Genomic DNA, 72,089 nt, shown 5'->3' with positions numbered 1-72,089 from the left:
TTTTGTACCCGTATACTTAATACAATATTCGTGTTATTATAGGAATCCAGCTATTTTTAGATTTCCCAGTACAATATATGACGAGGGAGACCGGGACTATCGACTATCGAGTACCGTCGTTATACCAACCAACGATATTTTATGTAATAGGTAGGTAGGAAATAGAAATGTAGAATACCAATTATTTGAATTATTATTACAAGAATTTAGACTAGGGAAAAAAACGAAGATATAATAGTTTTAAAAAGTTATTATTTATTAAACTATTAGTAGCTACAAGCGTATAATCATTTATGTAGCTAAAATAAATTAAACATAATATTATTATAGTTCATACGTAACGGAAGTCAGTATTTATAAATACCGGTAATCGGTTTCTTACCGGTTAAAACATATTACGTTATCATAACGTTTTATGTTAGCTGAAAAATTGTCATGGTTACCGGTAACCGATAACCGGGAGTACAAATAGGTTTTTAATAACAGTAACCGATTAAAGGTTACCCAAAATTCCGGGAAATTACCGGTTTTTACCGAAAACCGGTAACCGGTTTCAAGCCCTGATTTTCGTGCAATTTTCATGCATTTTTCACAATTAATTTTAGTGGCTGGGGGATGAAATAACTACGTTAGTGCCACTCCCAGTCAACGATTAATAAATTATGTAAAAAAAAGGGGGTTAAAAGTTGACAAAGAACAGAGATAGTGGACATTCGGAGGTTTTGTTTGGAACATTCGTGACCTGCCTCATCTCAAAAAGACGTAATAATTGACGCACCCTTAAAATTACAAAAATATACGTAGTATTCACTAGAAATTAAAAAATATAAATATTTTATAAAATGATTTTGTCGAAAATATTATGTTGAAAATATTGCCTGGCTGTTTTGAAAATATTTGTTTATCAAATATTTATAAATAAATATATCCAAATTGTTTTCCATACATTGCGTCCTAAATATTATAATTTTATTTCTAAACAAATATTACCAACACTAATAAAGAAACTTCCTATATTGTACTATCTAATTCAAGATGATACTTATTATAATATGCATTTTCTTGTTTTTTTGCAACTAAATAATATTAAGTGCATATACTACTCTAAAAATTTGATTATTAAAAAATAATTGAATCATATTTATTGTTATTAGTAAAATTTTCCGTTGTGGAAAAAAACACAGGTTACGCTCTCATAAAAAAATACAACGACTGCATAAATGGTACGAAAAATATGAATGTTGAACAACAGCCTGCAATCGTCGCTTGCTACAAAATGAGTCCTATCACTTCTGTTGAAGTAGAACGAACATTTTCCAAATTAAAAGACATATTGAGTGATAGAAGGCACAATTTTTCTGTAAACAATTTTGAAATGTATAATATTGTAAATTTTAACTCAATAAAAATATAAATTTTTTGATGTATGTTTAAAAATAAAAATGTTTGAAAATATGTATGTATAATAGTTAGAATTACAATTAAATAGCTTAACTCTATTGGTATGGTTTTTTTGAAATGTATAACATTGTAAATTTTAACTCAATAAAATTTTTTTATGTATGCATTATAGTTAAAATTAAAATTAAATAGCTTAACTCTGTTGTTATGTTTTTTTTACACAATGAGTACTTATATTCTTATCAATATTTTAATTATTTTTTAAATTTTTTATTTTTTAATTATTTATTGATAATACTGTAATAGAGTAAAAAAACTGGATAAATATAGTATAATTTAAGGGTTTAAATCAATGTACTTTGAATGTTTACAAAATGTTGGTAATAATTAAGCGAATTTAGGCCAAAAATACATGTTTGCACTAATTAGGCACTTAATTGCATGTTTTTGCAATTTTTAAGTTATTAACTGCACATTTTTTTGATTTTTACTGCATGAAAATCCGGTTTCTAGTTATTACATTGCATTCGTCGGGTAAAATTTAGCTGGAAAATATATATCATAATTAAATAATTAAAATGTACATGGTGTTAAAATATAAAAATGCATTTTTCTCATAAATGTCATTTGTCAAATATGTTTTATTTTGTACCTATAGGTATATATATATATAAATATATATGCTAGTACTACCTATATGTATTGTCGATTATTATAGTTTGAAATTTAGCGAAAGTTTACTATTGAATATCTCTAAATAATCCATTTTTTGACGAATATGTGGAATGATTTCTTGGTTCACTGAATATAATATTACGACACTGGGTACACATTTTACATTTCCACAACTCACAGAATCCAATCTACAGTTGGCGTACCTACAGTTATTAGTAGTTAGTACTTAGTTGTATACTGGTAAAACACAAAATCATTATTTTACTAAACTTTTACGTAAGTAGACACCTTATTTTTAATCATTTTATAATTGATATAAGTATTTACTATTTAGATTTTAGATTTTGAGCGGCCGAAGCGAGGAAGATAGTGGCTTTACACATAATGTTTTTTTCATCTTTTTATTCTGTAAACAAAATGTCTACTAGAAGAACTGCTTCAATTTCAACATATACTATATTATCTTTTAGCAAATCGGATCAAGATGGTTCTTTAGAGAGATAATTGTTCTCAATAATTATTTAACGATACGTGAAAAACCACCGAAAAATTACGAAAAACGGGATTTTGTCAATAATTTTTTCTAACGCTTTATTGTACATCACCAATCACCATAGTGTAACGAACTCAATAATATACGATAGGTACTATGTTATTGTGATCCGTTTCGTCTTGAGGTATATTAGGTAACATAAAGATTAGATAAAGATAAGCATATAAATTAAATATATAAATCCTATTAAAATACGCTGTGGGAATACAATGAGATAGCGAGGCTACCTTGGGACCGCATTCCGATAGGGATGATCAACCTCAACTGAACAGGTTAAGAAAGTAGTCAAGGATTAGCCATACATGAGCAGGTTCACATTTCACATATAAGAAAGGGGGTGGCGATCAACGACCAGATAGCTAAGCACTCATAATTAATATTTAAATACATTAATTTAAACGTAATACGCATTTCTGAACAACTTTTAAAATAGCCTACAGTAGAAATATAATCAAACATTAAAATCATATGAATATGATATATGGTTATTACTTATAACATATATATATAATGCATAGTATCTAAATATTAACAGATTGCGTATACCATATACTGTAAATATGATAATAGGATACGATTTTTGGAATAGCCAGGCGTGGGAATGTAGGTATAGATTGTAAATTAAATCACGTCCTTGTGAGGTCCACGGATAAGTCGATGGACCAGGGGAAGGTAGGAGAGCATAAGGCTAAGGCCCTATAAAACCAGACCATTTTAATATTTATTATTGTATACCTAGTCGACTATAAATTTTAATATGACAGACAACAGTATTCGAATTCGAAACTCAGGCATTTTAAATTATAATTAGTATAGTGTTGATTGTTGACCAAATGCTATTTGGCATTTTATATTTACATTTTTTGTATATTACTGTTTCACCAGTAACACGAATACCACTTACCAGTGAACATATTATCAGTGAGATTTTTCGTTTTATTTTTTATTTGTTTTACTTTTTAATTGTCTCTAGTAGTCCAGTCTCCAGTATTCTTGAAGTGTGCTTTACTAAAGTATTTATGGTTTATACTTTAATCTATATTTTATAATATTTTACTCATGTCATGAGCTCCACAGAATTTATTGATTTTTTAACGAATTTAATAATTTTAACTTGTAAGATAAATTTGTAATTTTCAAATTATCATTATTGTTATCTTGTTATATCAATTAAATATTGTATTGCTATTGCCTAAAATTGTAGAGACACTATAATATACTCATTAGGTACTCAGTATATTATATTATTATACTGTCTAGTGTCTACAACGAATATATCTTTTAAATTTGTCTTAACAATTAAGAATTGACACATATTTTTTTTATAAGTATACAATATTTGAATATTTTTGTAGGTTGAGTACTGTACCTAGTCTGTAAGTGTTGTTGAACTTAAATCTCAATGATTTTAATAAAAAATATAAAAAAATCCGATTCTTCATCATGATTCATTCATAAAATTAAAATTTAACTGTAAATATTTGTAATTTTATTATATTATACCTAATCTTAACAAAAGCATATAATATCACAATAATAAAATAATACCAATTGTAAATATAAATTTTCATGATTATAATACTTATAAATAGCTGGAATATAAATAATTGGTAATTCTAAAATTAATTTAGAATTTCATAATATTAATAATTTATTGGAATAAGCTAAATGTCCATATATTTTTTTCATAATTTTTCAATTGTTGTTTATTTTAATGTAGATATGCCAGTTGAATATGTCCTGAATATTTGGTACAATAAGGGATCATGTGCTTGACCAAAGAAGAAAACTAACATAAATCATTTCATAGAAAAATGTATCGATCCAGTTGAACGATCAGATGAATTTCGCTGTTATGATTTAAGAATAAAAAATCTTTTTGGTAATTATATTGGTTATTTAATGATAATTAAGAATCAATTAAAGTAGGCCCTCTAATGCTTAATTTGTTTTTAAATATAATTTTAAATGATATTTTTATTGCTCGAAAGAAAGCTTCCAAAGCACAACATATATCAGATTTATCCAGTACTGAAAATGAAAGCTATAAAGAAAAACTAAAATTTAAAACCAGTATGTTTCCTTCAAATAGATCTGAAAAATCTTCATCATGTGTTATTACTTATTGCTGAAGAAAATAATGGACCAACTTTCCCTGATTTTAGTACATTATTTCATGGTAACTATTGCTTTAAATTATATAAATACATGCTTGTAAAAGTACCTATATTAGTAAAATTATTATTAATTATACGTTTAGACGTAGATGGAGAATTGGAACTTAATGATAATGTAATAAATCATACATCTGATAATTGGTTGAATATATCAAGTAATAAAGATATAAACTTAAATGAATTTGATGAAAGCCAAGTCTCACTTCTCGTTACTCCGCCATCTGCTAAAAAAATAAAATTTAGTTCTGATGTACAGTCCTCTTATCCTTCAACACCAATAATTATAAAACCAGTAATGAACAGGGAAAGTGATAATAAAGGTAAATATGACTAGTTGAATAATATGTAATAATATACCAACTTTAGCAATAATACTATGATAAATTGTAGTAATATCAGTGCTCGCTTGGGGGTGGACGCAGGGGACGAAGTACGCCAATTTATTTTTCAAAAATGTTAGTGTATCTCTACTATTATTTTTTAGGGGGAAATCCGGGACACTTCATCATTCTGCATTTTTATCAAAATTGGCGAGATACCTAGGATTAGACATAATTTGGATATATTAGGATTAGATTTCATAAGCTAATTAATATTAGCTAATTATTACTAAACTATTAATTTATTTACTTGTATTATCCTTTTGAGTTTGTTATTATCTATTACAATAATATAATAATATATTTATAAAAACCTTCAGTAATATTAACTATATGTCTTGTATTAATTAAATTTTTTTAACCAGCTAATCTATGAAAAACATTTATAATTTTTTTTTGAAAACAATATAACTATTGTTATTTACTCTCATTTTAACAAATAATTACAGAAAGTTTTTTCTTGTCCTAAAGAGTGCTAGTTACTGTAGTTAAACTTTGATCTTATTGAGAATATTTTAGGTGATTTAATACATATCCTGCAATATTGTACCTTTTGAATTATATTTCATCGCAATTATCTACATTTTAGATCTGATTATAATTATTTATTTGGTAATAATAAAATATTAATTTTTTACATGTTTAAAGTCAATTCGAAAAATGAAAAAATTTTCTTATTTCACTAATGTTGAAATTTAAAAGCCTCGACGGCTCAAAAAAATGGCTCTACCTGACAAAGGCGAAAAGCATGATTCAATCATTCCAAATAATTATAAAAGTAATTAAAATGTTTTTTTTTTTTTTCATATGTTATTAATAATATAAATTTAATATTCAAATTTGTTTTGCAAAAGCTCTGAAATGTTGCTCAATTTATAATTTATTATTACTACTAATCGTAATCAACAAGTTGAAAATATTTATTTTTATTTTTAATATAATTTTTTGCAAATTAAGTTTTTGCAACTGTGTAGGTTTTTAATTTTTTTCTTAATTATTATATTTTATAAAATTAAAAAGTAGATTTCAAGTCATAAAAGTGAGTATTATATAAGTTCAATATAATATTGGTTTTTATCTTTATTAAACTCTATTATTCATTTATATACTTACACGAGAACATAAAGTATATACTATATGTTTAATAAATAAAGTAAATACATTTAATGTTTTTGAAAATGGTTTTTCCTATACATTTTATGTATGTATTTTTTTTATATTTTATGTGTATGATAGAATATGTAAAAATTAAAAATATTTTGTAAAGGTTTTTGCTCAAATATATACATAATTTTTAAAAGCCAATAAAGTTTAAAGATTTCACTCAAATATGTTCGTATTATTCATAATATAGTAAATAATAAACAAAAATAAAGAACTATACTAGATAATAATAAATAAATATTTTTTTGGATTTTAATTTTAATTTTTTTTTTTATGTATACAACTAAGTATTTAATTTTTAACACTTTAGTACTGTATGCTAATGTAATATAATGTTACCTCCAACAATTATTGATCAAGCTAAGTTTATTAAAACTATTACAAAGATTTATGCATTTTTTATGCCTCTGAACTTGTCCTAATATATACCTTATGGCTTATGGGATGACTATATACCTTCATAAATACTAGTGAATTCATTTAATACTAATAAATATTTACTTAAATAGTAAGAATCAAGCTAAAAGCTTACAAATAATGAACAAACATTATAACTTTGAGAAAACTATTCAGTTTACTAAGCCAACCTACACATTTTGAAAATAATAAACAAAATTTAAGAATTATACATTTTTTTTTGATTTTAAAATTTTTTTTTTTTATAACTCTGTACTTAATTTTTAGTATTTTACTACTTTACACTAATGTTATTTAATGTCACCTCCTAAAATTCTTGATTAAGCTAAGGTTATTAAAACTATGACAAAGATTCATGCATATTATATGCCTCTGAACTTGTCTTAATAAATATTTACCTAAATATCAAGCATGTAAGAACTATACTAGATACTAATAAATACTTATTTTTATATTACTACATTTTTAATTTTTAGTACTTTAGTAGTAAATTGATTTTGTAATTTAATTCTACCTACTAAGATTATGGATTAAGCTATGATTAATAAAACTATGACAAAGATTCATGCATATTTTATATCTCTGAACTTATCTTTATAAAATATAATGTAATGAATTTGCCTACATAAGTATTAATGAATTCATTCAATACTAATAAATAGGTTTTTTTTGGATTTTTATTTTTTTATTACTATGTTTTTAATTTTAGTACTTTACTACTGTACGCAACTATAATTTAATGATATCGTATAATAATTGATTAAAACTATGAAATTGATTAATTCAGGGTTATTAATGCGTTTGAACTTGTGTTAAAAGTATTAGTGATCAGATCTGAAAAATACTTTTTCGTATCATTAGCTAAGCTACATTTACATTTAGGAAATAATAAACAAAAATTAAAGACTACTGACATAATATATAATTTTTTATATATGAATAAGGTTCTGAATTTGAAATATTTCACTTGAAATATTTCAAAACTGAAAATTTATTTATTTATTTATTTATTTATTTATTTATTTATTAATACGGACAAAAGTCCAATTCACAATATATTTGTATAGATAACAATAATATAATATAATTAAAATATTAACATAATAAAAAATGAAAAACACATCGAATAAAAGTAATAATATTAATAATAGTAATAATAATAAAAATACATTCAGTGTTTATTAAAATAATTAATTATTTATTTAAGATATTAATGGGGTTATATGACGTGTAATTTTTGGATAAATGAGGAATATAAAATAAATGATTGTTACGAGCATTACGACGAAAGTCCAATTCACAATATAATATTATTTGTAGATAAAAATAATGTAATATAATTTAAAATAATAAAATATGACATAATAAAAATTTAAGAGATTAATATATCAAATAATAGTAAATATAATAATGATAATAAATGATATTGATAATAATAATACATTCAATGTTCTTTAAATTTCATTAAATTAAATTATTATCATTAAATTTCACTCTTCTTGAAATATTTCAATGAAATTATGAAAAATATTTTCTCTTCTTTTAAACGGGTTTGGCTATAATAGATTACACACTTCAAAATAAAGAGAAACATATTATTTTTGTTGATTTATTATTTCATATTTGTATATTCTATATGTAGTGCTGAAAAATATTCCTAGCATTATTTTGAGAGTAAAAACATTTTTTTTATGAGTTTTAAAATATTGTTGTATGCGGTCCGGCAGTGATCAAAAAGATAATGGTTTAAAATAAAGTTGAAGTCAATTTCAACAAGTAAATGAAATAATAGTGTGAATATTCAGTAACTATTAGGTATACAGAATTTGTATATGTGTGTGTATGTGACTGAGATGTGATTATGTGAAGGTGCCCTAGACTCTTTTATTTAATACTTAGATCATAATTTGTATATTGTAAAAGGTCACGATTCACGACTGTTATGAGAGTGGTTTATATCTATATACATTGTTAATATAATTATAATATAATATAATATGCATTATCAGAGCAACAACAATATGGCTCTCAACAATATGATATGATGTTAAGTTGGTTTTTGAGTTTGTAACTTAAGAGTTAAAAGGTAACGTTTAAATTTGTTATATTATAGATTTGCTAAACAACTTATAAATTATATTTAAATATGTTACATATTTTCATTGTTTCATAGAACAAACAAACTTTTAATAATGTTCACTTGGGATTTGACGACTATAAACTTTTAGATATAATAAACATTTTTTTTTTTATTTTTCATGGAAATGAAATATTTTAAGAAAATAAATTTCATGAAATTTTAAAACCCTATACATGACCTACTAAAAATTTCAGTTTTACTACTTTCACAACTGTACGTAAACATATTTTAATATTCCCTTCTTCAATTATTTATTAAGCTTAGATGATTGAAACTATGACAATAATTCAGGAATATTGATATGACCTTGTGCTTGTCTTAAAAATAATCCGAATATTAACTCATCATCTTGAAATAATTATAGCTATTAAATATTTACTTTACAAAATATGTAATAGCTTAGATCAAGAATAGATCACTAATATCAAACAATAATTTACTTGTATGTAAGTAGAAACTAACTACTGTTAGTATTCATTTTAAAATTATTGCATTATGTTAATTTGATTTCAGTCATAACCTCAGTATTGTATAATTTAAGTAATTCAATAAATAGAATTGTTTATTGTATACCAAAATCTATCAAACATTTTTATATGTTTATCATTTTTGTACTTCTTATCTTAATAATTAATAAAAAAAAAATAGTGGTTTACTTTCTAATATTTTAGTAAATAATACAGTCTCCTAATTTATGCCACTTAAAAGTTAGTAAAAGAAAATATTAGAAAAAAACCTTAATGGAATAATAATTTTCAAATTATGAAACAGGAGCTTATAAATATAAAATTGATTAAATACTAAATTTAAATAATTTGTATAAATCATAATTTTTGTTTTGTGTATCCCTATTGTTAGTAGTATTATCATTATGGATTGTGACTAACATTGGTTCTATGTCCAAGTCTCCCATTTTGTTTTCACATTTGCATTGTCTTCATCAACTTCTTTCTGAATATTAGGGAATTTCTTGATTAGCTTCTTCCTGTTCAGGCATGACTGTATCTTCTTCATCGTATTCTTCTTCGGCAGCTATTACTTGTGCAGGCTCATGTTTTATTTTCAATTTGACTTCCTTTATAGTCTTATCTTCCTGAAAGTTTTCAGTTTCTTCTCCTTCGCCTGAACTTTCAGTTCCTTCTTCTTGTTCAAGTTTTGCAGATCCTTTAGTGTGGACATTGCCATTAAACATCATATCCGGGTCAATGGTGCTTTTATGGTTATCCTGTTGATCTTTGTCTACATCCATAGGAGACTCCGCTTTATTTTCTTGAGTCTTGGATGGTTCCAGTTTCATAACATTGGTTGTAATCGAACAAAAATCTTCCGTTTCTCTTTCCTAAATTAAAACAAAATAATTAGGTCAAAAATATTTGTTAAAATATTAAATTATTCATTTACTCCAGTTGAGGTTGATGGAGTTGGCTGATTATGGTCTTTCTGAATGTGATCAAGGCAATTATTTCGATTATCAAATGATTTAGAACATACTTGACATCTGTAAATTCGTTTCTTCTGTTGTGGTACCTAAATTAAATATTTCATATAATTAAATTTATATATATTAAGAGATAAAATCACAATTGTGTCTCATATTATTAACTGCATTTATAATAATAGTAAATGAGTTATATAAAATTAATATTGAAAGAAATTCTTTAAAAATTAAGAGGATATCAACGCATTTTTTTTCACCCTCACCCACAAGCAACATAACAAATTGTATGTTAACAATAATGATCATTATCATATTAATTTCTAAAATTAGAGTGAAATTACCACATACAAAATTTGAAGGTAAGATTATTATTTAGGCTTTTTATTATATTTTAATTTTAGAGTAAGTTATGAATATTTTAAGTTGTACTTAAATTTACTATTATAAAATACTCATAGCTTGTTTTAAAATTAAAATTTAATAAAAAGCCTATGAAAATAATCAAAAAAATGCTCTTGATAATAATTTTACCTTCAAATATTATAAGAGCTCTAATTTTAGAAATTAATTTGATTATGATCATTATTTTGAACATAAAATTTGTTATATTGCAGGTTGGTCTGGAAGAAAAAAAAATACGCTGACATACTCTTAAAAGTCAATAAATATAAACATTAGTACTTTAATAATATGTTTTTAAATTATGATCGCATGGAAAAAAATAGGATATTTATAACGAAAATTTGCCTTTGTAACACAGTAAAATAGTTATGATGCATAATCCAATTTAATGTACTTAACAGCATTAACATATATGATAATTGAAAATAGTGAAAAAGTGAAAACGTAGTACTGATAAATGTGTTAACTAAATTAAAATATGTACTACAAAAATATTAATTAATATAGTAAAAGATCATATTTTTTTTCTAATTCTTACCGGAGGTTATGCTTTAGCCACTGCTTGATTAAATTTAGGTTTTTCAGGCTGCTTTTTGTTCATATGAGTGCGCATGTGGAATCTAAAATTAAAGTATTAATTATAACTTTAAAATAATATTAAATAATGTACATACCAAACATGACCAAGCACTTTCGATTGGAATGTACAAAAGCCACATTTGTATATTTTTGTTTTTTTAGCGCTTTCTTGTTGTGTTGGTGATTGTTGTTGCTGTTGTTGTTGTTGCTGCTGCAGCTGTTGTGTTTTTAACAATTTTAATGGAGTTTGGACCGGAGTAACTACGACAGCAGTAGTTACAGTAGGAGAAACTCCTACTGCCAGACCACTAGGTACTTTATGATCATCTTTTTCTAGTTGCTCCTCTGCCTTTATGTGTCCATTGAAAATCTAAATAAAAGTTAAAAGTAATTTTTTTATATAACAACCTAATATCATGTAGCATGTATATAATTAGGTCCTATCCTTACCACAACACCCTCAACAATTTGATCAGAAGGCAATATTCCATATTTCTTTTGTATATATGACAACATTGCATTTTTAACAAGTTTCAGATAATTTTCCAACTTGTCCATATGAGTCAAAAGTGATGTACAATTCTTGCACATGTGATCCGCAGGGGTCACAATAACCACAACTTCATCTCCAATAAGCTGAGCAATTTTTTCTGGGTATGATATATAGCTATGTGGTGTAATGCTTGAACACACCCGTGTACGTTCACCGTACAATTTTCTATTACAAAGAAAACAGACACTCATCGTATCTAGAAAAAAAATTTAATTTTCTAAGTTATATATGATTACTAATTTTACTATAGTTAATAGAATATTATGAGTATTATTTGAAATATAATATACACTAAACATTTAATTTTATTATACTATAATTTTTACTCACCGACAATGTAATACTTTCTAAATCAATCATAATGGTAATGTACAAACCAAAATGATATAGCCTAGCAAACATCAATTAGATACCTACTTTAGTATAAGAAAGTTTGTATTATAAATAGAATATCTAAATCTAAATATGATCAAAATATTAATCCAAGACAGTATTCATTAAAAATATTCACAAGAATACATGCATGGAGTGTTTCTGCCCGTCTATTGAACCGTAAAAGCAATAATCTCACAAGTCACCAATCACAATGATAAGTTAAAAAATAATTTATGACTGAGATATCACAAAATGTAATATAAATTTCACACATAGCTTGACAGTCTTTTAAACTGTATTTTAATATGAAAGCACTTCTAGAGTAATCTAAGATACAGACATCTGATCCTATACAATTGAGAGTTTATATCTAATTATAGTTAATTACTTATATAGAAGATACTAATTTATCATAGTTAATTTTTCGAATTAGTGAAACTTAAGAGAACGTCATACTCGCATGTGACCGTTTTACACATTTTCTTCACTAATTTCAATAGTGTGCTGTTAGTTTTGATAGTAGAGTGAATAGCCATATTATCAATTGTTTAGGTAAGAACATTATCTTTGTTAGATCACTCCGTTAGTTTTTTATGTTTTTTTTAATTTTTAAGCAGATGTTACACTGACATTTGTTGTCTCCGACTCATGTTTTAATAAACATCTAGGTACTTGCCTATATAATTTAGTTTTAGTTCATACCAATCCACAGTCCCTTAAATCCTAAATAATAAACAGTGTCGAGCGTCGTCGAGGGATGTTTCGATTTAATTTGTCTAAGAGAGCACGGAGAGCGAGTGTTTAGGCGGTGTGTATATGAAAAACTATTAACTACCTATACATACTTGTACAAATTGCTTTTCCGTCAGTCTTATAATCGATAATGTTTCACTATTGGTAGTCAGTGCAGTCTTATCGGATGGCTCATATTATGTTCACCAATTGAACTATAGGTATTTCGTTTGGCAGCTTTCGGACACAGTCGTCAGTCGTGTTTACGAGGAGTCTAAGAAACGTCGGAAAACTTCCCAGACATAACTGACCGTGTACTACACGTCACAGATTATAGCAACATTAGAATCAAACCACTCAAACCTCGAAATATATTAAACGCCACGTAATCACATAAGCAGCCAGCACACGCCAAAGCATATATTATAGAAGACAATAGATTCTTCTATTATCTATGCGTGAAGCGTGTTAACGTGCGAATTCAATCCAAGCAAAATGCAAACAGCGTAGAAGAACATAAAAAAAATATAGTGTTATTCGAGATTATTAAGTAAGTACTCGGTAATAACTATTACAACAATATTACAATGTTTATAACAATATAAATATTATACAATCATAATATTTAGAAACCCAAACGAACGAAAACTGACAACAAAACACGACGCTGCGACGTCATGAAAAATATGTGCCAACGGCAACAGCCAATGGTGTACCATACCGTATGAGTTTCTCTCCAACGTCCTAACGTTTGCGTTTGCGTTAATAATTGTACTAGATCTAAAGGCGTATTTTTTTTATCATTTATTTATAATAATTACATAGTATTTAATGAAAAATAAAAAGGTGGGCAAGTGGGTGGCGCTATGCTGTACAGTATGTTACAAGTGGGTCACTGTAATGGATTGTGTTACAATATTTGAATTCAATAATATGATATCATTGTATAAGAAAAACGATTTTAAGCGAAGGCTGCCAGTCAGACTATGATATTACTAAGAATATATTTTGATGATATTATTGTGAATAAAGTAATTTATATATTATAAGTTATAACCTATTTAAGTGAAACATTGTTTTCAATTTGCAATCATTAGCTATAAAAGTTGAACATTTTTAAAGTTTTATACTACAAAATAATTATTAAATTTTAAATTTGATAAATGTTGTCAAAATCCAAACTTTAAATGCTTATAAAAAAAAACTTTGCATACGTATTTTTAATATTTTTCAATAACTATTGTAACAATATATTCTAAAATAACTAGGATCGTCCCTGATGTAGGTTGTTCTATTCAAAATTACATACCAAATAACTTATAGTAGTTTAAACCTAGAGTTCTTATCTATATGAGTAAATTAAAAAAAAAAAAGAGAACAATGTTTTAGATAGGTATTAAAATATCTTTTTTTTTTTTAAAGTACAAGCTTAAATTAACGACAAAAAATAAATATTGTAATGATATTACTTCACTGGTTGCCCAGCGAAGAAAATATTATGGGAGTTTTAGTAAAGTAAAGTTTTTTAGTAAAGTTTTAATATTTTAGCCCTACATATTTAAAAAGTTTACTATCCAACAAATTACTATGGATTATGGATGAAATTATAATACACATGGGATATTCTATATACATAAGATATGAACTATAATAGTAAACAATAAAAAATCAAAAAATCAAAATTCGAAAAATGTAGGTAATATATCCATTATTAAGCACTCGAGTGCTGTTGTGAGCAACGGCTTTAAGGATTCATATTGTATTATATTATCTTATATTATATTAACGACAATGAGTTTCACATATAAATTACTCTAAACACCTATTTAAATAAACAAAATTATGAATCAATAGATTCATAAGACTGCCAGCATACGTACCACGAATCGCAACTTATTTGCCTTTTGGAATTTTTAAACATATTATACTAGCCTTAGATTGGATAATTTTCCTTTACCTTTTCGATTTTCTTTGATCGCGTGATACAGAGACCGATAATTATTGTATCATACCATAAAATTATCATAAAGAATCTTGCCGCGTAACATCAATCAGTCAACTGTACCACGCTATATGATTTCGGAGCGCTATTTTTTGTTGTATAGGTACTGCTGGTTTATTGTTGGAAGACAAAAAAAAACAATCGTATTGGATTTAAACGAAAAATTTCAATTTGAAAGATTCAATAAGCGTGCCACTTGTTTATATGCAGGTAAATTGTATTTGTATATTATAATGAATAATTATTCGTGTAATGGTCTCGACAGCTTGGTACCTACTATCGTAGTTCTAATAGCAGATAAGTGGCTGCCGAGATATTAACGTTGCGGGTCGCAGACAATTTGTTTGATGTTGTAGTCGTGGTTGATAATAAATAAAAGACAGTTGTTGTTTTATTGTGAATTTTATTATATTGTTGATAATTTTTCTAAGTCCAAAATATGCTCGTACAGAGTGGCGTGAAGGTGCTTGCACTAATGGGTGGTAGTACACGTCTGAAAACAGGCCGATTCGGGCTCCCTTATATATGAAGTTCCCCGTACCCCTTGCCTATAGCTACTGTATCTCGACTCACGGATGTGATGTGTGTGACCATCGTTCCGGCCCCCGCATTTTATGACTTCCAGTATAATTCTGTGTATTCGATTTGATATAATCATTTTTAATATAATATTAATATTTTTTTATAATGACTATCGTTGCGTACAGTGTTGTAATCAAAATAATCATTCTACTGTTTCATATTTTTATATATTGAACATTGTGGTATACAGAGCAATTATATGGTTCAATGAGTTCCTAATATCCGTTTCTCAAACAAGACATTAAAATGTAATATTATTTAATAAACAGAAGGAACCCTTATTTCCGTTTCTATTATCCGATATATGCCGAATTACAGTATAGCTAATCTACAGTATAGTATAATAACTATTATATTACAATGGTGTTGTTAAGTAGTAACTGGCTTACTACATCTCCCCCTTTAAAAGTTGATTTTTATCGTTTAAAATGAGAAAAATTAACTCAAACTTCCTCCATTAGTTCAAGCACTTTCCTATGATTACAAATTTTACATATATCAATTATTACATTACATTCAATTATTACATGTTTACATTTTATGTTTTAAATTAAATACATCATTATAATTATATGGTACATTTCACCATATTAATTATTATTGACAGAATACAGATTATGATTCACAATATTACAGTATATATTTTGCTTATTATCTAGGTTAGTATCTTATGTGATTAACAATATATTCTTTTTTTGTGTTTTTTGTTTACATCAATAATCTTATCTTAGTGTTAATATAATATGTGTAATAATATTTTAATATAACATGAATTCTTAAAATCTATTACAATATATTTTTTTTTTTTTTTCGTGCAATATATATATATATGATAAAATAGTGGTGTTTTTTATTTTCCATTACCGGTTAATTATATTTTAAATAAATTAGATTAATATATTTATTATTCCATCACCATGTTATTTACGCCAATATATGCTATTATGTTCCTAACTTTCTTTTTTTTTTTCATTCTACGTTTACGTTTGCTTCTATATATATATTTTCCATTAATCGCTATATCATTATATCTTATGCCTAGTTAATATTACTAACCCTATACTGTAATTAGATTGTATCTTTTTACTACAAGTCCAGACCAACAATAAACTATTGTATTCAAGTTTTATTACATGATCAAGACTAGTATTAAATCGATTCTATACTATTCTGTTTTCGTAATGATCTTATCTTGCTAATTGAACCCGTGTCGCCAGAGTGTGCTGCAATTCAAAGCATCCTCCCGCGACACTGGCTAAACTAATAAGATTTTGTAATTTCTTATTGTGAGTTATTATGGCCATTTGGTCCCTTGGTGATCCCGTTAAAAAAATCTACTATTCACACGATTTTCCCAACCAATCACCAAACGATCAAACTCCAACATTTCCCTTAAGTGGTCAAACCGTTCGGTGCATAATAGTGCACCATTTGTCAGTCTCCAATAAAATAGACAAAATATGCCCCTATTATTTACCGCCCGATTCCTAATGCTATTTCTTTCTCTTTTGTTTTTCTGAAATTAATGAAATTAAAATTACTATTTGTGGTATTCTGTTAGTTAATTATTAATATCTAGCGTTATTTTTTTTTTCTATATATTTTTACTTTAGTGTGTTAATTAAGCTACTTTGTTATTTGCTATAATAAAATTTATAAATTCGCAAAAAAATTATATTTCTACAACGTGGTGCTAGGTGCGTGGTATTGTCTATATAGGTTGGAATTGTTTCACCAAATTTTGGTACCCATATTCATTAACCATTCTGTTAAATATACATTTTGTAAATCTCACATCAGTCTTTGGGTCGTGAGCGTATGTTATTTTATGTTTTTGTGTACATACGCCGCTATGCGCTTCCGTTAAGTTCAATAGCCTACCCCTTTTCTGGATTCTACCTACATTAAATTCGAAAATTCTTTCAGTTATTTTTCCCTTTAATTTTTCTAATATCATGTAGAAGTCCCCATCGAAATTCAAATCATAGCATCTGATATTTAGAACTTCTATATGTCCTAACCCTAGTCTACTTAAAATATTCCTATCGTATGATCCCCCAAACAATACCACTACATTTATTTTATCTCCACGCAAAATATAATTTTTTATGAATTCTGGTGTTAGGTTATTTAATTTCGAATTCAGACTTTTGTTAAGTTGCGCTAAACAGGTCGTCTCCACTTCCTTTTTGTTGTGAAAAATCCGCCTTATCGATTTCTCTGCCAACTGTGTTTCACGAACAGTCATAATTCTCATCTGTTCGTGGAGTGGCAGGAGAAGCGGTTTCCCCTCGAGCTTACGAATTTTACATTTGTTTAGGCTGTTTGAGATTGCTCCTGATATTAGTACAATGTCTGTTCTCCTCATATTGGTAAATTCGAAATCCATGACAACGAACTTGACTTCCCTTCTAATTCAAAGTCGATAATAGGTTTAATGTCATTATTAACTTATAATTAGTGTATTTTATTCTAATTTACTATTTCTAACTACTTGTGTAAATATTTTCTATAAAGTTTCTAATACTTTCTACATATATATTCTAATCATATAACAACCTAACCTAACCTAATCATATATATTCTATCAAAATATTACTTCTTAGGTTATTTTATTTGAGGTGGTACATCCTCCCCTCCGAGTGTATTTTGCTCGTCTACCTTATTAAACTTTTGTTCAACTTTGACATCATCCGTACAGAGTTTACTTCTACCTAATCGTACCATTTCATATTGCGGACGTCGCAACGAAGTAAGCCTACATTTATACGTTATGTATATAAAAATGATTAACATGACCGAGAATACTATCAAGCCCAATGTTAAATAAAATAAATAGTTACGCGTATCGCTTACTTCTAACTGTCCTGATTGTGTTAATATTTCATTGTCGATTTGTTGTTGCACCTTATCTAACGATTGTGCTATTTCGTGTATTTTTTCGAGTTTATGTGAATCTTGGTTAACCATTATCTTAGGTAGGTTCATACTCTTTATTCTATCGGATACTTTAAATGATATTTTTCCCTGTCCTACTTCGGGTATAAAGTTAACATAGTGTTTTGATTTTATTTCTTGTGTCGGATTTAAAATGATATCGTTTCCGTACGCTCTGCATTTTGAGCTTAACCAAATTAATCCTTGCTTCCGTATTTTTGTAATATATGGTTCCGAGTTTTCCCTACACGCAATAGTCAATGTTTCACCCTTTGTTGTGTATATCCAAGTGTTTGCATGTTTTAATTTATAAAATATGTCTTTCGATAATACTAGGACTCCCGTCTCGCATGTTTCTGGCAAGACATCCGGATTTTTGAATAAAGCTATCTCACATGGATTTTTGTTGTTCGAATGAACGACTGGTGAAAACTCTGGACATATTGTGAATATTTCTGTTTCCGTACAATGTAAAAGCTGAGTTTCTGTGAACGTGGTATATTGTTCCCTATTCTTTGTAATCGCTACATATTGGAATTCTGGTTTTAAAACAATACTATGATTTTTATTCTTTATTCCGTTTATCATTGTTTCGACCGGCTGTGGTATTGGAAGTATTCTGAACAACGTGAGCTCCAATTCGGTAACCAGCGGAAGTTTTATTACGAATACTATTTGACTATCCTTATAGAACACTGCCATTTTTGTAATTTTACTTAGCTCGTAAATTTCATTCGGATTTGTGCCCATAGGCAAATTTAAATTAATAGGTAAAGTTAACTTAATTTGCGTTAAATGGTCTGCCATTTCTCGCGGTGTCATTAAACTTGGGTGTATTACCCCTGTCCTAGCCGCAGTTATAATAGCACCTATCGATTGCGTTTCCATTGAATATTGCGATAATAGTGCTGTGAATATACCATGTATTTTATTTGATAAAACTAATGCTTCTAACGTGTTTGTTTTGTTAATTACTTCGTTCATTATATCTTTTTTATTAACTAACTCATTGTATAATTTATTTATTTCATCCGATGTGGTACTAATCCCCTTTACAGTAGATTTAACTACCGTAGTTTGGTCTTTAAGTATGTGTAACATGCGTTCGTTAGTTCGTTCTATTTTACCTATTTCCTCCACCGATTCTTTTGCACATTCTTCATCACATACCCCGAATAATGTTTTCATGGCCGATCCTACGAAATTTATTAGACCCCGCCTTTTCCTACTTGTGTACGTGGTTGTTTCCGATTGTTCGGTGTACCTACCTATCGATTCGTACATTTTTTCTCGTTGTAAGGAAATTTCTTGAAACATTACTTTAAAAATATTGTCTAGCCTAGAACACATTTCAAGTGTTGTTGCGCTGTTTTTACAAAGATTAGTTATTATACCTATTTCCAATTGTAATTTGTCATGCCTAAGGTCATAATTTTTTAATGGTAAATACGTGATCAGTTGCCAGGTCGCTCCTGTCAACCGAACTGTACCGTAATTTTCATAATACATCAGTGTTTGATTTCTAAATTCTTCCACCCTATATGGAATTTGACCATGTCCTGCCGTAATCAGAGATAACCTAAAACAATATATATATACACATTAGTTTCAAACTTGTTTTATCTTGTTGAAATAATCTCTAGTATATATATTATTTTCGTCTCATCTCATCGGCCCGGACAAAATACGCGTACTTATTGCGTTTGAAATTGAACTAATTAATTTATAACCTGTTGTCAGTGAGTTCCGGTGGTTGCTTGTTCGTTCAGAATATGGTGGCAACTCCCACCGTTCCTATACCGCCAACCGTCAAAATTAATTAGTTCCATCCCATTTTTTTTCATTTTTTTTTCATTACTGACTATCATTATTATTCCTAACTATGTACCTATCTTCTACTTCATTAAAAATACTTTCTATAGCTACATTACTAACATTAAGTAAATTCGTAACATTGTTTTCATAATCACTACTATTTATATTCCTATAAATGTCAATATTACTGTCGTCATCGCTAAATCCGTCTAACTCGTCCATATTACTAATTGTATTATTCGGTGTTATATTTCCTAAACTATCATTATCACTGTCACTATCCGACCACCACAGTCCTGCTGCTTCAGTCATGTTAATATTTCTAATGACAGGCTCCCGTGTCCTATTGTTAGCCATTCCCCTACTAATACTACTATTAATGCTTATATTGTTATTACTAACATTATTTTCAGTATTGTCGCTATTTTTTAGTATATACAACCTATCATTGTTAACATTCCAATACTGTGCCCATGTTACCCTGTTTATTCCCTTATTCAATTCCCAAAATTCGTTGATGACCCTTCTTGCCAGTGCTATATTGTCATTTAATTGTTGTTCATCTTCATTGCCCGTGGTTACAGGTGGTTCCGTGCGGTTATATATTATGCTCGCTACGCCTATTGGTTTAGCTCCGCCTCGGTCGGTCATTCGATTGATGTTCAGGTGGTAACAAAATGGTATTGTCGATACGTTACACGCGTACGGGTTCCGGAACCAATCCCATAACGTTTGACATAATTCAACGATTTCCGCTTCCGGAAACCTGCCAGGAGGGATGTTATTTCTATTTCCGTAGTAATTTTCAACTAACGTCCTAAGATTATGTGTCGTCTGTCTCATAGGCTCCTCCCCCGCATATCGGTATATCTCCATTTCACCCACGTACGTATCATTTTTTTTTAATACTATTACCACCAGGCGACCTCCCGCCTGAACGCTCAAAATCATTTCGAATTCCGGTTCTTCATTTGCACTGTTACTGAATTGCACTAGTAGCTTAGTCCCATCTGAATCAATGATCACCAGTGCTGTTATCTCCTCTTCCCTACAAGTTTCCTTTTATTATTATTTTTTTTTCTATTTATTTAATGTTAATCTAACTACTATTGTGTTTACTATTTCTACTTCCATATTAAAATAATTTCTATCTACGTAATTTTCTTAAAATGAAGCTTGTGTCATGCTTGCATGTACTAATTTACTAGGAATCTGTTACCATGTATACTTATCCTATAATAATTCTATTATTTTTTTTTTTTTTTTTTTTTCATACATTAATTATACATGTTCCAATAATAATTCTGGTTCCGGTATACACTTCAGGTGTTCGATTAATTCCCGACAATATCTATTTCTGATTCTGCTTCTTGACATGTCGTAAAGATATGTTGCGATGCTTTGTTCCATTCTTCTTATTTTGTCCTCTGAGAAAGGTTTAGTCAATTGGCTGTTTGCTATTTGTATATGTTTCGTAAAACATGGTGGCATATTACTTCCGTCACCTATCGTATTTTTGTCATGTTCCCCGTTCGTAATGGCGAGTTCCAGTTTGGTACAGAATAATTTGTATGTTTCCCTATAATTAGATTTTCTATTAGTTAATTATATACTACCTAACTTTGTTTGAATTCGATTAATCCTAATTTAATTTAATCTTTATATTACATATATATATATTTTTTTTTTTAAAGTTGCGAATTTACTATATCGTCGCGGGCTCGTATTGTATCCATTTCCGTACATTCTAACGTTCGTACTAGGTATCGATATCTCTCCTTCCTGACTAATCTATAGTGCCTCACTACAGTTGTCATTATTAACAGCATTATTATTACTATTATTCCTAGTATTCCGCATAATATATATAGGTAATTAATTACACGTTCCTCTGGAATGCACACAACTGCTTTCTCATTATTTTCCATATAATAACTGTCCTTCGTTGTTTCGTAATTTACATTTTCACTTTCTGTGGTCCTCCAGTGTTGCATTGATGTTTCGTCCGTAATATTATTTAATTCGTCATTCGATATTGTACGTCCGGCTCTTGCTGCCCGTGTAGTGTGACCTACTGTGCTAGTTACGCTCTTATAATCATTGTTTACTTCCGTGGCGTTGAACTCGATTGACCCAGTTGTCGTTGCTGTTATGTTTATTTGCATTACACTGTTTTTGTCTACTCCTTCCATATCTCTTATTTTAATAAAATTTAAAAAATAGTCTGATTCCATTTTGAATTGTTCATAATATGTTCCATTTTTATTTTTTATTTGTACTACACATGATTTTTCCATGAGGTACTCATTTTCAAAGGGATATGGTTGAGGTGCACTTCCGTGATATGGCGTGCTACATATAATTTGTAACGATTCCATATTACATTCATTGTATTGAAATTGTGGCATGATTATTGTGTCAGATTGATAGTAGTCTATTCCTACTAGATTTCTTCTATAATTGTCTTCGTTTTTATAATAGATCTTGATTTCTGACCCCTTGCCGGAATTTGCATTTTCCTGGTTTTTAACTGTTCCAATTGCTATCGCTATTAATGAAATCCACCTATAATATCCATATATTTTATTCTTCATATTAAAATGCTATCGTGAGCACATCCCACGCCGACTTATCGTTTAATGTTTACTTAATTTGTGTACTATAAATATTCCGTATCCTACGCTATATCTATACTATATATATGTATATATTTTACTGTGTTGTATGACTACTTTTATCTTATCCTATTATTACTTAATTATTTATAATTAAAATTTTGTTATGTGTTTATTCGATTTCTTCGTTATTCACATTATTGTCTTCGTAATATAGTTTCACATCGTTTTTGTGTACTGTCACCTTTTTTCGATTTCGCGATATAACTACATTTTCTGAATCTAACACGTCCAGTACTTCGTATGGTCCCTTCCAGAGTGGACTTAACTTATTTCTTTGAGTATGATCTTTAAGTAAAACCATATCATTGATTTTTAATTCTTCCGTATTTGTTTTCCTATCATAATATCGTTTATTTACTTCTTTATTCTTTATTAACCTGTTCCGTGCAATTTGATGAGCTTCCTGGAACTTTTGTTTAAGATCGTATACGTAATCGTCATAATTGTACCTAGGTTCCGGGTTTGCTTTTAGTTTAACTGGTATATTAATATTCTTGCCATATAATAACGCGTATGGCTGGTACCTTGTGGACGTATGTTCCGTAGAATTGTATACAAATATTGCGTAAGGTAAAAGCTCATCCCAATTGTCTAAACTTTTACTTACATAGTGTCTTAAATACTCTGCCATCGTTTTATGAGAACGTTCCAACGCGCCGTTGCTAGCCGGGTGATAGCCAGAAGTCTTAATCTTATTTATTTTTAACAATCTACATACGTCTTTGAAACAATTTGACATAAATTCGGTGCCCTGGTCGCTTAAAATTTCATCCGGTATTCCATGTATACAAACAAAATTTATTACGAACGCTTTTGCCACCACGTTAGCGGTGTGACAAGGTATTGCTACCCCTAGGCTGAACTTTGTTAAATCGCATTGCATCGTGAGTATATAATTGTTACCTAACCCGGTTGTAACCAACGGTCCCACAATGTCTAAAAATACCTTTTCAAATGGTTTCGTACTAGTGGTAGTAATTACCATTGGATATTGAATATGTTTGTTAGTATTTTTATTCATCTGACATGCTGTACAATTCTTTATATATTCTTTTACGTCCTGCTTCAAATTCGGCCAGTTAAATTGTTTCTTTATTTTCTTTACGGTTTTGTTGATCCCTAGGTGTCCACCCAATACTGAATTATGTAATTGTTTGAAAATTACTAATTTTTCTTCCCCACTAAACTCTAATTTGGTACAAATTATTATCTCTATGTTCGTATTACGAAAAATGTATCTTATCATTGATCTAACTTTTGCCCAATCTAGTCCGTCTTGTCGTCCTAATTGGTTCATTGCTAATTTGGTTAATTTATGTTTTTCGCAAAAGTATTTAAGATTTAGTAAAGCAACGTGTAAATTTTGGTACGTGGCTAATTGTTTCTTTTTCGTTTTTGTTATTAAAAATATTATGTACCTATCTCCGCTTTTGAATTTTACGACGTCGCCTAAATCTTTATGAGATTTTAATTGCTTGTCTCTACCAAATCTCATTTTTAATTCGTAATTAATACCTGATCGAAAATTATAATATTTTTCAATTTCAGATACTATGTGGTACTCCGACGGACTATTTATTAGTTCGCCGTGTACTTCTTTAACGTCTTTATTAGATATTACTGTTGTTTCGAATTTTTGCATAAAATTATCATAACTTTCGTCCTTAATTTCTGTAATATTATACATACGCGATAACGCGTCGACATTGGTGTTTAACTTGCCCATTTTGTATACTATCTCATATTCGTACTCCTCCAATTGTAGTCTCCACCTTGCCAATCGGGATAATGGGTCTTTCAAATTAAATAGCCATGACAAAGGCCTATGGTCCGTAAGAATTGTAAATTTTCTACCATATAAATACGGTCGAAATGTTTTTACGCCGAATATAATCGCCAAACATTCTAGTTCCGTTGCCGAATAATTACATTCCGCCCTGTTTAAAGTTCTAGAACTGTAAGCTATTGGTAAATCCGATCCTATTTTACCTTGAGATAATATTGCACCTAGCGCCCTACCGCTAGTGTCTGTCGTTAGTATAAATTGTTTTGTAAAATCCGGATATTGTAGAATTGGTTCTGAACATAATATTTCTTTTAATTTATCGAAAGCTTTTTGACAGTCTTCGTCCCAATTGAACTTTACGTCTTTTCTTAATAATTTCACTATTGGATTAGCAATAGCACTATAGTTTTCTATGAATTTTCTATAATACCCACTAAGTCCTAAAAAACTTTTTATTTGTTTAACGTTTTTAGGAACCGGAAAATCTTTTACAGATTTAACTTTCGCTTGGTCCGGTTTGATTCCTTCGTCACTAATTACATGACCTAAAAATAAACATTCCCGTTGTAAAAAACTACATTTGTCCGGTTCTATTTTTAGATTGTGTATACGTAATCTCTCGAATACGTTTATTAATTTTTCATTGTGGTCTTGTAAATTTTTAGCATACACTATTATGTCATCCAGGTATACTAAACACTTCATTCCTATCAACCCTGATAACACGTTTGTCATCATTTTTTGAAATGTCGCCGGAGCTGAACTTAGACCCATAACTAATCGTTTAAATTGATAATGCCCTTGTCCCGTTGAAAATGCCGTAAGTTCTTTTGATTCTTTAGCCAAAGGTACCTGAAAATACCCCGATTTCAAATCTATCAAACTGAACAGTTGACATTGTCCTAATTGGTCTAATATTTCCGTTATATTTGGTAATGGGTGAAACTCATTTAAAGTTACTTCATTAAGTGCCCTAAAATCGATAACTATTCTGAATTTTTGTTTTCCCGAGGCGTCCTCCTTCTTTTTGACTAATATTAATGGTGCGTTAAACGGACTCATTGATCTTTCTATGATTTCATCTTTCATCATTTGACCTATTTGTTTTTCTATCTCCGGTTGTTGTGAAAACGGTAAACGATATGGTTTTTTATAAATCGGTTTCAAATCCTTAGGAACTTTTATTACGTGTTCTGCTGCCGTAGTACACGTAAGATTATCCCCTTCTAAATAGAAAATGTCCGCGTAATGTTCACATATTTTTATTATCGAATTATATTCGTGAACTTGAAGATGATCAGTACGTATCAACGCCCTGACCCGACGCGAGCGTTCAGTGTCAATTGTGTTTATACACCGTACGCTATCTGTCAAAACATCCGTGTCGTATGAAATATTACGCACTTGACCTACATTTATTTCCTGTGTCTTTTCAGATATATTTAATATGCTTATTGTAGTTTTGTTGTTTTTGACTGTATTGTAAATATTCGCGCAATATACGCCCGGTATTAATTCTTGTTTATTAATTAAAATATTTTTATTATTCATTTCTGTATCGGGTATATCGATTTGTACTATTGTCTCTGAGCGCGGTTTTAATGTAAAACAGATGTCACTATCGCTTCCGGTTTTATTATTATTTATTGTTAGCGTGTTATTAGCAACGTCTATTACTGCATGATTATCTATTAGAAATTTATTACCAATAATTCCGTCTGCCAGAATCGGAAAAATATTGTTTACAACATAAAATTGTGTTTCGAATGCTTCATTATTAATTATTAATTCTATTTCTGTTTTTCCTATTGTAGAAACTATTTTTTCATTGATGCCTTTCAAATAAATTTTTTCGTTTTCGTTAATTTCAGTGTTTCCTTTTAATGCATTAATTTTAATTATATTTAGATCCGCCCCAGTATCGACTAATAATTTAATTTGATTCTTATTAAAACTGGGTGATTCTAAAGTAATGTGGTTGTCTATTAATTTTGCTGTGATGTGGAAAATCCTGTGTGTGGGTCTTGAACTATTTCTTGGACCAATCTGACTCCCACTGGTGATGGTCCGTTGGCGTTTCCCGACGTGCTTCTTTCGTTTTTCTGTTTTGTATAACAGCTTGAAATTTCATGACCTATCTTATTGCAGTAACTGCAAAGTACGCCCTGAGTATTGTTATTGTCCCTACGAACATTATTGTTGTTGTTCGCATGGCGCGTGCCGTTTACACGATTATTGTTATACGTATTTTGTCGCGCATTAGGTCGATTGCTCCAGCAATCTCGCGCTATGTGATTTGATCTACCACAAGTGTAGCATCCGGTGCCTCGGTTAATATTATTTTGTTGTACATTATTGCCATTGAAATTCCGTCCATAGCCGTTTCCGCCTCGTTGACCGCCGCGATTAACCATGTGTGAGCCATATCCGCTCTGATTATTATTCCCATAGTTATTGCGGTTGTTGTGATTAACATATCGATTGTTATACCCGCTGAAATTGTTATTTCTATTGCTTTGATTTGAATTACCGTTTCCTCCGCGATTAACTGCGTTATTTGTATTACCACCATTTTGTCGTTTTTCCTCGTTATTGACGTCTGCCTGTTTTCCATTACCGATTTGTCTCTGTAATTTATCCATTTCTACTTTTGACTCATATTCGAGCATCTCATCGATCGCCGTTTTGAAACATTGTTCCAATGTACTGGGATTTCGACTTTTCAATACTGTATATAGGTGATGAGGTAACCCTGTCATAAATATGATCATTGCCTGTTTCTTTGTTTGTTTTTTCACTATATCTGCCTCGGCCTGAGCTAGACCTATCGTACTTGCCGCGCAGAGTTTATAATACAACTCTTCGATTCTACTAGCGAATTTTGCTACACTTTCTCCCTCGGCCATACGTGCCGTGTTTAAAGCTATTGATAGGGCCCTCTCCGATACTTTTTGTTCGAATGCCCCTTCTAATATTGTTTTTATTGCTCCCCATGTTTCTAAATTTCGATATTTTGTTACTTCTAACGCATTTCCCGTTAACTTAGAAGTAATTATTTTTAATAATATCGGTGTATCTGCTTCCGTTGTTTCTTTAATTGCGATTTCACAAATATTTATAAATTCGGCTACGTCCTTTTTGCCCGTGCAAATAGGTATCATAGCAATTGCTTTATCTAAATCCATTTTACTCATTTTTTTCTTAACCACTGACTCTAACTGCACGTGAATTACGCTTGAGTCTGACCTAGTACCTAAACGACCTACGGTTTGTTTTCGTGGCGCGGTACCTATCTGTTCTGTTAAACTATGTGTTCTTACTAAATTTTTCCTAACAGTTTTAACTATGTTTTTCCTAGTTTGTTCTAAAAATTCTTTCTTTACAGCGTCTTTTAAAACTGCCTCTTTTAATTCTTTCCTAGATTTATAATTTTCAACTTTTATTGAACTGTCCGCAGAACTAGTATCAATATCTGAACTATCGGATTCTGACATATATTTATCTAAACATTACATATATATAATTTTTAATAAATTATATCTACTAGGTACTTATAAATTATATCTACTAAATTTATTAATATCCTATCCGCGTGAGTAATTACCAAAAAGTATTTACTCTACATGTATATACTATTATTGATTTGTAAACTAATAATACGTAACTACCGTCACCAAAATTAATAATACATAAAAATTATTACTTATAAAATAAATATCATGCACAAATATTAAAATGAAATATACGTAAACGCTCGTTGTACGTTGGACATGGATGAGTACCTATCTAATAACACGTAAAACGTTCGACCGCCTATGTTACGCGTGTTAAATTTCGATACGGTATCCCCTCACCCGTTTCCCTCGCCCTGTTCCGCGATGTTTTTTTTTTTATGCGTACGCGCTCGTACTACGCTCGAATATTATAACGAAAATTTCCCGGTTAATTACTCCGTAAATCCCTCTAATAATATTCGACTTCCTATCCCCTATTTTTATAGACTATAGACTATAAAAGTATTATTACTAATTTTTCCTAAATGCTTTAATTTCCTAATTTACGCGCTTTACCATTTAATCTTCTAAACACTAACAATTTTTTTTCTAATAATTATTTCTATCAACTTATTCTTAGTAACGTTATACTATTTCTTATCCTAGGGCCCCTATAATTAATCTCTCTCTTTTTTTTTTCAAAACTTTTCAAAATTTGACGTCAATTACTTCAATAAGGTCATCTACTGCCTTTTAATTCAAAATCTCTTTTTTTTCAATATATATCACTTAAATTCTCTCAACATTTATATTTCAATTCAAAATTCAATATTTCACTTTAATCAATTATTCTCATATATAATTCAAAAATGCTACGCGCGTGCATCAATTTCCTAGATCAGCCTATCGCTGTCTACTTTAATTTATTAGATCAGTCCCCGCTGTCTATCACAAAATATCATAAAATTCTTAGGTCAGTCCCTGCTGCCTATCACAAAATACCATAAAATTCTTAGGTCAGTCCCTGCTGCCTACCACAAAAAATCTCAGATCGGTCCTTGCCGTCTATAAAAATCCTAGATCAGTCTACAGCTGTCTATCATAAAAAAAATCTTAGATCGGTCCTTGCCGTCTATTTACCATAAAAAAAAACCCTAGATCAGTCTACAGCTGTCTATCATAAAATACGTATATAGTTCTTCCCAAGCTTGTTTCCTATTTTTTTTTTTCTTTATTTAATTTTATTCGAATATTTTTCCCTAATATTTTACACCACCACCAAGTATAAAATAAACGCTGATATATATGTATCAACGTGAGACGTGCACTTCAAGCTATACAATTTTAATTTTAATTATCTATCTTCACTTAATTAATATACTCACAATAACGTTGTTGCCACTGCTGTGTTCATTTTCTTGATTGACTGCTGGCCCGTCTTGAACTTGTTCGTTGATCCCGGAGTCGCCTTGGTTGATCAGACCTCAACTGTTACCTCCGTGGAGCTGCTTGACGTGGTGTAGCCGCTGCGTCGGTACTGGATCTCCGAAGTTGAATTTAGCCGCCTTGACTGCTAGACTCGCCTTTGGAAATTTAAATCCGCCGCTTTGACTGCTCGCCTCGTCTTGAAACTCCTTGAACCTCCTTTTTCGACTGCGCCAGTGTAATGGTCTCGACAGCTTGGTACCTACTATCGTAGTTCTAATAGCAGATAAGTGGCTGCCGAGATATTAACGTTGCGGGTCGCAGACAATTTGTTTGATGTTGTAGTCGTGGTTGATAATAAATAAAAGACAGTTGTTGTTTTATTGTGAATTTTATTATATTGTTGATAATTTTTCTAAGTCCAAAATATGCTCGTACAGAGTGGCGTGAAGGTGCTTGCACTAATGGGTGGTAGTACACGTCTGAAAACAGGCCGATTCGGGCTCCCTTATATATGAAGTTCCCCGTACCCCTTGCCTATAGCTACTGTATCTCGACTCACGGATGTGATGTGTGTGACCATCGTTCCGGCCCCCGCATTTTATGACTTCCAGTATAATTCTGTGTATTCGATTTGATATAATCATTTTTAATATAATATTAATATTTTTTTATAATGACTATCGTTGCGTACAGTGTTGTAATCAAAATAATCATTCTACTGTTTCATATTTTTATATATTGAACATTGTGGTATACAGAGCAATTATATGGTTCAATGAGTTCCTAATATCCGTTTCTCAAACAAGACATTAAAATGTAATATTATTTAATAAACAGAAGGAACCCTTATTTCCGTTTCTATTATCCGATATATGCCGAATTACAGTATAGCTAATCTACAGTATAGTATAATAACTATTATATTACAATGGTGTTGTTAAGTAGTAACTGGCTTACTACATTCGTTACACTATAGATTTAAACCATTATTTCATAAAAATCTGCGAAATGTTCGCTTTTTCACATCATAAGCTCATAATGATTAATAATAATAATATACTAAGTTGTATTAAATTAGTACCTATTAATTTATCCATTGGCAATTAGGGGAAGACGGGGTATTACCGTATGCGGGGCAAAATCGTATTATCGGAATGTTATCAATAATTGTTATCATGGAGGTAAACTGAAGACACCGATTTGAAACGTTTTGTTTGCTTATCTATTGAATATGATAGTGCACTTGTTTTGATATCACGTTTTTAAAATAAATACGTTTTATGTTTTTACTTTCAATTACTAAAATATTATCAACATTTCAAAGAGTGAATTTTTATATGCGAAAAAATTGTTCAGGTATGTCATATTTATTATTCAATAGCTAATGAAGTGTAATTTACATTTGTTGTATAAATGCATTCATTTATTAATTTAATGTTTGATATAAAGCTCGAAAACTTTTAATAGTCTTGTGGGGCAAAATCGTATGGGGCAAAATCGTATGGTTATACACTGTACGGTTTTACTACGTTGATATTTTGACAATTGCTATGGTTGAATTTAAACAATTTATTAGTACCTATTGAATTGTTTTATTTTTCTTAGTATGGTTCGTAATTATATTCGGAAATCAAACAGACAATCATGGTTGGAAGATGATATGAAAATGGCTGTATTAGCTGTGGTGGAAAGAAGTTTGACTTATGATGCTGCGTCTATTCGTTATGAAGTTCCTCGTTCAACGTTACAGGATCGAGTCAATAAAGTTAAAGAAGGAAAATTAAATGTACAACAGTGTGGATTAAAAGGTATATATTTTAATGATTACACAATATTATGGTAATTAGTTTGATATAGGTATTATTACAGAAAATTTCTTATTAAGAAAACCAATTTTTTTCTACTGATATTAGATAACATATTATTTAGTTATAAGGGGGTGCTTATTGTAAACTTGTCAATTATGTGCTGAAATAATTGTTTTCAATTAAAAGTATAATTTTTTATTGTTATAGCTTTGGGACATTATCAAAAAGTATTTTCAATCGAACAAGAAAATGTTCTTGTACAATATTTAAAAGACATGGAAAGTCGTTTGTTTGGCTTAACACAAAATCATTTTAGAAAAATGGCCTTTGAACTTGCCGAAAGAAACAATATTGCTCATAATTTTAATAAAACAAATGGTTTAGCAGGTGAATTAAGCAATGATTATTTTTATTTATATATTTTAAAGTTTATTGTTATATTATCTTTTAATTTTTTTTATGTAGGTCAAGATTGGTTAAAAGGCTTTTTATTAAGGCACCCAGAGTTGTCAGTACGGATCCCAGAACCAACTTCAGCTGTGAGAGCTATGGGCTTCAATCGACCGGTGGTGAATAGTTTTTATGATTTGTTAAAAAAATGTTATGAGACTCATCACTTTAAGCCAGAACAAATTTTTAATGTTGATGAAAGTGGATTGTCAAATGTAGCCAAAAGTAGAGCCAAAATAATTTCCCAAAAGGGACGAAGACAAGTTGGCAAACTGTCATCAGCTGAAAGAGGTCAAAATGTTACAGTGACAATTTGTTTTTCAGCATCGGGTTCATATATTCCCCCATTATTAATATTCCCTAGAGTCAGATTAAATCCAGATTTTGAAGAAGAAGCACCACCTGGATCATTGGTTGTTTGTCATCCATCAGGGTGGATGCAATCCGAAATATTTGTGCAGTGGCTTCATCATTTTATTAAGCATACACATCCCACAAAAGAAAACCCTATTTTATTGCTTTTAGATGGTCATGTTACTCATGTTAAAAACCTTGAAGTTATAGATGTAGCCCGCAAAAATAATATAGTTATCATTTGTTTTCCTCCCCATACAACTCACAAATTACAACCGTTAGATGTGAGCTTTATGGGTCCACTCAGTACATACTATAGCCAAGAGTTAGATTTGTGGTTACTTAACCACCCAGGCCAAGTTGTTGGTCTTCGCCACATTTCTAAAATTTTTCGTGAGGCATATCTAAAAGCAGCAACTCCTAAAAATGCAATTTCTGGTTTTAGAAAAACTGGTATAGCTCCATTTAATTCAGACATATTTGACAATTCTGACTTTGCTCCAGCTGAAACTACCAATAATATTGAAATGTCATTAGATACCCAAACACAACCTTGTTGTTCAGCTGATAATAATAGTGCTCTTGCATTATATTCTACTCCCCAACCTAGTTCCTCTGCTAATACATTGAATACTGAACAACCTGCAGATAATGTTCAAAATGCAGCTGTTTCATCTTTATTGTCTCAAAGTTTGGTATTAGAAACACCACATACAACTTTTTCTTCAAATGAAAAACAGATTTTTACTATATCTCCAGAAATTATTTTGCCAATACCAAAAGCTCAAAATATTAACAGATCATCAAGAAGAAGAGGAAAGACAGCAATTATCACTGAAAGTCCATACAAAAAAGAACTCCAAGAAGCTAAAGAAAACAGCAAACCACTGCCAAAGAAAAAACAAAAGAAAAATAATATTAAAAAAAGATTATTCACTTCTACAGATGAAGAAGAAATTCACCCCAAAAAGCTATGTGTTTCAACTGATGATGATGACAGTGCCGACGAAGAGTGTATATATTGTAGTATGCCATACAAAGAAGACTCAAAGGGAGAGAAATGGGTTAAATGTATAAATTGCTGTAGATGGTGTCATGAGCTTTGTGGAGGAGTTGATAACTGGAAGACCTACATTTGTGATCTTTGTATAAAAAAAAAATAAGTAAAACATTATTGATTAAGGTAATTTTTATTTCTTATAAGAAAAAAAGGTTTTGTTTTATTTTTATATTACATATTGTTTACTATATTTATATGCTAGGCAGGCATAATGTTAAGTTTTGTTATTATTTTTTTTTGAAAAAGTTATAAAAAGTTTTTGTTTTTTTAATATTTACATATTATTTTATGTTTACCTACTATATTTATGTGCTAGGCAGGCATAATGTTAAGTTTCATTATTATTTTTTTTGGAAAAGTTATAAAAAAGTTATTTTGGTATAATAATTTATATTTCTTATAAAAAAATAAGGTTTTGTTTTATTTTTATGATTATAATAAACTGTTTATGTTCTAGCTAGAATTGCCAAAAAAATTTATCATATTAAATTTTGTTATTATTTTTATTAAAAAGTAATTTAGTGTGGTCATTTTTATTTCTTATATTAAAAGAAGATTTTGTTTTATTTTAATAACTTTATAGGTACTTAGGTAAGTTGTATTTGTTGTACTACTGCCAATGGGAGCAGGTTTTATCGCATATTGTATTGTGTTATTAATTTGTTGACATTTTGAAGAATTGAAAACAATGTTTAGGTACATTTTTAATTAATGAAAATGAAATCATACATAGCTTACTACCTACTGCCTAATTTTAGTTAAACTTTATAAATGAATTAAACAAAAGACCAATACCAATTAATAATTTACCAATAAATATAATGAACTGTGTTTTGGTATAAAAAATTATCCTCATACGATTTTGCCCCAGGGTACATACGGATTTACCCCGCACCTGGGGTAAATCCGTATTTTTCCCAAAAAAAGTAAAACGCAAATTAGACACATTTAAAAAAAAAAAATACAAAAAAGTTTCGAATAAAAGTTATAGACCATAAGTTGTTCTATATATACCAGTTTAAAAAATTTAATTTCGTTAAAAATTACATGATTCATAAGCCATGGAAGCTTAACCGTACGGTACTGCCCCGCCTTCCCCTAGATGTTTATAATTATACTGAATTAAAATTAATGAATACATCGATTCTTCCAAAATTATATTTTAATTGCTCCGGCTAATGACCCCGTAGAACTTTTTTATAATACCTAAGTTGATTCCGCCAGCTCATATACTACCTAGTATACAATTACTAAAAATAGATGATGAGGCTAAAAAATGGTGTGATAATTACATTGATAAAACACCTAAATTTAATTAGAAAATTATGGGCATCGTATTCAATATCATCGGAACTGTTCTTACAGTTGCGAATCGTTTCATTAAAAACTATTAACACAAAAACAAGGCTTTACAGCTATAGCCATAACAGTTTAATATGGTAATATTTAACTTTTAAGTTATACATCTGTTAATATTCACAAAACTACCACGGTGTACCATATACCTATGAAATATATATATTTTTTACAATCAATCACAATAAAAAATGAAATTGAAATCACAGATAATATACACAACCATAATGGTTGCAAAATAAAAAGGGTAACTAGGGTAAGATACCTGGGCCTAATCTTCGACCAAAATATGAAATGGCAACGCCACATAAACAGTATAACTATGCACCTAAGGACAATTATGTACAAAATATATTGTTTGAGGAAAATAATCTCACCAGATACTATGCGTATAGTGTACCTGTCTCTCTACCAAGCTATTTTTCAATATGGTATAATTGCCTGGGGTGGTACATATGAAAATGCTATTAAGCCTTTAACTATACAGCAAAACAAAATAGTTCGTAAATGCCTTGACAAAAACACGTTAGAAGGATCAACTAAATTAAATTATAAATGCTTGGGCGTTCTACATATTAATTTACTTTACAAAAAATTCGCGATCATGTTTCTTAGTAAAAATACTCCTATAAATGATATTGTATATTCAAAACGTAATAGAACATATGACATCTCAAATAATTACACTAAAAAAAACTATTGGACAAAGATTCGTGGACTATTTAGGACCAACTTTCTTCAATGCAATGACTTTTGCAATCAAGAAAACTATAAGATCAAATCCCAAATCTAATCATAAAATAATAATCTACAATTGGCTTCTACAAGAAATATAATCTCTAACTTTTAAGGAATGTCTAAATATTATGTACCTATGTATAGAATATGTTATTAATTTCATTCTTTTTTGTACTTCCTCTTTTATGTTTAATTAATTGTCGAATGTCGATGTAATCAATTTGCTGTTGTAATTAGTAATTAATATATGTATATAAACTAAGTTGTAACATGTAACTCTCTACTACCAACTCAAGCTCTGCTTAAAGGTAGTAGATATAACAATGTTTTTTGTTTTATTTAATAAAAAAAAAAAAAAAACAATGGTGTGTAGATATAAATAACAAACAGTAAGTTGAATATAATTTAACTGTAGTTTACCTGCCTAAAACAATTTTATAATTTGTCTTTTATTGATACGTTAGGTTGACCTTAAGTGGTTTGCGTGATAAGTTTTCCAACTTGGGGGCTGATTGGTGGGCTAACAACTGTCCATCGTACAAAAAACAATGTTCATAGTTCATATATCTAATAATAAATCATAAGAGTAATAGATTTAAGACTGGAAAAATGGATATTATAGCTTACCTTTTTGGGACTTGAAGTATAATACATAAACAACTGTATCAAGCATGAGTACAACTTAGGAAAATATGCACAATATGAGAAAATACCCCAAAATAAATAATTATAGTATAATAGTACCCTATTGAAACTATCGAACCAAAAATTGATATGTTGTATGTGTGTAAGACGAACCACACAGGCGGGTGGGACGTCCACGTAAGATGACATTTTAATCTTTTTTGTCGTTGGACATAATAAAATGGTATGTTTTGTAAAAAATACCATTTTCATTCAGATTTTCTTTATAATTTTTGGCTTGGTATAATGGTATCATAATGGTAGGTACATATATGGCTTATACGTTTTCAGGTAGGTATTTAAGCGCAATACAATTTTAATTCTAAATTTTAATTAGTTTAATGCTATTGTAAGTAATTGCAAAAATAATAGTAAAAATAATTTTAATAAAAATATATATATATAAAAATATATAAATCATATAAACTATGACGTTTATAGAACTCGAAGGTCAGGTTTTGTCAAAATTTGAACTTTAAATGCTTATGAAAATAATCTTGCCTATGGATTTACAATATTTTTAAACTTTTTTAAAATTTGTTAAAATTGTAACAAAATACACAATTCTAAAATACAGTGTTGGATTAATAAAATAATTAATTTACCTACTTTAATCGTAACTCAAATAAAATTATAGTGAAATTTATTTATTCTTCAATCAATAAAGTTAAATAAAAAATAATGGATGTGTTAAATTTGAATTTAAGGATATAAAATCATTGTAGGTATACGAAAAACAATTCTGAGAGAAGATGGTCTATCAGCCTATAACATTATTAAGTATATTTTTTGATATTATTGTGGTTAATATAATTTATATTACTAGGTATTAAGCATAAATAATACAGTAGGTTGAATTATGTAAAAATTTGAATTTCAAACACTCATACAAATTTAATTTACTTTCAGGTTTTCATTTTTTATAAGTTAAGGTCAACAAACTTATGAGGAGTCTTGTATTAAATTTTCAAACCTTAGATTTAAAAGTAAACATTTTTATGAATTTCTAACTCATACTAATTTGCACATTTTCGTGAGTTTTACGTATTTTATCAAATTCTAACTTTAAATGCTTATAAAAAAAACATTGGGACTATGTTTTTTTAATATGTTTCAACCATCATTGTAACAATATATTAGGAGCCTTTGTATCAAATTGTCAAGCTTTTTAACCCAACGAATAAATTTTTATTGACATTCATAGCAAAAAATAATGAAAAATTGGAACCGAAAATGTTCGTTAACAGCTCAAAAAAAGTCGGTGATAATGGACGTTATATTTTCGTCTATTTGTTTATATTTTACCAATATTGAATACACTAATCGTCAATTTTATTGGTTTTTACACGACAATTTAATTTTAATAATAATATGTAACTATTTAAATTAACTTATCTATTATTATTTATTATTTACATTGTTTTGTTACATAATTAAATATTTATCCCGTATCCATATTTTGTATTACAGACTACGGTTATATATTATATAATATTATGTTAAAATATAAATATACATACCTAGTTGTATACCCATATTATGGCATATCATATTATATAATAATTTATTATTTTAGTTATTGGTGTCCTGTAAGCATATTTCTTTGATATTTTATAAACTGACTAGTATATTATACTATTTCCTATTTTATGCTTTAAAGATTTTTAAAAAAACGCTGGAGTTTTTTAAACGAAACATAACTGCTATCTACCCAGTCACCCAGTTGGCCACTCTATTATTATTATGGCTCTCTAGTTCTTCCGATTGCGATGAAATTTAGTACAGAGATAGATTAGACATTGGGAAAGAAGATAGATTACATTTTGTCTCGAAAAAATCTGAATAAGGGGTCCAACACAGGTCCATTCTCAAACAGGAATTTTGAGATTATTATTATAATTTTTTTTCTTTATAAATGATAACTATTGGTTTAAATAATTATTTTTATTTTTGATACTTTAGAGCAGTGTGTCTTAAGAGGGCGCACTAGTAGACAAAATATGGCATAAAAACATTGTTTCGTAATTCCAGGAATACGGCTTATTGAAACGTTTTACAGTATAAATACCTATTACAAAAATTGTAGAGGAGAATTTTTTCTAGAAACGTAAGAAGCCTGATTTTCGATATTCTTATTAATTAGTAAAATAATTAATTGATAAAAAGTTTTAAAAAAACGTGTTAATTTACCATGCGATATTGGACGATTGGAACAAGATATCAAAAATCGGGCTTCTTACGTTTCTATAAAAAATTCTCCTCTACAATTTTTGTAATAGGTATTTATACTGTAAAACGCTTCAATAAGCCGTATGCCTGGAATTACAAAACCATGTTTTTCGGTAAAAAAACATTTAATTACGCTCGTCATGTGCTGCGCCCATTATAGGCAGCGGCAGCGCTCGATACTAGGTGTTCATACCACCACCCCTCGTGCGATAACAGAAGTACCGCACCATAGGTCAAAACGAGTTTTCTATCGCAGCCATGCGCCCGTACATAGTTTATAAATAACCCAGATAAGAAAATGATTATTATATTATATTTCATGACAAATATTATTTAATTTTGTTCGGTTTTATATTTTGTATTCGTATCCGAATTTCATACCTACTAATAAAAACTATACTTTTGTTCTTCATGTAATACGGCTTATTGAAGCGGTTTAAAACAAAACTACCTATTATAAAAAATTGTAGACGAGAACTTTTTTAACAATCGTAAGAAATCCGATTTTTGATATCGTATTCCAATCGTCCAATATCACATGGTAAATTAACAAGGTTTTTAAAATTTTTTATCGATTAATTATTCAACTAATTTATAAAAATATCGAAATTCGGGTTTCTTACGATTGTTAAAAAAGTTCTTCTCTACAATTTTTGTAATAAGTAGTTTTGCTGTAAACCGCTTCAATAAGCCGTATTACTGGAATTACGAAACCATGTTTTTATGCCATATTTTATCTTCTATAGTGCGCCCTCTACTCTATACTCATTCATCGTTTTACAGCTCTGCTGTCCACCCATTCCAATATTTTGAGCATGTTTTACATGAACATGATGTAATTGAGTCGTCTGCTTTTGAAGCTAATGCATCTCCGAAGATATCATTTTAAGTACCAGATAAGTATGCACTATATTATACATGTATTATATACAGTGACACAACTGGGGCTAAAATGTTGGGAGGGGGCTGTAGTCCTCCTGATATTACATGAAAAATAACCCATTTGGGCGATGCCCCCACACCCCCCTTAATAATTTAATTAAAAATATTAAAAAAATCTGCTTCAAAAACGTCTGCTTCATTTATTCAAACACAAAAAATACCTTTTAGTTTTTTTTAATTAGTTGTAAGTTACTTGGAGTTAAATTGAAAAAAAAACAATAAATGTGCCATATATTAAAAATGATTTGTATATTTAGATGTGTAGGTAATGTACTGTCTACTATAGAACCGACAATAACATCCCCTATAACTGAAGGACCATCAACTATAAACATAGACAGTCATACTAGTCATACTAATAGGTAAATATAATTTAAAAAATTGTGATTTGATTTGTTTATTTAAGTAATTATTTTTTATAATTTCTTAGTACAACTTCTGAAAACTTGTTTAAAGGACGACGAGTAGTAGATGTGTATCATATTTTCAATCACATTCAAAATACCGTCCACGTAAATGATATTGGTTGTTCGTTTTTAGATATGACTTTGATAAATGAAAAACAGTTTGGATTTAGAACAGTATTTAAATTTATTTGTAAAATGTGTAACATAATATCATACATAGAATCAGAAAAACAAAAACCTGATACTTATATGCCAATTAATCAATCAGCAGTAAGCGGCACTATTGCTATTGGTATTGGCTATAGTCAATTATCAGAATTGTGTGCAACAATGGATATTCCATGTATGTCTTCCAATACATTTCTATCGGTTCAAGAAGATATTAGTCAGCAAATTCATATAATCGCTGAAAGAGAAATGCAAATTGCTGGCGAGGAAGAAAAACGGTTGGCCTTAGAGTCTGGTTCAATTGATACGGATGGAACGCCAATGTGTACTGTAGTGGCTGACGGGCAATGGTCAAAAAGAAGCTATAAGACTAATTATGATGCATTGTCTGGCGTAGTAAGTTCTATAATAAACTTAAGTTTTTCATCAAATATTTATACATGATAATATAATATAAAACTATGACCTGATTTAATTTGTAATTTTAATAGGCAACTATTATTGGGTATAAATCAAAAAAAATTTTGTTTATTGGAATTCGCAACCGGTATTGTGCTGTTTGCCAAAGAGCAAAAAATATAGGTGTACCCAAACCTGAGCATACTTGTTTTTTAAACTGGTCAAAAGGAGCTACAAGTATAGAAGCCGATTCAATTGCAGAAGGTTTTAAGCGAAGTATGGAATTACATGGATTGAAATACAATAAACTAATAGGTATATACAAATATATAATATATAAAAATAATTTATACATAATATCATATAATACATACTATAATAATTTTATATATATATTATATTATAGGTACAAGTGATATTTTATTTATGTTTAATATTTTAGTGCTTACCATAATTTCTTTTAATATTTTATTAAAGGTGATGGTGATTCTAGTGTGACAAAAAGGCTCTCTGAAATTATGCCTTATGGTCCTGAATTTCATATTCAAAAAATAGAATGCCGTAATCATATGTAACGAAATTACGGAACAAAATTATCATTACTAGCCAAAAACATCAGATATCCTTACCTGAATTTAAGAAAACATATTCAAAGTAATATAATAAGATTCAGAAATGCAATTGTTAAATCAATTGAATATCACAGCCAATTAATCAACCAATCTGACAATGATAAACGTTTAGGTATATTGTATTTTTTTTTAGTTTATACTATAGTGCTTTATATATTAGGAGGATATAGTATAAAGGGACTAACTTGCATAAACATTTTCGAAAAATTATTAATTTGAAAATTAAAAAAAAAATTATTGGCAAAAAACAATATGTAATTTTCAATTAATATAAATAATACACTAATAATACACTTTTAACTGTCAATTTTAAAATTTTTAGAATTTTGAAATAGTAAATGTTCATGGCCCATTGTTTAGTTTATACCTATATCGTTTTCCATGCAATTTGATCTCTAATAATACTATTGATGAATATAATTAAATATTTATTATTTTATTAACAAGGGTAGGTTTACGTAAGGATATTTTGAACAGTTTTTACCATATTTAGGGTTCTCATGTTGGGTGTGAAGAGTATTTCTGCCATGGGCCCAAATTAAACGAGCACAACTTTGTTGATGACGCAGAAAAATCGAAAGTTATAGACGAAATTACGCAGTTAGCTAATCGATTAGTAACTCATGCTGAAAGTTGACTAATGAATGTGGATAACAATGTTTGTGAGCAATTTAATAGTATAATAAACAAGCATTTATCAGGTAAACCGATAGAAATGTTTTGAATATATATATAAGTATAAATAATACATTTATAGAGATAAATAAAAACATTATGACTCTAGGTAAACGTATCAATTTTTCTCAACAGCAATCATACAACACCAGAGTTGAAGCTGCTGTTGTATCTTATAATACGTCAGGGGAGTTTCTTAGAAAATTACACAAAAACGTAGTTAATGAAATAAGTCCAGGTAAAATAGTCATAATTTATATTTCAATAAAAAATAATTAATAATTAATAATAAATATAATAATATTTTACATTTGTAGGAGATATCGGGAAAAAATATTTGAAAACAAAACAAATGAAAAGTGAAAAAAGAAAATGTAAAAAACTCCTTTTTCCAGAAAAGGTAAAAAAATTTTCTAAACAAACGGGTCCGGATCAACATTATGGCCTGGCTGAACCGTTACTCGATGATATACCTTCGAATGAACTGGAATCAAAGAAAAGTGCATTCATTCAGTCACTTTACTTGGACCACGACAAACGCATAGAATTAGAAATTAAAACTAGAGAACAGGCTAATTCACAAATTTGGCACACAGAAAGAAGAAACCGAATAACAGCTTCAAATTTTGGTCGGATTTGTAAAATGCGACCAACTACATTATGTAGGTCTACGGTTTACGATATGTTGTATAGGTCATTTACTTCTAAATCAACTGATTATGGTAAAGCAATAGAAGAAAAAGAGCATAATTACTACTATCAGATTCAAGGCCAAATGCACGTCTCAAAAAGACAATTTTGTTATTTTGTTGAATACAACGAAAATTGGTCTAAAGTTCAAATTACTGAATAAGATGAATCATTTTGGTCGAATAAAATGGTTAGCAAACTTGAGGTGTAAGTATAAGTGTATACTGTATAACAATAGTAAAAAACTATAATATTATAATAATATGCTAACAAGTATAATAACATTTTGTAAACACTATCAAGTATCAGTGTTTCTGTTTGACAAAATATAATATAAATGTTTTTGGTTAATAATATAATGTACAAATAAATAAAAATACAATTAATATACAATAGGTACACACGTTACACCTATGTGTATTGTATTGTTGTTTGTTTGTACATTACAATGAATGTTTTGGAGATCGTAAAAACAACAACATTATGCCGGTCTCTGACATGTGCAGCTGCCGGGTACGTTGGATCGTTGGCCATTTTCGCTGGTTCTTGCAGGATTACAGCGCGAACAGGTGGTGGCCGGAACGACATCGTTCTGCTCACTACGAACGCGAATGAGGGTACGGTCCAAGACGAGTCAGCGTGGTCAGTAAACAGCAACGACGAGGACAGCGGATTTTAATAATTGGAGTACAAAAAGATCCCGATAAAATAGTAAAAAATTCTATAAGAGTTTGTAGTACTCATTTTGAATTAGAGTGTTTTAAGAATACAGCATTAAAAAACACATTAAGACCAGGTACTATTCCTTCATTATTTTTAGATTATAATAAGAAAAAAATTAATTTTTTGTTATTCTATTTTGTATTAACTTTTTAACTATAATTAGCATTATATAATAATAGTTTAGGTAAATACAAGGTTTTATTCATTAATTTATTTTGCTATATAATGTAATAACAAAAAAAAAAAAATGAACAATATAATACACTTTTTAAGATTTAATATAAGAAAGAAGGTTTTATTAATAAATTAGAATAAAGCAAACACATGCAGTAAAAACACTAGTTCATAACCACAATTCCCTTTTCTTTATATTAATATAATATATAAATATAAAATGTGTCTCATTTAAAGAACTTGGTAGTTACATACTGCTTTTAAGTAAATATGGAATAGCCTGCTGAAACATATTAAAATTGTTTAAAACTTAAAGCTGACATGGATCAGAAATTAGAACTGGCTTTTGTATATTTGCAAAACATTAGAAATTATCAATATGAAGCAAATTATGCGTTACATAACTATGTCTTATGTAGCACATAAAGTGACTATGCATACTGGCCTTAATTTATTTATATTAATTGGCTATTAAAGATCTTAATAACATATTAAGCCTACACAAACTACCAACTAAAATATATATAGTTACAGAATTTTTTTATAAAGAAAAACAACAGAAATGTTGTACTATTTTAGTATAGTTCTATAAATGTCAAAAACATTTTTTTCGTTGGGTCCTAACAGGTTAGGTCAGATTGATTTAACAGGCACCCAGAGTATCTTTATCTATTTGGCTACCCTTAGGATTTCACACTGAGAAAATGTGTATAGAAAAATGTGGAGTACAAAAAGATCCCGATAAAATAGTAAAAAGTTCTATAAGAGTTTGTAGTACTCATTTTGAATTAGAGTGTTTTAAGAATACAGCATTAAAAAACACATTAAGACCAGGTGCTATTCCTTCATTATTTTTAGATGGTAATAAGAAAAAAATTAATTTTTTGTTATTCTATTTTGTATTAACTTTTTAACTATTAATTAGCATTATATAATAATAGTTTAGGTAAATACAAGGTTTTATTCATTAATTTATTTTGTTATATAATGTAATAACAAAAAAAAAAAAATGAACAATATAATACACTTTTTAAGATTTAATATAAGAAAGAAGGTTTTATTAATAAATTAGAATAAAGCAAACACATGCAGTAAAAACACTAGTTCATAACCACAATTCCCTTTTCTTTATATTAATATAATATATAAATATAAAATGTGTCTCATTTAAAGAACTTGGTAGTTACATACTGCTTTTAAGTAAATATGGAATAGCCTGCTGAAACATATTAAAATTGTTTAAAACTTAAAGCTGACATGGATCAGAAGTTAGAACTGGCTTTTGTATATTTGCAAAACATTAGAAATTATTAATAAGAAGCAAATTATGCGTTACATAACTATGTCTTATGTAGCACATAAAGTGACTATGCATGAATATGTATGAAAAAAATGAATCCAGTGAATTCCGAATAAAATTAACCTGTACGTTCTGATGGAGACAATTCTGTATTGTCATCATATTTCAGTTGTACCTACTGCAGGGGTATTCAAACTGTATATCGTGGCTCCCAATGGTGTCACGGATTATTTACACGGAGTCGCGTTTGCAGTAGAAATTTCTTAATTTGTTAATTTTATTAGTATAGGAAGCGTTTTAAAGGTTTTTCCTATCAGAAAAGCTGTAGTTCCAAAAAAGCTGAAAACCACTAAGTTATAGTATAATCATATTATATTATATGTCTCCATGCAGCATATTAATGTGTTAGTACCTACACGAGGTCCGAGAAATTTTGTTTTCAATCGCTCTACATGGAACTCAGAAGATTTATTAGGTAGATACCATTCGTAATGATGTGACATTGGTAGGCGGCAGTGACAAAATAACAATATAATAATATAATGATTAAAGATTACTTCGAGTATTTTACACTACCTAAATATAATATTTTACCTTTTTATATTATATCATTGTATATAATAAAAAAATTGAAAATTATTTCGTATGGTTTTAATCACACTAACATTCAAAATTATTACGCAGTTAGAATGATGCCTTGTGAATTAATTGTGGCATAAAGTGCGTTAATTTAAATTTTTAATAATTATTATAACATACAAGGGATTAAGACAAGATACAAGCCTAGGATTAAGATAGTACAACTTAAGCACAAATACATTGTCAAAATTCATTATTTGTTGTTAATTATAAAACATATTTAGAAAATAATGTGAAACTAATAGTTGAATTATTTTTTTGAAAAATTACCAAAACAAGTTATGTTTACGCTTGTTATAAATAGTTAACTTTAATTTAAACTCTTTAAAACTATATTTTTTCTTACAACATAAAAAAAACATGTATGATATAATATTGGGAAAACTATTTTTTTTTTAAATTTTAATAACGGTTCACTATGTGTATATTAACATTGCAAAAATATGTATTTTTTTTTTAAACAATATTGTTTTTGGTAGTATAATTTATATTTGATTACTTATTTATCATGTCATTAATTAATAAAATTAATAGCTTAAGTGACATAAAACTTATTTGATCGGTAAATTATTTTGAATTACAGGATAAAGATAAAATTAACTATACATACTATATAACAACTATTTTGTAAATATTCTTTACTACTTATACATTGCATTATAAACTTGTTAGGTATTTGTTGATATACCGTGTTTCCTATTACTCTATTGCATGTAGACATATAATATATCTGTTATGTTTGAATAAAAAACATGTTTTTTTACTATATATGCAAATACGCTAACATATATTTTTATGTCTGAGATTTTGGTTTGTGATTTAACTATTTATATAAATAAACATTTATGAGCTTGCGGATTGTTAGACCACGCCAGAGGCTCACACATAATTTTATTGTATAATACAAAAATCAGAGCTTACTTGACCATATATCATTTGAATTTTCAACTTACAATTATTATGCACAGTAATCTTATTAACAGGTATACAAATTTCTTTTTATTTTGTGTTTGTTTTAATTTTAAAACAAATGTATATCAATTTTAATGCAAATGTGGTAGATAAGAAATTAAGAAAAATAGCTATTACGTAAGTATATACAGTTAATAGTTTAGTTATAATGTAATAATAAAATAAAGATTCAAACAATTTGCTGTATTAAAAAATATTTTAACTGTAGTTTATGTAAACAACCGGATGAAAAAACAAGTATGTATAATGAATATTAATTCAGAACCAAATTATATCATACATTCATTGCTTACAATTAACTAAATATGTTACTATCATACAGTAAATGTACTTTTGAATTAATAATCATCAACAAGCATAAAATTACTTTTACTTGATATAATAATAGATACTAATCTTAAATAAAATAAAAATTTTCATTTCATTAAATTATCACACCCAATGTAGAAGTGTGAAGGTGACCAGTAGTTTACACAACAGGTATTCTTTGTAGTATATTACAACAACAAATAAATAAGTTATCAAATATATTATGACAAGTTGCTAGGTTGACCATCAATAAAAATAATAAAGATGAATGTGAGGTGAAGGTTAGTTATGGACATTCCAGAAGAAGAGAGAGGATATCTTAAGTGTCTAAAATGTATGCAATGTGTTTTTAATACAATTTTATCAATCTTCTCAATTTTCTACTAATAGTGTTTATCCCATGTTTAAAATAAAAAAAAAAAGTCTAGGGAATCTGAATAGGCTAAATAAAATGAAAAAATTGTGAAGTTTTTTAAATTGGTTTTGTAGCTTTATTTCCTCGTTAGAAAACCACAATTAAAAACTTTTTTGAGAGAGTGGATATACCTGCAGGTTGCTGCACTGGACCCTTCAATTGCAGTGGACTACCATGGTAAGATATGATTGTGGAGCGATCGATTATCCTACTAAAATAATATGCAAGATATGTCTTAAATGTGTTTTGAGCGAAAAAGCTGTTGCAAACGATTTTACTTTTGAACATTTCATAGTCCAGAAGAGTTAAAAGAGAAGGAATGTGAGGAAGAAAAAGTTGAGACTATTAACAGTTATGATATAAAGGAAGTCAGTGATATAATGAATAAAAGTCCATAAGAGTTAAATGATAAGAGACTAAAAATGAAATAACCAAAAGGGTTTCCAACCATAACACACATGCCGAGAACATGTTTATTGATTTCTAGATTCCAACTATCGTTGTCGCCAAAGAATTAAGACAGAAATCCACTATCTACAAGCCAGATGATCCTTTAAAAAAAATGAAACTAAAACAGTTGAACACGAGCTGGCCCAACAATATTGTCGACCGCCATACCAGACATGATCAAACTATTTCTAGATATCACTAAACATCACTAGAACCAGAAAATTCGTCTTATTTGAAGAAGTTAGCAGTGGCATACAGCCTTGAATAAATATGGAATCGTCTGTTGGAACATATTAAAAGTGTTTAAAACTTAAACTTGACTTTGATTAGAAATTAGAACTGGCTTTTGTATATTTGCAAAACATTAGAAATTATCAATAAGCTGCGATATGTATGAAAAAAATGAATCCAATTAATAGGTACGTGGCGCATAAATATCACTGAGTAAAAGACAAGTAAAAAAGAAAATTATGCGTTACATAACTATGTCTTACGTAGCACAGGTTAGGTCAGATTGCTTTAACAGGCACCCAGAGTATCTTTATCTATTTGGCTACCCTTAGGATTTCACACTAAGAAAATGTGTATAGAATAATGTGGAGTAAAAAAAGATCCCGAAAAAATAGTAAAAAGTTCTATAAGAGTTTGTAGTACTCATTTTCAATTGGAATGTTTTAAGAATACTGCATTAAAAAACACATTAAGACCAGGTGCTATTCCTTCATTATTTTTAGATTATAGTAGAAAAAAATTAATTTTTGTTATTCTATTTTGTATTAACTTTTTAACTATTAATTAACATTCTATAATAATAATTTAGGTACTATTGTACTATAGTTTTTGGTCATATTATAATATAAACATATTGTCTCAAAATAATTTCTAGTTTTACAATGAAGCAGTCTTGGTTCGTCAAACAATACGCACAACATGTTTTTGTGAGTTTGTTGATGGACATTCAAATTTGAACTATATCTGAATGAGTACTTTTTATAATCCATCACTGAATAGAAACATAATAGCTCTTATTGTGTGTGGATTTCATTTTATGTACTGATTTATTATTTTCTTAGATATTCTCAACAATACCAAAACCAATGTCACCAATGTCACCATGTCATATTTCTTGAGAAAATGAAAATTGTATACAATGACAAAAAAGGATTAGATTATGAAATCCAATAAGGATGGTAAAAAAATCAGTAACATTGATTCTGACAGTGAGAATAGAGGGAAAATTATATGATTGTAGCTAACGATGAAACTAAATCATCTGGTCGTAAGGGATCCCAATGTACAATTACATACGATAGTAAAGAATAATTTAAAACTACCTTCAAGCAAAAAGGCAACATAAATTTCTCAACGAACAATCAAGTCAAGAAAATAACCGAATACAATTGGGCCCGGCAGGAGAGAAAAAGTTTTGATTCAGCAGTCGAAGAATCTTCACTTTTAGATACAAATCCTAATAACGAGATTCAGGCCTTTTTTCAATCTTTGTAGTAGTTACATTACAACAACAAAATAATAAGTTATCAAACATATTATGACAAGTTGCTAGGTTGATCATCAATAAAAATAATAAAGATGAATGTGAGGCAAAGGTTAGTTATGACATTCCAGAAGAAGAGAGAGGATATCTTAAGTGTCTAAAATGTATGCAATGTGTTTTTAATTAAATTGTATCAATCTTTTCAATTTTCTGTTAATAATGTTTTCCCATATTTGGAAAAGGTAAATATGTCTAGTGAATCTGAATAGGCTAAAAAAGAATGGAAAATGAAGATGTTATAATTCAAAAATACTCATATTATTAGGTGCATTTCCTTCATTTCCTTTGGACACTGGCATAGAGGAGGTTACCCATCATTATTCACAATAATTTAGTTTATTAGTTACAGGTGTTTTATAGTAGTTTAATTTATAGGGAATTTATAGGTGGGATTCATCGTAAAAAACAATACTTTAAATATGCATCATCAAGAAGAGAGAGGATATCTTAAGTGTTTAAAATGAGGTTGTTTAACAAAATAATTACTTTTTTTGACAAAATTGATTTTTTGTAAAAAACATAATTATCAATGTTGATAGTTAAATTTAAAAAAAATTGACAGTTTATTTTGTATGGTTTTAATCACACTAACATTCAAAATTATTACGCAGTTATAATGATGCTTTGTGAACTAATTGTGGCATCAAGCCCGTTGTTTTAAATTTAAAATAAGTACCTATTAAAAGTTATAGGAATAAATCATGTGAAATTAATAAAAAATATTATAATTTATCTGCAGATAATCAGATACCCGTTTTATTTATCTAGCTAAGATAAAAAGATACTGTGTAAAATAAATATTAAAAATATTTGATAAATATAATTATTTTTATCTAACACTGGTTATAGGTAGGTAGGTAAACGGGCACCACGTACTTGCAATTGAAGTAAAAATAAGCGGCGACCAGTAAAAAAGTAATCGTTTTCCGCTAGACAAACTGTACTTTTTGTTACTGTGGATGTGGTCAGTGTCCATCCGAACTGATTTCATGGCGTCACGGTATTATAATCGATGCTCCGAGTGAACAAAAATCTATCGAAACGAGACCAAACGTTGCACGCACGACGGGTAAAATTAAAAAATGCACACGACACGTGTATTTTTGAAATCGTCAATTGTAAAATATTATATAATAACACATACAAATTATTAACAGTAACTATATGCCGACTGATGGCGCAAGACTAACATTGTCGTTTCAGAGATTGTGAGAAGAGTAAGACTATGTTCTCGACATCGGGAGCAGACACAAACACAGTAGGTACCGTTGAGGCAGACGTACTTTGAAGAATGAATACTGAACGGTGACTGGTGAGCCGGAGAGCGGTGAGCATGGGTCAGCCAGAATAAACACGGTCGCCGTCCACCAGTCAGCGCTTAAATCCATCTGAGAATAGGTGGGGACCCACGGCAACAGCGGTGATTCGCTAAACTATAACTCGTCTGGGAACATCGATTATTATTTTTTTCAAACATCGATGGTGACAATATCGTTAATTTTAACAAAAATCTAATTCGACGTCAAAACTTGTTGTGTAACAACGAGAATTAAAAAAAATAAAGTCACGAGGCACTCGGGGACTGCCTTGGTAAAGCTATTGCATTGCAACTTTGTAGCTAGTATCATGTAATTATAACTAATTATTTTTGTATAATATTAATTCAAGTTACACTTTTTGAGCGCAACGACCGAAAAGAAAATAACAAAATGAGTTTTTTTTTTTGATAATGGTAGATAAACACCGTACACCGTATATTATAGGTACATTTAGCCATTTAGGTATTGCACTACGTTTTCCTCAGTGTTTCCGTCGAATTAAAAATGCATTGATTTATATCGGAGCAGCTATAGGTACTACACGACGGGTGTAGCGTAATACGTCACGTTTTCCGCCACGGCAGAAAACGCGCCGGTCGGCTTGCGTATTTTGTCGCTGCGGAAAATGCGCCGTATTACGCCCAAGACTGGACATTAACTAGTTAAAAAGTTAAAGCCGAAAGAGACGTCGTCGCCAACTACTAAAATATAACTTATCCCGTTGGACGTTATTTATTATAGTTACTTGGGCAAATGTTAGTATTAATAACAGTGGCGGATAGGCTTATATTTTTTTAGCGGGATGTAATTTGAATAAGTGCCCCCAAAAAATAAGACGTGAGCGACATTTTATTTTGATATAACAATGCAATACAAAACTATATAATAAGTAATATAGGTACTCCTAGTACAGATTTGGGAACGATTCTGGCTTAGCAACTTTTCGATTTTTAAATTTTTTTTTCTAAAATATGTATCTCAGGGTGCTTTGTAAGAATGTAGAAAAAACACGAGCAAACTACGTTTTGAAATTACTAATGACAAAATTCAAAAACTACATTTTTTTCGTATAACGCATATTTAAAAAAAAAAATACTTGAAATTGAATATCACTCAGACAAAAAAAAACGAAAAAATCATCCGCTTTGCTAATCGTATGTAAAATCACCTTGGACAGGTCTCAGAATTAAAGAAAGTTGTTAAATAGCACATAATGTGCTAGCGTTGCCACTCGCTCGCTGCGCTCGGATAAAAAAATCGAAAAAACACCAAACACAAGTTCCTCCGCGCAACATTAAAGTAGTGTCGCGCTAGAGCGGGAATTTTTTTTGGAATTTTAGGGGTGGCATTGTTTATAAATAAAAATATGTATTTTTCACTATTACTCACTGTAAATCTAAAATGAAAATAATACTTATTATATTATGTTGAATGGTCCTGTGTCATTTTATATAGTACCTAAGTAAGTACTATTAGTAGATAATATAATGTGCGGGCTAGCCATTATCATTGTTGCTTGGCGTGTTTCGCGATTATCTTTGTGGTTTCCAATTAGCAAACATGAACCGAATCAAATCACGATAAAGTTCCCCAAAAACGTAAAAAAAAAGTAAAAAGCTATAAACCATTATTTAAGAAAAGATATTCAAAATGAGATGATTGATTTATTATTTCAGTCTATTAAGTTGCACACGTGCGTTTAAACGTAAAATCACAAACTTTGGATGGCTATAACTACCAAAATAATGGTTTCCGCAAAAAAAATCAAACCGTTTCGAAATCAAAGTTAAAAACCACACATTTTGAAAAAAAAAATTTTAAAAATTATAAAAGAGTATAACTACCGCATTGGTACATTATATAGTACAGCTATAATCTACCGATTATAAATACGGTTTTCTACAACTCTAATCTAAAAATAAATCTCAATATTCCCAATGATTCGGTCGATACGGGGAACAAAAATAAATATTGTTTATAGCTAAATTGTTATGGTATTTTTCTTGTAGAGTGGTTAAAAATATTAAACTAGTCAATTGGAATCTTTATTAAAATTGTTTTCAATCTTAATCACACAAGGTTTAGTACTTGATAAATGGTCCTAGGGCCCCCATACATCAACCCAGGATAGGGCCTACCGAGAAAATCCCGAATTAACGGTGGGCCTATCCGTCACTGATTAATAACCGGCAACGAACATTTTCGCTGAAGACCGCGTTTGTTTTTATTAAACAATGTGAGGTGTTCACGTTTTTTGTATGTTTGCAGGTATGCGTTGGGTTTGAGACGTAAGTTGTATTTTCCCTGGGTATAGAGTACAGTGTTATAGGTGTTCACCGGAGATTGACAATTATTAGTCGGTTTTAGTAGTCCCGTCAGCCCCGATCGTTTAATATTGTTAGTACTAGCTAAATAATTTAAATTTAGGTAATGAGTGCCGCGCGCCAGTCGTTATTGTGGTATCTCCGATAAAATAATTTATCATCTATTTATCTACAATAGGTTAAATAGGAGGTCATTAGGTAACCTAACCTAATCGTTATAAACTTCAGCTAGTTAAATACTATGAACACTACCTAGATATCGATTAGTTATTACTTATACGCACTGGTCGTAATATTATTATTGATATACCCAATTTTAACGCTGATTGGCGTCGACGGTCGCTAGGTAGGTAGGCTAGGTAGGTTCTACTATAGACTATAGTGTTATATAATATTACCCAGTCGTTATTTTGATATCGTCGATACACATTTCAATATTATAGTTACGTTAATAGTACCAGTCGCTATAATATAATATTCCTTATGTATATAGTTACTGCTAGTTAACGCCACGCCCTTTGTTTACCGTGTCGTGACTTAGTTGTTTACAACGTAGGTAGTTAGATTGTGGTTTCCCGATGGATTGTCGAGTTGTGTCTACCACGACAATGTCCGACAGGTACGTATTTGAGGGGGGGGGCGAACGCCACCCCCTAAAGTCCGTTAACAGTTCATCTTGGTATGTATCCTATAACTTAAAAGATTATAAAACATTGTATGATCTACTATTTTTTTTAATACATTTGTATAGTAATATTACGAATTTACGAATTAAGATATAATATCAGTTAAATTGTGATAATGATTTACACTAAGATAGATAAGAATATTCTTCTATATATTCCTATCACTAGGTATACCTCAAGATGAGGTCTCAGATAGGTACTTGCCTGATGTCCGACAAAAAGTGTTGCCGTCCTGTATGTTGGCGTTCGATTCAACCGTGTGCCACAAAATAGTGAAACAACCGTTAGATCGTTTTACATGTCAGATTATAGTTTTTTGGCTCACAATATATGCCGTTGTTAAAATTGGTCTCAGTGCTCGGGGTAGCAGTATCATAATCACCGTTTACAGTTGTCCCGGCCCTATGGTGGGAGGTGGCAAGCGGTGAGGTCTCACTGTGCCCCGCAAATTAAGTATTCTTATATTTAACTTAACTTTAATTTTTAACTCGTTAATGCCCAGCCTTGATTATTAATATTATTCATATTATGCTAAGGTATATTGAGAATTTGCAGTAGTCATTATATTCATGACTATGTATTTGGTTATTCGAATATTGTATACAGTACACCACAGGAAATAGCTTATATTATGCGGCCAGCACATTTCGATCGCCTTTTTTGCCCGAAATTCGGTGAAATAAAATCCATTATATTTTTAAATTATTATTGTAAGATATCCCGACCGTCGTCTTCGCGTACCCATACAAACACATACTACACGCCGATAAACCGTATAAATACATCACAATGTATTATTGTTATTGTTATTATTACTATTATTGCTATGGAATCTCTCATCCCCGTGAAGGTGTGTGTGCGTGTGAGTTGTCCGTCCGTGACTAATGCGCTTATAGGCGCCCGTTATGACATTGTCGCACCACACGGACATCGACTCGTCTATATAAAATAATACAAACTGATAAAGGTCCGTCGCCGGTTTACCTGTTCGAGAGATCCAAAAAAACACGTTCCACGTCGATATTATCATCTTTTATTATAATATTATAAGACTCATCTCCGTAAACGCGCGCGTGTGTGTGTGTTTCCGTCCGTGACTATAATGCATTCCTGAGCCCGTTACGATATTATCGCACTGCGGGCATCAGACTAGTCTACATAAATATAATACAAACATAAAAAGGTCCGTTGTATATCTTCTGTTTGACAGTCCCCAAATACGCGTCTCACACTGAGCGTTTTTGAAGTCGCTTTGTGTGTCCCGCGAAGAAAACGACGAAATAAGAATTATTAAGTAGGTCTACCTTACTATTTTATGTGTTGCCGTCATGTGATATAAAAACCCATAAATTCTATAAAATGATTATTGTGCGTCACAAAACGAAAAAAAAACAGAAAAACGCTCGGAACCTAAAGTGAATTTGTTTCTTTATTTAAAAAAACGAGTTATAATATGTTTTATACTTTTATGTATAGTATTTTTGATTCCTCTCCCATGCCTTCCAAAAAGAGGGGTGGAATTTTATAAGTCCGCCTGGGTGCATAATTTTTTTTAAATAAGTCCGGCATAATATGTAACTTTGACACTTAATTATATTAATACAAAATATACGTTTTCTATTGATGTATGCGAATAAATCTAGAAATACAATATTATATATTTTGTACGATATGAAATATTACACGATTGGTAACATAATATTTGACGCTGGAATTATTTCCCTTAATGCTGGAAACACATCATTGCAAGTTAATGAAGGAAAGGAAAATAATGAAACATGTGATATGCATTGGTCGGGAGTAGCGCACTATAATTGTAGCATGCTACTTTATTTGTAGCGTGGCTACATTGCAAGATAGCAAAATACATTTCTACATAGCTAAACATTTCCGGTTTGCGTAACGATAATTATCATTATTTTGTCTCTGCCTACAATCTAATTAGTGATTATTAAAATATCAATTATGATTATATTTGTTTATTTAAATTATGATAATGATGAGTGTATTAGTGAAGTTTTTGTCCTGGGTCCTGTCCAGTGACCAAATGTCAAATCAGTAAAAACTACAAACACTAGTTTTCAATAAGAAGATTTTTGAAAATATAGCAAAAAAGTAGTGATAGCGATAGTGAGCTACAAAAAACTAGTAGCGTCCCGACCACTGGACTGATATGTGACGGTAAATGTTTATGGACGGTAATAAGACTTATAAGACTTATATAGACTTCTTGTAGAATTTGATTCTAATTTATATTTGAGTACTATTTGTACTGAATACGCTTTAAGTTTCTAAAGGAAATCGGATTAAATTAAAATTCAAAATGAAGTAATTAAACTAATAGCAACTAACGTTCAGAGCATAATATATGCCAAAAAATTAGAGCAGTGTCATGTCTAACTCTGATTATTGATTAAACTCAAGACATTACTAATGGAGATTAAGTTAGTATCAGCGTAAACTAGGTAGTAAATATAGGTATATATTATAATATATAAATCGAACTATAATAAACACAAGAATTAGATGGTGAAAAAATTATAATTGATTTTGCTATTATTAACGCAAGGAAAACAATTTTCTTAAATGATAAATTTATACGGTGATTCACGCACGTAAAGAAAGATCTGCTTTCGCATTGGCAGTATAATATTTGAGTCGAACTAATTATATTTGTGATTACGCCTAGAACGTTGGTAAGCTATAATATTATTATCATTATAAATAAAGTTTACTAATAACTGCGACATCCACCGAACATTCCTTTACTAAATTGAAGCTAGTAAAAAGTTATTTGAGGAATTCTACTAGAATCAAAATTGATTATCAAATATTACAATAAGTACATATTCAATAAATTTAAAAATAACGAACACAGAAATGAGATAGATAAAAAATTATAATTGATTTTGCAAATATTAAAGCAAGGAAAAATTAATTTCTTAAATGATAAATTTATATAGGGTGTTACTATGGGTACACTCCCTAATCTCATGATTCATGTTAACCATTTTTATTTGTCACTTATCAAACCTACTCATTGTACAAAAAAATGTATGATTGTAGATTCATCTAAATAAAATAAAAAAAAATAAAAAATGATTCATTTTTTTTTTAAAGACTAACATTAATTTATTGAACAATTTTAGTTTTATACAAATTATTTATTATTATTTATATTTTTTTGTATTACTATAATTTTTATGACGATGAGATGTTTCCTCCTCACACGTGCAAGTCCTTAAGTTCTGAAATTACAACACGAACAACAAAATAAATTCAGTCGAATTTTTTAATTTATATTTCAAAAACAACTTCTGTATGTGACATGTCTCATTTAAATATTTATCATTTATAAATATTTTATTGTTCTCTACAAGGTTCATATACAAATTGCACAAAATCATTTAGGATTAATTGTACATTTAAAATCTCATAACATTAATATTGATTTAACAATGTTGAATTTTAACGCTATATAAGGTATATTAATTTATAATAAAACATTATATATCCGTTACCAATTATTATTACTAACTTATTGTTTTTTACGTACTCAGTGATTTAGGTTAAAGTATTTGTTTTTACTTTTGATGTTTCTGTAGACATGTATGTATTATTATTACAACATTTTTCATTCCCTACCGGGAAGTATCGTTCCTCATAAAATGTTCACTCAGGTGGACATTTTTGATATCATGGATCACAAAAAAATTTTTCCTGCGATGATCCAATCGTACCAAACCACGTCGATGAAGTACTATTCTCCGTATCATTGGTTCTCAACAGGTAGGTATGTCGTGACCAAACATTTGTTTTATTTATATTTTACGTGTTCAAGGTTTATCATATGACATTATTATAGCGTTATGACGTGATGGTGAAAACATTACATAAGAAAAACAGTTGTGTAGATTGTTTCATTCTTAGTTTACATAAATAGGTTTTATAACTATTGCTATTAAAAAAATTCAATAGTTATTTTATGTGTATCGCCATTTTTGCGGATCTAAATTATGGTTTCTTCGTGAAAAAATAGGCTGATAACCGCTGCTCTATCAGCCTTTATTATGTTAGCATTATTTATTTTATTTTATTATTATGATTATATCTAAATATACATACCATCAGTTATTAGTATTAAATAAATATAAATTATTACATATTATTATGATAGTATCATATTATATATTATAGTATTTAATAAAATGCTCGATATAAAATGCATTTTCAGATTAGATTAAAATGCTCAACAAATTTTATGGGGCAAAGGAGGAGCAAAGGAGGGGCAAAATCAAACGTTGGGGGGGACTTGCCCACCCTGGCCCCAGTGTAGCACTGCCCCTGCGGATTAATGATAGATTTTACTATCGGTACTTCTAATTTTCCTTAATTAGGTATGTACATTAAAAATATTTTAGGAACGATGGTTGTTAGTTATTATTTATTAAACATTATGTAGGCAAGCTTTGAGGTATAATTCACCCAAGGATCAGTCCAACTCGACGGAAAATAAAATAAATAATTACGTTTTTGGAATATTTATTCTTGTATTTATAATAAATTATTATAATATTATCACTCATAATGTTATATTACATGATTTATGCGATCGGTGCACTCGAAATATAGTTTCGTGTACCTACCTTATGTGTCTTGAGGAATTATTTCCTTTTTTTCAAAGCAATATTACCTATATATTTATATTTTCCAAGGACACTTTTACACGTATTGTACATCGAAATCCTATAATTTATTACCAACGTGGCGTGTGAATGTTATTATAACACATTTGTATGGGTACCGTCCTTTTATACAGTATGCGCTCCTCCGGAATGCCAAACACCCCGCGACCACCCACACACCATTGAGATAAACACAAAGGGTCGAAGTCCCACATGCTTTTGTCCGTTTAGTCCGATTCTATATAACGACGACCAGGTTTTTATCGTTAAAATAATGCTCTCCCCGAACAGTATATTATCGTGAAAGATATTCGAAATTATTGTCATGCACTCAGTGGGACAGCGAACTCACTTTGTACCTACGCGACAATAAGGCGTCGGAGGGTAGTTTTTTTCATTATTTATAGATATATATTATATAAGACATACATACCCTCCCATGACACGCAGTATGCTCCTCCGGAATTTAAACTCTCCCCCCCCCCGCCAAAACCGGTACCACCACACACCATCGCGATAAATACATGGGATCGAAGACGTTTTTGTCCGTTTTCTGTGAAGACGGTATAATCGATTATTATTCGAACTATTTATACCACCGGACTGGGCGCGCATATGCCATGTATGTTATAATAATAATTGTGTATAACAATGTGTACTTATATAATATATTTAGTGAACGATACGTGAACGTCATTCGTTTTTTTTCAAATAAAACGTGAACGTGAACGACGTTTATATATTTAATGAATCTGAACGATTTTTAAGACGTTCAAATTTATTTATTATTTAATAAATATTGATTGATAATACTGTTTCGGTATATAATAGGTATATCACGAATTATAAAAATAAAACACATGAAATTCCAGTGAGCACGACTGGTCATATAACAATAAACGAACGCATTCATATTTTCAAAAAACGTGAACGTGTTCATTAGAAAAAAATTATGAATTTGAAGGTGATCGAAATCATTTTTTTTAGTGAACGTTCTGAACACTGTATATACTATATATGTATATATAATTGTATATATTATAATGTATATAATAATTGTTATATATTTTGTGGAAAGACGGTCGTCGTTCACTGTATGCGTACACAATAATAATATAACGATAATAATATATTCAACCTTTCGACTCGCATAATATTGTTATAAATTATAATAATAATAATATGGGTACTTTTAAGTCTTAGGTACTATTCAATAATATAGCTTTATTTTTATCTCGTGCTGGCGTCGATCGGTCGGTCCGATTATATATAACGACCCGTTTTTATCGTCTCCACGGACCGGCTTTTTACTAATGGCCTTACCCATCGCTCTCCCCGAACAGCATAATATTATCACGAAATATCTTCGAATTTATTGCTTTGTACGCAGTGGGACAGGGATCTCAGTTTGTACCAACGCGACAATGCGGCGTCAGAGGGTAGTTTTTTTTCATTATTTACAGATTGAAGACACACATAATGTAAAATAAATACTCGACCCAACGCGGTTCCAACCACAGACATATAAGCTAATGGATGAGAAGTCTGAGCGGAGTGAGAGAGAAAATAAATAAAATATAGTAAAATGTATACTTTTCCTTAAGAGGACGCCACACCTGCATGTGTTGTCCCCGTCTTACAAAACGCTTAACAATTTTACGTTTAGAAATTCACTTTTATTGGTATCACGTTTGTATTGTTATACACTTATACCTTAAGGGAGAACAGGGCAAAACCCATAGGTTGACTTTATGTGTCAAAAAATGGTGTAAAAATTATTATTTTAAGAACTATTTTTTAATATAATCATAAATTGACTTCTCTAATTCATTATTTATTCCTTCAAAAAAAAAAAAATTAATAAGCATTCAATCAATAAAAAAAAATTTTAAAATTTAAAAAGTGGAATTTTATTCATTTTGCTTGGGCAAAGTGGTAAACAATGAGATAAATAAACGATTTATGTTAGAATTTATTTGTTTGAATCCATTATGACAAAGTTGCGACAAAGTGCACAAGAACAGTGGAATGAGTGTTTTCCAGGGAGCAAGTCTAAGTTTATGGGGAATCCAATACCTATATCATAATGGATTCAAATGTTAATAGTGTAATTTGTTTTTAGATTTATATTTTATGAGCATATTATTTTCTTGAGTTTGTGAAATAAAAATTGCTTTGCAGTTATCAAACAATAATCTGTAATTTTGATTGAAAATTAATAATCATTACTAAACAATTATAAATATGTGGTAGTTGTCAGATGTTGATGTGGAGGGCTGGGCCAATTACAAATTATTATATTATTATTTATTACTTATTCACAATCCAACAATCAAGGATAAATAGGTAAGTACTAGGTAGTATTAGAAAATCAAATTTGACATAAAACGTTACATCATGTTATATTTTACCAATATCCACTTACTTGCAGACAAAACGTTGTCCTTCCCTTTTAGTAAATGACGTAGGAAGATGTTTGTAATTAATCATTTTAATTACCTAGTATGTTATACAATTAATAATATATGCAAGAAAGAAACTTAAAAGTTGAAAACTATTATTGCAAGTTTTTGTTATATTTTATTGATAACAGATATATAACTATGTGATAACTATTAGCGCGGGAAAACAAGTCGATTTGAACCGACCAATGAGAATTATGCTGGTGCCGAAATCATGTACGTTTTGTTAATATGCCACCCGGGCATAGCAGATACCCACTGGTGCCCACTAAAAAATCTGCCAAAACTATACACGTGTTTACACCTACAGTGCCCTCCCCCACAGTTTAAAAACCACCCAATGGCCTAAGTTGCTGCGGGTTAACTAATAATAATAAAAAAATAAATAAAAAAATAATTGTATAATTTAAATGTGAACAAATATTAATAAATTAATTCACAACAAAAAAAAAACATTTTAAGATATTGTATAATTAATTCTTCATAATTATTATAAAAAAAAACATAAAATATAAAATTCTTCTTAGTAAGATAAAAATAAAATAAAAAATTATCTTTTCATATTATAATATAAGTAAACAAAATATGACATTTTCAGATTTTTTTCATCAAATAAAAATAAAATATTTCCTAAAAAGATGATATTTCCACTTTGCCTGGATTGATTTTTCCTTAAATATACATTATTATTTTTTTTAAATAGGTAACGTGATTTAGGAACTTGCGCTTAATAACTATATACAATTAGTATAATTATGAACATATCAAACCAAGTTTAAAAAAGTTAATTTATAAATATTATTTAAAAAGCCTTAAATCCTCAAATCATGTATTTTTTTTAGAAATTTAATTTTTTTCGTAAAAACGCTTTTATAGTGAATGTCAGCTAGTGAATGATACTAAATCATTATCCCGGAAAATACGATACACGTTCCTTCCAACTAATTTATCCGAACGCATGATGACGCTCGTCTAAACCGTCCTATACCGACGGGTATCCTAAACGGACAACACCGTCGTACTTAGTTTTCTTTCATTTATAAATTATCGACACGCTTTGTGCCGACTCACCGTAGCGAGGCGACTAGTGGTTTTTCTTGTAAATATAATATATTATTCTAACATCAATAAAGTGATCTCATTATTCTCATCACAGAGTTGCACCACATCAGACACTCTGCGACCGGACTACCACAGACGGCATATTTCGCGTCAACTACTAGTCTTAAACTAGATTTGTATGTATCAAAATACTAAGAAAATAATTTTGCTTTGGAATATGAAATGAAAATTGTATGTTGTCATTCAAAAATGTAAAAACTTAAAACAATTTAAATTAATGGTTCATCAAATAGTAAAACGTTACCAATTTATGGATTTGAAACATTCAATAATAACGTACATACTGTAATATATCTAATTATTCTCATTTTTATAACTGTTGTACCTACTTAATCGACTTTTACTGTGGTGTGATTTATTTAGTAGATAAATTAGTGGCTTTCGAGTATCGTTAGTTCAATAAATTAATTTTTAATTTTGTGTTTAGTGTACGATAGAGAGACTTAAACTCTGTCGGACCCGAGGCCGTAGTATTACAACGTGGCTCGTATCCGGATCAAAACTATTTTATTGGTATAATTCGTGAATATGTGTACGGTGTTTATGTATGTGCGGTCGACTCGTGTAGAAACTTGTTGTCGTCATTTTATTTTACAGTCGTTGCCAGATAAATTGATTCGGCGGCGGCGGCGCTTTTCAGTAAGTGTAGCCCAAACTAGTCGCTGGCAGTGTGATGCATAGATCACACAGTTGACTACGACGCGCGCAGTCACCAGTTCAAACCCGGCTCAGTGCAAACAATTTTCTGTACTCTCTCTCCCATTCCATCGTTCTGGCTGCAGAACACTGCTAAAAACAACTAACCTAACCCGGTGTGTTTAGACCGCACGCCGCGGTGGGTCATCAACAATTTGTTTATTATAAATGTATAAAAATAAATGACTCGGCCGACCAATGACAATATTAATTATTAATAGATATGGACATTATGGAATATACTAATATAGATGGATATTTACTCATTCGTGCCAGTATTGTGTTCGTGTTCTTTTATACTAAATACGTACGCTATAAAATAAACAGTTTTTTTATAATGAGTTCAAAAATTAAAAATTGTAAAGCTCACAGTCAGGCTAGGGAAATAATTTGGAATGTTTTCAAATATTTTAAAGATAAAAATGAATACATGGCTAACTGTAGGTTGTATACGATGACTGGAGAAGCTACTGGTTATTCTACAATGTCAGTTAGACGTATTGTGTATGAAGGTAAGAAAAATATGGATTTAACGGGAAATTCTACATTGGCTACATTTATCACTCCTGATAAAAAAAGGAATAATGTGACAAAAATAAAAGCTTTAGTTGACGATTTTGATAGATGTGCTTTAAAGCGAACCATCACAGATATGTATACGGTTGAAAAAATTGTACCTACTGTTAAACTTTTTTTTGAAAAACAAAAAAATTTTATGAATTTGGGGAGTACTAGAACATTAAACAGAATAATTTCGGAAATGGGTTTCAAATTTCGTAAAACTGAAACTAATAGAAAATTGTTGATAGAAAAACATAATATACGTTTGAAAAGAATAGAGTACTTACAAAAAATACTTGAGTTTCGTAGACAAGGTAGAAAAATAGTGTATACCGACGAAAGTTACGTATTATTATCACATGTTGTTAATAAATCATGGAATTCCGTCGATGATGACAATACAGTAAAACAAAGTTTAAGTAAAGGAAAGCGTTTAATAATTGTTCATGCTGGAGGAGAAGAAGTATTTGTTCCTAATGCTTTACTAACATGGGAAGCTCAAAGCTCTAGTGGTGATTACCACGATAATATGAATAGAGATAATTATTATAAATGGGTCACAGAAAAATTACTACCAAATTTAAGTAAAAATTCTGTTCTGGTATTGGATAATGCGACTTATCATTGTCATCAATCTAACCGTGCTCCAAACTCAAATAGCTTAAAAAAAGACATGATAAATTGGTTAACCGAAAATAATATAAGTTTTAATTCAACTAACTATGTTAAAACCACAACTTTACGATATAATACGTAAACACAAACAAGTGTTTATTAAATATTCTTTGGATAGTATATTAAGTAAAGAAGGCCATGATATTATTAGACTACCACCGTATCATCCGGATTTAAATCCCATTGAAATGATTTGATCACAAGTAAAACAGTACATTGCAAAACAAAATCATAATGGTAGCATCAAAAAAATTGCAGAACTGTGTAAACAAAAAATGGAATCTATGGGTAATTCTGAGTGGGGAGCAGTTTGTGCAAACGTAAAAAAATTAGAAACAGAAATGTGGAAAAATGAAAGTTATATGGACATCGAAATGGATAAATTAATAGTAACGTACGGAGAAGATACAACTGACGACAGCGATACAAGTACTGAAGATGAAGACGATGATTTAGGTGTAGCACCACTATAGCCATAACTATTGCTATGTATATTAAAATTGTAATTTATAATATTATAATGTATAATTTATAGTTGTTGTTATTATTTTATCATATTATTATTATTATTATATTATTTATATTATTTTAAAATGTCTGCTTTTTGTTCTTTAATAAAAGATTATTATCAGAATATTGGATTTTAAATTAATATCGTAAAATAATTTTTGTAACAATTGTTGGTTTATTGAAGTATTTTCGGTAATAATATTGAAATACGGAGAACCACTGGTTTTCCGTTATCGCGCCGCCACCGCCGGCTCATTTTATCTGGCAACGACTGTACTACTCTGACACTACCGGAATTGTATGCTTAGTGTACTACAGCAAAAAAAACACATTTTTTTTAAAAATTTTATTCTTTTCCGTGCGTGCAATGTGTACGTTAAAGGTACGGTTTTCCTGTAACGTCAAACAGTGGAACAGCACGGCGCGGCGTCTAGACCTATGTCCGGACCGGTAGTGACGTCAGACGCTGCAACGAAAACGTATCTTAATAATATATTATATTCGCATTGTAACTGTGAACTGTGAAGCGGAAATTGTAGACTATCCTTATTTCTCGGAAATACCTGTGTATAATAGGTTTAGTGGGGTCCTATTGTTATTTGGGTTTCTGACAACATTTTACGACTGCCAAAGAAATATAACAATAATACACCCGTGACATTTTATAGTATTTAAGCCCGTACGGATAATATAATATAATATAGAATAAGGTTTTTTTTAAATGTGTCGAGTGTGCGTGTTTACCGACGTCGAATGATCATACAAAATTAAAATTAATGATGTTTTCGGAATCCTAACACGTTTCATTTAAAAATGAACCATCTGCCTAATTAGATGCAGTGTTCAGTGTAAATGGACTTTATACGTTCGGCATATTATATAATAGCAGGCCATTGATGTCCGATAATATACTCATCTGAAGTGGCTACAACGATTATTATGTACCTTATGGAATATTTGACTGTCTGTCTTATCGTTCAACGAGTGTTAAATTTTTCAGAATTATGTTTTAACCTGCAGTGGCGGCTTGTGTTATGGGGCACACAGGCACATACCCCACCAACAAAATTGAAAGAAAGAACAATTTATATTAAATTAAAATTGGATAGGTATTTCGTTGATCATAATATAGTTGGTATATTATTATTTATTTGAAAATATTATTGAAATAAAAAATTTTATCAAATACGGACACTCCTTCTTACAATAATTATACGTACATGCTATATTATACGATCATTAGAGGGCGGATACAAACTCGTTGTGCCCCGATGACCCGATCAACGGTACTAGATTTGGGAGTAACCGAATTGGTTCCCATTTGGCCGAATTGGTTCCCGTTTGAAAAAAATATTTTATTAAGTTGAGCCGAATTGGTTCCCGTTTAAAAAAGGTATTTTATTAGGTTGAGCCAAATTGGTTCCCGTTTGTGTACAGGTAAAATAGTTACAATTTTAATTTTTAATTTTTGATAATTGGTACAAAATATAAATTAGATAGTAAAAAATATAAATGTACCTCAGTCTACACTCTATAGTCTATAGTATAATATATATACAATAAGATGGCAATAGATTGTTATATTGGAAGTTTAGCAAATTATCGGTGATACCCCGATCAATTAAGATAACGATGAAGATATACCTACGTACTTTTATCGCTGGATGGTATATCGTCTATGTATTTGACAAAAATATTGATAGGACTACAAATTGTTGCAAATCGTTCCATTCAAAGCTGAATAAAGAATTTACAAGTGCCCATCCTAATATATTTTATTTAATGGAGACTTTAAACAGCATTCAGACATTAAATTATAATACATTTCGAAGTAATAATACTAGGAAACTTACTAGCAAACAGGAAAGAAATAACAAATACTTGGAAAATTGTATGACCGAGTACATTAATGAGAAGCTTACGTGAATTGAATACTTAAAGAAAGTTTGCAACAAATTTGCAAATCAACGATTTTAAATAATTGTATTTATTATATTTTATTATTTGTATTTTGTACACCTAACCTAAGTGATGACTAGTTGACTTCCAAATCAACAATTTAACATTTTATATATTATATAATTTTTTTTATAACACACATTTTTAACCAAGCCTACTTATAAGTTGACAGTCCTAAGCCTGTAAAATTGAGAAGGAAAATGTGCGTAATTAAACTGCAGGAACCAATTCGGCTCAACTTAATAAAATACCTTTTTCAAACGGGAACCAAATCGGCACGTGGGGTTGGAGCTCGGGAACCAATTCGGTACCAGCCCTAGATTTCTGTCAGTTTTCGGTCTTATCGTCTTCGCATTATTATAATACAATTTTATATTGATAAATAAAATATAACTGATTAACTGTATAATTATATTTATTATTTATTTTTAAGCCATAATTTTCTTTTTATAATTATTTGTTATGCAAAATACTTCCTAAGCGTATATTAAAATTGTTTTTATATCAAAACTGAATTTTATTTTATTTCAAAAATCGACAGGAATAGGTGGTAAGTTCAAAGTTGTGATAGTGGAGTAGGAGAGAAGTATTTGTGTTCTACTTAGTGATGTACCATTGGGAATATTCCCCAAGGAATGTTCCCGGGAATAGGGAATATTTCCGGAATATTCCCCAACCTCTCCGGAAATTTCATTGGGGAATATTGAAAATATAAATAAAAAAAAATTGAGTTGGAATAGAACGACAGTCTATATTAGTATATTTTGTTCAAAAGCATAAATTAAGAGTACTGTTTTAAATTTATTTTAAAGCGAATTAAACAAAAAGACTGAAGTCTAGTTATATTTTTATTTTATTCGTTACATGTATAAATACAAAGTTCTTTAGTACTTAGTTATGTTTATTTTCACAACTTATTTCAATACAAAGTAGTAGTTTGGATACTTTATTAATTTTTTTCCTTTTTTTATCATAAGTTCATAAATCATAATACATTATTATTATAAAAGTATTAATTAAGAGTACAGTTTTGCTTTTATTTTTATTAATAAAGAGACTGAAGTACCTATAGTTATATATAAATTATAAATATATGTTGTTCATTATATGTATAAGTAAAAGTTATTCAATATTTCAATTTCAGTATGTTTATTTTTATTTTTTCAATATAGATAAATGAAAGTTAGATCGTTTATTTTGTGATCAATGACCATTGTACAGATTTAAAAAAATTAAATTATCGTTGCTTATTAAATTTTTTTATAAAGAATAAACATCTAAACTGACATAATATCAATAAAAAGCTGTTATTTGGATCATTTACAACCATAAGTTTTGTTTAAAACTGAAATCAATGATCAATATTAAAAAAACTTATTATATTCCCGGGAATTTGCCCATCACTAGTTCCACCGTCAATGAGCTCCACGAACCGCCACTGGTTCTACCTACCTATAATTATATGATATGGCAATTGGCAATCGAATAAAATTGACATAATACAGCGGTAACAGGAAACGCATAGGTAGATACAACAATATAGATGGAAATACTACAATTACGATTTAACCAGTAGTTTTAAAAAACAATTTTGATTGTGACTAAACGCTATAATAATACGATTTCGTGATAAACTGATCGAATGATGTGACGTCAGTGGCTCGGTAAGAGAGTTTTTACTTTTTACGAAGAATTTTAGTCGTAGATTGTACGTAATAATCCACTTTATCTGTGAATTGTATGATGCAATTTTGCATGACGTTTCTTTTTTTTGCAACATTGCACAAGAAAATTGACTCAATCAAAATTGGTTTTTTTGTTATTTACAAATAAAACACAAAATACTATTTTACATATTTAATTCAATTATTTTTTTATTTATTGAGTACTTAGGTAGGTAGGTACTATTCAGTAGTATAATATAGTAGTACCTACTCATTACATTCATTCTTTTTTTTCTATACTTACAATACTTACAAATTATATGTTCAATATTATTAGTTTTTTATCCAAGTTTAAACATGAAAAGTAATATGTACTAATTAATATTACAATTTATGCCTGGTGCAAAAAATATGTTAATATCTATAAAATAAACAACGTAAAATCTACAAAAAACGCAGTACGTATCACTGTACAAGTGTCAAGTAATAAAAACTACTAAGAAAAATATAGATCGTAAATTGAGATCGAATTTAAAATTATAAACGATTTTGATAGAATAAACACGATAAGATCAATGTTTCAAAATGTCAGTAAATTAGTACCTAATTGATAACGTCCTAATGACGATAGTAAGTTGGTAAATATTTGGTAAGTAATATTTTAAATCATTCTAGTTTTTGTGCCTCATTTTTTTAGTATTGTTTCTAACACGCATAAACCACAATCTCCGTCACCTTTTATTATGACGTTTTTCTATAATTTTGTAATTAAAAAAGGTGGGTAAGTGGATGTCGCTCTGCTGTACAGTAGGTTACAAGTGGGTCACTGTAATATATGGTGTTAAATTTTAATTTAAACATTTTAAACATTTAGTGAAAATTTCAAGTATCTACAGTCATACGTTTTTTAATTACAACAAAATAAGAAAATCGAGTGAATATCAAATGTTGTAAAAATATGAATTTTAAACGCTCATAAAAATTTAATTTGACTTTCATGTGGACGTTTTGTTTTTGATAAAGGTAAATAAACTTATAGATAATCTTGTATTACATTTTCAAATCTTAGATTGAAAAAGAAAAATTTTTACGAATTCTTAACTCAAAATAATTTGCTGATTATCGTGATTTTTCCGTATTATGTCAATATTTGAACTTTAAATGCTTATAAAACAAAAACTGTGACTAAGGATTTTTAATATTTTTCAAATGTAATTGTAACAATAGAGTAGGAGCCTTGTATTAAATTTTCAAGCTTTTTTACCCAAGAAAAAAAAATTTATTGATATTTGTAAAAAAAAAACTAAAAAAATTGTAAACTGAAAATGTCCGTAAACAGCTCAAAAGAAGTCAAAATATTTGGAAAATGTTATGGTGTATAGAAAATGCTAATATAAACATTCAGTCAAAATTTCATGTACCTACGGTCATTTGTTTTAGAGTTGCACCAAAACTGATTTTGCGTAAAAATTTCCGTTTTTTACTTTTGACCCCCCAAAGTACCAACTAGATTCAATTTCCTATCAGAAAAGTTACTGTTGAAGAAAATCCAAGCACTTCTACTGTCCAAAAAGGTGATGACAGACACAAAAAAAAATAAAAATAAAAATTAATTTAAAAAAAAAAAACACACATCGTTGTAAAATCAATACATTCATCGCTTCGCTCAGAATCTAAAATTAAATTTTCTGTTATTTATTGGTATTTATTTTAGTACCTGTTATTATATTCACTGTTATTGAATGTTTCTGTTGATATATTCATCAAATTTTTAGATAAGTCTAATTTTTATCTCTCATATTATATACTTTACATACTCGTACAACGTTCTATAGTCGAAGTTAATAATTACTTTGTATTGTGTTATAAAATAGGTATAACCCAATTAATCCTGGTGTACATAAAATAATCTACAATCATAAATTATTTTTGTTCAAAAGTATGATTTCCGATAATAATTTTTAATGATATTTCGCTTAATGTTGTTAATAGGCTACAGTTAGCTGCGTGTAATGTAAAACTGGTGGGTAATATAATTGATTATAAGTACTAGTATTTATAATCAATGGTAATATGTTAGATATCTGCTGTGTTTATTATAATTTTTCTAACTATAGTTTTTGGTGCACCAGTGTCAAAACCTAACATTATATTTATTGATTCGATTATTCGATTCTTTCAAGCATAATTGTTGGATATTAGTCACGTAGCACGTATTTATATTTACCTATATTATTTTCCTTTATATTACGACTGGGATTAATTTTAATTTTGGACGCCGGATAGGACATACAAATTTATTGTTCAAAGATTTTCACATAATTCTTATGTCTTGGTTTTTTTTCCCCTTGGTTAGGTATCCGGTAGCTATAGTTCCTGTTTGGTGCTTATTTCATTGAACTGGTGGAATTCCAGTTATATGCGTGCACTGATGCAACAAATTGTGTAAGCAAGGTGTGCAATGCACACGGGCCTGCAGCAAAATTATATCTCAGATTTGAAAACCTAATACAAGAATCCGCATATGTTTTTCCTTTAGCAAAAATAAAAGTATATCTACCGAAAAGACAAATATTTAATTATGGGTGTTTGAAGCTGGATTTTTTCGTTAAACTAATGATTTACCATGGAACGATTTTCTTATTTTGTTGTAAGTAATTCAAAAACGAATAACAACCGTAGATAGGTACTTGAAATTTTGATCAAACATTTATATTAATTTTTTCGGGTTCCGTACGGTAAAACGAGACCCTATTATTAAGGCTCCGCTGTCCGTCCATCTGTCCGTCTGCCTATAGGCTGTAACTCATGAACCATGAAAGTTAGAAAGTTGATATGTTTACAGATTACGTATTTCTGTTGCCGCTATAACAACAAATACTAAAAATCCTATAATATATAATATAGGCAGTGTTGCCAATATATTTATAGATGATGGTACGGAACCCTTCGTGCACGAGTCTGACTCACACCTAGCCGGTATTTTTATATACATGCCATTACAAGATATGATTTTTAAAATATTTTTTTTCTTATTGAAGAAAAAAATTTGAAATTTTTAGTTTTTTTCCAATAATCGTATCAACAAAAAATGTTTCACCGTGTCAAGCAGCTTAAAAATTGATAAAATGTTTGTAATAAGTTATTTTAATAGTAGTTTAAAAGTACCATTAAGTATAACTACCGGCTACCTGTATAGTGTATACCTACGCATGCAAACTTGATTTTTTATGAGTTTTAAAAATCAAAAATATTTTCAAATTATTTTGTAATTAAAAGTTTATTAAATGCTCAATTTTTTTTATTAAGTATTGCAAATTAAAAACAATGTTTTTGGTTAGTAGTTAATATTGTAATTTGTAACTAAAACTCTAAACAATATTATTAACACCATTTTTTTACTATACACATTAATTAAGATCAAATTCAGATAAAATTAGATAATTAAACGAAAAATGACGCAATGTTAGTAAATTTTTTCGTTGTTAATCAACAACATTCGTAGGGTCTTCTAAAATTATATTTTTTACTATTATTATTATGTAATGACGTTTTTAAAATATTTAGTATAGTAATTTTAAACATTAATATATTACTTCTTGTACCATGAACCTACTGTACTACGGAAGGTGATAATGGTTCAAAAAATTACTAACAATAATATAATACGATAGAAATATTAATTTACTAGCTGAACCAGTGCACTTTGTTGCCCATTAAATGTACCAACTGTATATGACTCAGACTTTGTTCAATTCGTTATTTAGTATTCGGTGTATGGTGTTCAAAATTAATCTTAACTTTTCCATTGACCGAAATAAAAATTCTGATTCGCAGCTGTATATTATCAGGTAGGCAATCTACCTACGGTAGATCGTGGACCCCGTGCTGTTTGTACGTAAGTGTATGATTTAACTCTAAAGTATCAAAGTTATACCAAGTTTGTCGTATTCTACTTATGGTGGATTAATATAATCATTTAATACAAAATCCTAACCTAACCTGTTGCACCACTGTTGTATTTTTTGACATCCAGATTTTCTACTTTTCCGGTGGATTTTCCTAAAACGGTATTACATAAGAACCTACTCCTGATAATTACGAACACAACAAAAAAAGAATTAGCGAAATCGGTGTAACCGCTCACGCGTGATGCGATAACCAAGGGAAACAGGGATCCATTTTTATATATAGAGATATATTAATAATAGCTAACACCTAAAAAACGTGTAAATAAAATGCTGACATTTGCAAGATCGTGCAAAAACAAATTTTCCTTCATATTTATTATAACTTCAAATATTATTTTTATTGCTATTTATTTTTTACAATATTATTATTCATTAGTTGGCATTAACTATTAAGTATTATACAAGTATCATAGTGGTTCTGTACGTTTTAGTCGAACTGCAGTCCAATGATCGATAATATTTTTAAATTGTTAGCGAGTGTACAATAAGACTTTAATCTGTTGGACCCAAGTGACCTTTCTCTCTACTATACAATGCTATCCATTTCCAGATTAAAACAATATGATATATTGTATAGCTAATACAACTATATAAGTAATATCATTGAGTGTTTATTGT

The 72,089-nt window shown here is 29.4% G+C and overlaps 3 protein-coding genes and 1 pseudogene across 4 annotated transcripts; 2 read left to right on the top strand and 2 right to left on the bottom strand.

Annotated features, from left to right (window-relative positions):
- Window positions 1–9,865: 9,865 nt before the first annotated feature.
- LOC132937169 (myb-like protein O) lies at window positions 9,866–13,182 on the bottom strand (annotated as a pseudogene).
- A 4,995-nt stretch (window positions 13,183–18,177) lies between these two features.
- LOC132937988 (uncharacterized) lies at window positions 18,178–28,629 on the bottom strand. The gene is made up of 3 exons (XM_061004640.1): window positions 27,611–28,629; window positions 18,434–19,376; window positions 18,178–18,328 (listed from the first exon to the last, which is right to left on the bottom strand). Exons 1-3 carry the CDS (start codon window positions 28,278–28,280, stop codon window positions 18,178–18,180), a joined length of 1,764 nt encoding a protein of 587 aa, XP_060860623.1. The 5' UTR covers window positions 28,281–28,629.
- A 2,192-nt stretch (window positions 28,630–30,821) lies between these two features.
- On the top strand, window positions 30,822–33,878 carry LOC132934648 (uncharacterized). Of its 2 annotated transcripts, none has more exons than XM_061000976.1 (3): window positions 30,822–31,064; window positions 31,314–31,516; window positions 31,724–33,878. In XM_061000976.1, exons 2-3 carry the CDS (start codon window positions 31,315–31,317, stop codon window positions 33,481–33,483), a joined length of 1,962 nt encoding a protein of 653 aa, XP_060856959.1. In that variant the 5' UTR covers window positions 30,822–31,064; window position 31,314; the 3' UTR covers window positions 33,484–33,878. The 2 variants fall into 2 exon arrangements, with proteins under 2 accessions (XP_060856959.1, XP_060856960.1); XM_061000977.1 differs by having other exon boundaries at window positions 30,822–31,516; window positions 31,724–31,903; window positions 31,982–33,878.
- A 5,339-nt stretch (window positions 33,879–39,217) lies between these two features.
- Window positions 39,218–42,463, top strand: LOC132937982 (uncharacterized). The gene is made up of 5 exons (XM_061004628.1): window positions 39,218–39,222; window positions 39,587–39,691; window positions 39,760–40,300; window positions 40,396–40,618; window positions 41,928–42,463. The coding sequence occupies exons 1-5, from the start codon at window positions 39,218–39,220 to the stop codon at window positions 42,461–42,463; spliced, it is 1,410 nt and encodes a 469-aa protein (XP_060860611.1).
- Window positions 42,464–72,089: the final 29,626 nt, after the last annotated feature.

This window comes from Metopolophium dirhodum, chromosome 1 (assembly GCF_019925205.1).
Source record: "Metopolophium dirhodum isolate CAU chromosome 1, ASM1992520v1, whole genome shotgun sequence".
NCBI lineage: Eukaryota > Metazoa > Arthropoda > Insecta > Hemiptera > Aphididae > Metopolophium > Metopolophium dirhodum.
Note: the sequence above shows the minus strand (reverse complement) of the source record. Positions and strands in the feature narration are given on the sequence as shown.

Coding starts and splice junctions, on each gene's coding strand:
- LOC132937982 (XM_061004628.1), top strand. Junction 39,692..39,759: donor CATACTAGTCATACTAATAG/GTAAATATAATT, acceptor ATAATTTCTTAG/TACAACTTCTGAAAACTTGT. Junction 40,301..40,395: donor ATGATGCATTGTCTGGCGTA/GTAAGTTCTATA, acceptor TAATTTTAATAG/GCAACTATTATTGGGTATAA.
- LOC132934648 (XM_061000976.1), top strand. CDS start 31,315: ATGGTTCGTAATTATATTCGGAAATCAAACAGACAATCATGGTTGGAA. Junction 31,517..31,723: donor ACAACAGTGTGGATTAAAAG/GTATATATTTTA, acceptor TTATTGTTATAG/CTTTGGGACATTATCAAAAA.
- LOC132937988 (XM_061004640.1), bottom strand. CDS start 28,280: ATGTCAGAATCCGATAGTTCAGATATTGATACTAGTTCTGCGGACAGT. Junction 19,377..27,610: donor CTGCGCGGCAAGTACGATAG/GTCTAGCTCAGG, acceptor CGCAATCGATAG/GTGCTATTATAACTGCGGCT. Junction 18,329..18,433: donor ATATTAACACAATCAGGACA/GTTAGAAGTAAG, acceptor GTATAAATGTAG/GCTTACTTCGTTGCGACGTC.